This window comes from Oncorhynchus tshawytscha, linkage group LG25 (genome assembly GCF_018296145.1).
Source record: "Oncorhynchus tshawytscha isolate Ot180627B linkage group LG25, Otsh_v2.0, whole genome shotgun sequence".
Taxonomy (NCBI): Eukaryota; Metazoa; Chordata; class Actinopteri; order Salmoniformes; family Salmonidae; genus Oncorhynchus; species Oncorhynchus tshawytscha.
Genome location: NC_056453.1, coordinates 21,227,992 through 21,300,080, shown reverse-complemented (window position 1 = coordinate 21,300,080; position 72,089 = coordinate 21,227,992). Strand labels below are relative to the sequence as shown.

Sequence of the window (72,089 nt, the reverse complement as noted above, 5' to 3'; positions counted from 1 at the left end):
CGCGGAGTATGTGCGGGTGCGTTTGGTGGGCAGAGGGCTTGGCAGCTCGCCTGGCATCAGGGGGGGTTTCCTTTCCCTCTCCCACACCCGACTTCCCTCCCTGAGGAAGGGGAATGAAAGGGAGAGAGGGGTGCGGGGGGAGCTCAGTGGCCGTGGGGGATCGGAGGGGGACGAGGGGTCTGAATCAGCCATCTCTGTGGGGGTCCCCCTGGGGGTGTGGAGCTCTGTAGGAGAAGCTGCCTCAGCCTCGGGTGGGTCACAGCCAGGGAAACAGACCTAGACTGTCTGCATGATAAGGGTGATGGGTGGTGTGTTTGTGGTGGTGGTTTAGTATGTGTCTGGAAGACAGGATATTGGAGGAGCTTGGTGGTTTCCTGGAGATAGAAAAAAAAAAGAGTAAGAAATAGAGAAATATATGAATGAATCCAAAAGACTGCAAAACAATAACAAGGAGGGACACTCGGTGAAATAACAGATCTCCAGAGTTCCTCTGTGGAGATGGGCTAAGGAGATGGGCTATGGTAGAGTGGCCAGACGGAAGCCACCCCTCAGGAAAAGGCACACACCTGTCTATATAAAGGTCCCTCAGTGCATGTAAGAGCAAAAAACCAAGCCATGAGGTCTAAGGAATTGTCCGTAGAGCTCAGAGAAAGGACTGTGTCGAGCCACAGATCTGGGGAAAGGTAACATTTCTGCAGCATTGAAGGTCTCCAAGAACACAGTGGCCTACATCATTCTTAAATGGAAGAAGTTTGGAACCAGCAAGATTCTTCCTAGAGCTGGCCGCCCGGCCAAACTGAGCAATCAGAGGAGAAGGGCCTTGGTCAGGGAGGTGACCAGAAACCCGATGGTCACTCTGACAGGGCTCCAGAGTTCCTCTGTGAAGATGGGAGAACCTTCCAGAAGGACATCCATCTCTGCAGCACTCCACCAATCAGGCCTTTATGGTAGAGTGGCCAGACGGAAGCCACTCCCCAGTAAAAGGCACATGACAGCCCGCTTGGAGTTTGTCAAAAGGCAACTAAAGGAATCTCAGACCATGACAAACAAGATTGAACTCTTTGGCCTGAATGCCAAGTGTCACATCTGGAGGACACCAGGCACCGCTCATTACCTGGCCAATACCATCCCATTTTTTCCAGCAGCAGGGACTGGGAGACTAGTCAGGGTCGAGGTAAAGATGAACGGAGCAAAGTACAGAGAAAACCTGCTCCAGAGTGCTCAGGACCTCAGACTGGGCGAAAGTACACCTTTCAACAGGACCAACGACCCTAAGCACACAGCCAAGACATCACAGGAGTGGCTTCAGGACAAGTGTCAATGTCTTTGAGCGGCCCAGCCAGAACCCAGACTTGAACCCGATCTAACATCTCTGGAGAGACCTGAAAATAGCTGTGCTGCAATGCTCTCCATCCAACCTGACAGAGCTTAAATGGATCTGCAGAGAAGAATGGGAGAATACAAATACAGGTGTGCCAAGCCTGTAGCGTCATACCCAAGAAAACTCGAGGCTGTCATCTCTGCCAAAGGTGCTTCAACAAAGTGCCTGTATACTTAGGTAAATGTGATATATATATATATATATATATATCACACACACACACCAAAAAAAATGAAAGCTGTTTTTGCTTTGTCATTATGGGCTATTGTGTATAGATTGAGGAAACAATTTAATCAATTTTAGAATAAGGCTGTACTGTAAAAAAAAATTTAAAAAGTGGAAAAAGTGAAGTGGTCTGAATACTTTCTGAATGCACTGTATGCATGAATTGAACCATATTGCTATTCTAACTGAGCATACAAAATGTAACGAGCACTTTTGGGTGTCAGAGAAAATGTATCTGAGTAAAAAGTACATATAGACAGTGGAGTAAAAATAAAAGTTGTCAAAAAATATAAGTAGTGAAGTACAGATACCCAAAAAAACTACATGCAGTGCCTTCAGAAAGTAATCCACATTGTCTTGTTACAAACTGAATTTAAAATGTATTCATTTGAGATTTGTCACTGGCCTACACACAATACCCCAAAATGTCAAAGTGGAATTATGTTTATAGATTATTTATTTTATTCATAAAAAATTTAAATCAGAAATGTCAATAAGTAATTAACCCCTTTGTTACGGCAAGCCTAAATAAGTTCAGGAGTAAAAATTTACTTAAGCAATAATAGCATTTAACATTATTTTTTAAATAACTACCTCATCTCTGTACTCCACATATACAGATAATTGTAAGGTCCCTCAGTCGAGAAATGAATTTCAAACACAGATTCAACCAAAGACCAGGGAGGTTTTCCAATGCTTAGCAAAGAAGGGAACCTATTGGTAGATGGGTCAAAATAAAATAGCAGACATTAAATATCCCATGGAGCATGGTGAAGTTACTAATTACTCTTTGGATGGTGGATCAATACACTCAGTCACTACAAAGATACAGGTGTTCTATTCTAACTCAGTTGCTGGAGAAGAAGGAAACTGCTCAGGGATTTCACCATGAGGCTAAACAGAGAGTTTAATGGCCGTGATAGGAGAAAACTAAGGATGGATCAACAACATTGTATTTACTCCACAATATTAACCTAATTGACATGGTGAAATGAAAGAAGACTGTACAGAATAAAAATATTCCAAAACATGCACACTGTTTGCAACAAGGCACTTAAGTAATACTGCAATAAAATGTGACAAAGCAATACATTTTTTGTCCTGAATACAAAGTGTTGTGTTTTATTGGATTTGCCCCAAACATATTACTGAGTACCACTCTCCATATTTTCAAACATAGTGGTGGCTGCATCATGTTATCATTAAGGACTGGGGAGTTTTCAAGATAAAAATAAAATAAACTGAATTAAGCCTGGAGCTAAGCTCAGGACAAACCCTAGCGGAAAACCTGGTTCAGTCTGCTTTCCAACAGACACTTGGGGACAAATTCACCTTTCAGCAGGACAATAACCTAAAACACAATGCCAAATTCACACGAGTTGCTTACCAAGAAGACAGTGAATGTTCCTGAGTGGCTGAGTTACAGTTCAGGCAAGACCTGAAAATGGTTGTCTAGCAATGATCAACAACCAATTTGACAGAGCTTGAAGAATTTAAAAAATAATAAACGGGAAAATGTTGCAAAATCCAGGTGAGGAAAGCTCTCAGATAGACTCACAGCTGTAATCGCTGCAAAGGATGCTTCTACAAAGTATTGACTCAGGGGTGTGAATATTATGTAAATTCAATATTTCTGTATTTAATTTTCAATAAATGTGCTACAATTTCTAAAAACAAGTTTTCACTTTGTCATTATGGGGTAGATGGGTGAGAGAAATAAACGTATTTCATCCATTTTGAATTCAGGGTGTAACAACAAAATGTAGAATAAGTCAAGTGTCATGAATATTTTCTTTAGGCACCGTAAGTAGTACTTTCAAGTATTTTTACACCACTGACTGGAACTAGGCAAACTCTTTTTTGCAAAAATGTAAGAAAATATATCTGAAATGGGCAAGAATATCCTCTTTTTCTGCCTCAGACCTACCTAATTTTCACTTGGTTTATAGTGAGATTTATAGTTAGACTAAATTACACATTCTGTCAACATCTGAATCCAGAATTATATGTTCTTGCAATTTGTAGTCTTTGACATTTCAAATTTAGGATATGATAAAGCTGTTTTTTCAAAGTTACTTTAGTTAAGTAAACAATATTTTTCTTAAGTGTAGCTTAACTCCTTCCAGTGTGAAGTAATTGGTAGCTTGGTAAACTATATTTTCAGAGTAGCTTCCCCACCACTGAAGAAAGTGATTTGGTTTAAAGCACCAGCACTGATGTCACTGGCTTTGAAATCATCCCAAGACTGTCTATATAATCCAGCCTCGCCGAGCCTTAGGTTCGATATTTAATACATCATATTAACCCCCCGTGTATTGTGTATTCAGACATCAAACGCTTTGAACAGGCAGTGCAACCAGCAGATTACTTTGACAGAAAAAGCCCTAGACAATATCCAATTATTTTGCCATTGAGAGAATTGTGTCTTTGAGACCTATCACAATAGCCCTCCCCTCTTAGAGACTGCAGACTAATGGCTTTCTATGCAGTGTTGGGGAGTAGTGAACTACATGTAGTTCAACTAGTTATTAAACTACATTTTGCAGTAGTTTAGTGGTAGTTGAACTGAATTCAAACCTTGGTGGTGTTTTCAGTAGTTAATTACTTTGTTTGCCATGTAGCAGTGTAGCTTAATACTGGAACACACTACTTTTTTGTTGTTGTTGCTAAAATAGAATATGGGTGAAGTAGGCAAGAATTTCCTTTCTTTTTTGGAATTTGACCTTAATTCTCATTTGAAACATATTTTTTGTGTTTAATATGCTTAATTGCACATTCTGTGAAGATCTGACTCCAGAGGGGTCTGTTCTTGCTAGTGCTGAGCGATTAACCAAAATGTTTATTTTTTCAGACATCGGTTCAATTACTTGATTTACATTTAGTTTTTTTGTGTGTGTGCCCAAAGCACGGCTTCTCTAGAAAAATAAATCACGAGAGAAATCAAGTCAAGAACTATGCGGGACGCTGGGCTGAAGGGAGTTGTAGTTTTCACTATGCAAATATTCAACCTAGTTCAGCACAGAAACATGGTCATTATCTACAATGCCCATAATCCATTGCGCCGGTTCATTCTGGCTCCGACAGAGATGGATACACTTTTATGCCTGCTATGTTAGGTCACATACAGACTGACCGCATGAGAGAGGAATGTACACAACACAAGGAGGTGATGGATAGACAGTTTGAAAGTAGGCCTATGCCTTATCTACTTTGAAGAACTAGTAAAATTATTTAGTCAGACAGGCTAGTCTGCCTAAGTATGCTCTAGAGCTTTCTAAACAGGAGGTCTACCCAATGTGGACTTGACAGAGACAGTGGAATATTTTCAACATTTTGGCCATTGAATGTTCACTATTTTAGGCTTTGGAATTTTCATTTTAAAAAGCATTTTTGTACCTTTTCAAAGTAGCTTTGGTTAAGTAAACTATATTTTTTATTAAGGGTAGCTTTTAGTGTAGATTAACTTCTTCCAGTGTGAAGTAATTCATAGTTTGGTAAACTGTGATATCAGAGTAGCTTCCCCAACACTGTTTCTCTGTAAAAGATAGATGAGGGAAATGTGTGGCAGACTGCATCCCTAGGGCTGCTCTCTCTCTATGTGACAAGTGGCACCATCTAAATATAGCTGCCTGCATGGTGGAGTAAAGTGGAGTTTGCCCTTTATTGACTGGAGGGTCAGGGTGGAGACAGGGTTGCAACCAGAGTTTAGGGAGGAGGGTTTAGGGCGGTAGGGAACCATAATGATCCAATAAAAAGGAAAAGGCACTCTTATTCTTTATTGGTAAGAAGCAGCGTAATCTCTTATCCCAAAACTAATTTAAGAGAAAGGGATTAATAAAATGTCCCCCATCTATGTGTCAAAGAAAGGTGGCAGGTTTTATCCTGACGACATCATCACACGCTGGTGGAACTTTTACTTGATTGTGTGTACACCACAGGAGGTTGGTGGCACCTTAATTGGGGAGAACAGGCTCGTGGTAATGACTGGAGCGGAATCAGTGGGATGGTTTTTGATACCATTCCATTTGCTGTACCAGCCATTATTATGAGCCGTCCTCCCTCCAGCAGCCTCCTCCACTCTTATACACACACCTCTGTTGTCACAATTTTGCACAGAAAAAAAAAAACACTTTGAAAACTAGTATTGAATTATTGGCTATTACATACACTGACAAGTACTTTAATCCAACAACACAGTTTATCCATCTAATCTGTCTCATTTTATATATACTGCTTGTAAAAGTAGTTAGTGACTGTAAACCGATTTAAAAAATAATGGGATTATTATAGGATGTACATTTATATTTGGCTGGTTTTGGAGCAGTGCAAACACCAGTGCCGACTGGGCTCCATCAACTAGACAAAGGCGGTCTCAACACCACCATGCACTTCCCAAAATCTGCAGGGTACTGTGGCTGCTTGTCCTCAGCATTATCAGCATGGGAGACACGTAAATATTCAGTAGGCTACACACAGACAGTCACTCACGACGCTGCCCTTTTTTGGCGGCCTTTGTCTAAATCCCTTTTAACTTTAAAATACCCTAAGAGTTGTCTAATAGCGGTTTAACATGTGGTGTCTTGACTCTCTCTCACTCCCCAAATCAAGGCCACCGGCATCTTGATTCCAGAACATTCTTATGTGAACCAGCTGAGACAACAGGAGAATACATTGATCGTTCAAAATAAGGTAGAAGCTGCACGAGACTACAGTTTAAAGGCTAGGCTACTCACACAATACATATTTATCCAGATAAGTTTATAGAATATAACATTTTCACCTGAATGGTGGTAGCTAACTTGTACAAAAATAGCTCCTTAAATAAAATATTTATAGACTAAAGCGCACTATCAAAATGTAGGCTATTGATTAATCGTGCTCTTACCGTAAAATGTTACTCTGTTTTCGATCAAACGTGTTGATGTCTTGACTCTTAACTGTTATATGACGATAATTATATAATGAAATAACAATACAATGCACAGATGTGGAGAGAATACCTTCCTCTTGTATGTGGTTTCGCTGCACAAACGGGTCTGTCTGGATGATGAGGGCGCAAAATGAAAAGAAAAGAGAGAAGGGCGGGGGTACGAGTGATGGGCAGTTCGGGAACGATTCGTTCTTTTTGAACGACTCGAGAATCATGATTCGTTTTTAATCGTTCGTTTGGCCTGCTGGCCGCAATCTATTCCACAGCCAGAAGAATTCGCGCTCCTCCGGCTCAGCTAATTGCAGACCGCAATTTGGGGGCGTTTCTTGATATGGCCATTCCTTGATTATCCAGTAACACCCATTTGTGCCTGCCTTTCGTCAGTCCATTGATATCAGGAAACGCCTGTCAGTGCATGACATTGGTCGGTCCATTGATACGTGCCATTGGTCAGTTCCACGCTATTTGTATCAAGGAGACTTCAAATCAAATAAAATTGTATTTGTCACATGCGCCGAATACAACAGGTGTAGTAGACTTTACAGTAAAATGTTTACTTACAAGCTCTTAACCAACAATGCAGTTTTGAGAAAAATGTGTTAAGTGAAAAATAAAAGTAAAAAATAATTAAAGAGCAGCAGTAAAATAACAATAGCAAGGCTATATACTAATCAAATGGTGGTACAGAGTCAATGTGCGGGGGCACCGGTTAGTCGAGGTAATTGGAGGTAATATGTACATGTAGGTAGAGTTAAAGTGATTATGCATAGATAATAAACAGAGCGTAGCAGGATCGTAAGGGGGGCGGGGACATTGCAAATAATCTGGGTAGCCATTTGATTAGCTGTTCAGTTTTTGGTTTGGGGGTAGAAGCTGTTAAAACGCCTTTTGGACCTAGATTTGACGCTCAGGTACATGCCGTGCGGTAGCAGAGAGAACAGTCTATGACTAGGGGGCCCGGATTTCCAAATATCTTACTTGTCATGTGCTGAAAACAACTGGTGCAGACTACTGTGAAATTCTTGCTTATGAGCCCTTCCCAATGATGCAGAGTTTAAAAATAATACAAATAAAATAGTACATGAGGAATAAAATAAAAAACACAAGAATGGAGCTACAGTATATACTGGGAGTACCAGATCAATTAGGAGCTATATACAATGAGTACCAGATCACAGTGCAGAGGTATGAGGTATTTGAGGTAGATATGTTACATGAAGGCAGGGTAAAGTGACTAGGCATCAGGATAAATAATAATAAAATAAAGAACTGAGTATCAGCAGCAAATAATGAGTTTAAAAGTGTGTGAGTGTGCATGTTTGTGTTGTGTCGGTATGAGTGCGTGTGTGTATGCTGTGTATGTATGTGGCTATGTCAATGTAGTATGAGTGTGTATAGACTATACAGTGGGGAGAACAAGTATTTGATAACCTGCAAAATCGGCAGTGTTTCCTACTTACAAAGCATGTAGAGGTCTTTAATTTTTATCATAGGTACACTTCAACTGTGAGAGACGGAATCTAAAACAAAAATCCAGAAAATCACATTGTATGATTTTTAAGTAATTAATTAGCATTTTATTGCATGACATAAGTATTTGATACATCAGAAAAGCAGAACTTAATATTTGGCACAGAAACCTTTGTTTGCAATTACAGAGATCATACATTTCCTGTAGTTCTTCACCAGGTTTGCACACACTGCAGCAGGGATTTTAACCCACTCCTCCATACAGACCTTCTCCAGATCCTTCAGGTTTCTGTGCTGTCGCTGGGCAATACGGACTTTCAGCTCCCTCCAAAGATGTTCTATTGGGTTCAGGTCTGGAGACTGGCTAGGCCACTCCAGGACCTTGAGATGCTTCTTACGGAGCCACTCCTTAGTCACCCTGGCTATGTTTTTCGGGTCATTGTCATGCTGGAAGACCTAGCCACGAACCATCTTCAATGCTCTTACTGATGGAAGGTTGTTGACCAAGATCTCGCGATACATGGCCCCATCCATCCTCCCCTAAATACGGTGCAGTCGTCCTGTCCCCTTTGCAGAAAAGCATCCCTAAAGAATGATGTTTCCACCTCCTTGCTTCACGGTTGGGATGGTGTTCTTGGGGTTGTACTCATCCTTCTTGTTCCTCCAAACATGGTGAGTGGAGTTTAGACCAAAAATCTCTATTTTTGTCTCATCAGACCACATGACCTTCTCCCATTCCTCCTCTGGATCATCCAGATGGTCATTGGCAAACTTCAGATGGGCCTGGACATGCGCTGGCTTGAGCAGGGGGACCTTGCATGCGCTGCAGGATTTTAATCCATGACGGCGTAGTGTGTTACTCATGGTTTTCTTTGAGACTGTGGTCCCAGCTCTCTTCAGGTCATCGACCAGGTCCTGCCGTGTAGTTCTGGGCTGATCCCTCACCTTCCTCATGATCATTGATGCCCCACGAGGTGAGATCTTGCATGAAGCCCCAGACCGAGGGTGGTTGACTGTCATCTTGAACTTCTTCCATTTTCTAATAATTGCGCCAACAGTTGTTGCCTTCTCACCAAGCTGCTTGCCTATTGTCCTGTAGCCCATCCCAGCCTTGTGCAGGTCTACAATTTTATCCCTGATGTCCTTACACAGCTCTCTTGTCTTGGCCATTGTGGAGAGGTTGGAGTCTGTTTGATTGAGTGTGTGGACAGGTGTCTTTTATATAGGTAACGAGTTCAAACAGGTGCAGTTAATACAGGTAATGAGTGGAGAACAGGAGAGCTTCTTAAAGAAAAACTAACAGGTCTGTGAGAGCCGGAATTCTTACTGGTTGGTAGGTGATCAAATACTTATGTCATGCAATAAAATGCAAATTAATTACTTAAAAATCATACAATGTGATTTTCTGGATTTTTGTTTTAGATTCCGTCTCTCACAGTTGAAGTGTACCTATGATAAAAATTACAGACCTCTACATGCTTTGTAAGTAGGAAAACCTGCAAAATAGGTAGTGTATCAAATACTTGTTCTCCCCACTGTATATATACAGTGGGGCAAAAAAGTATTTAGTCAGCCACCAATTGTGCAAGTTCTCCCACTTGAAAAGATGAGAGGCCTGTAATTTTCATCATAGGTACACTTCAACTATGACAGACAAAATGAGAAAAAAAATCCAGAAAATAACATTGTAGGATTTTTAAATGAATTTATTTGCAAATTATGGTGGAAAATAAGTATTTGGTGACCTACAAACAAGCAAGATTTCTCGCTCTCACAGACCTGTAACAACTTCTTTAAGAGGCTCCTCTGTCCTCCACTCGTTACCTGTATTAATGGCACCTGTTTGAACTTGTTATCAGTTTAAAAGACACCTGTCCACAACCTCAAACAGTCACACTCCAAACTCCACTATGGCCAAGACCAAAGAGCTGTCAAAGGACACCAGAAACAAAATTGTAGACCTGCACCAGGCTGGGAAGACTGAATCTGCAATAGGTAAGCAGCTTGGTTGAAGAAATCAACTGTGGGAGCAATTATTAGGAATTGGAAGACATACAAGACCACTGATAATCTCCCTCGATCTGGGGCTCCACGCAAGATCTCACCCCGTGGGGTCAAAATTATCACAAGAACGGTGAGCAAAAATCCCAGAACCACACTGGGGGACCTAGTGAATGACCTGCAGAGAGCTGGGACCAAAGTAACAAAGCCTACCAACAGTAACACACTACGCCACCAGGGACTCAAATCCTGCAGTGCCAAACGTGTCCCCCTGCTTAAGCCAGTACATGTCCAGGCCCGTCTGAAGTTTGCTAGAGAGCATTTGGATGATCCAGAAGAAGATTGGGAGAATGTCATATGGTCAGATGAAACCAAAATATAACTTTTTGGTAAAAACTCAACTCGTTGTGTTTGGAGGACAAAGAATGCTGAGTTGCATCCAAAGAACACCATATCTAATGTGAAGCATGGGGGTGGAAACATGCTTTGAGGCTGTTTTTCTGCAAAGAGACCAGGATGACTGATCCGTGTAAAGGAAATAATGAATGTGGCCATGTATCGTGAGATTTTGAGTGAAAACCTCCTTCCATCAGCAAGGGCATTGAAGATGAAACATGGCTGGGTCTTTCAGCATGACAATGATCCCAAACACACCGCCCGGGCAACAAAAGGAGTGGCTTCATAAGAAGCATTTCAAGGTCCTGGAGTGGCCTAGCCAGTCTCCAGATCTCAACCCCATAGAAAATCTTTGGAGGGTGTTGAAAGTCCGTGTTGCCCAGCAACAGCCCCAAAACACTGCTCTAGAGGAGGTCTGCATGGAGGAATGGGCCAAAATATCAGCAACAGTGTGTGAAAACCTTGTGAAGACTTCCAGAAAACGTTTGACCTCTGTTATATACCCTTTGTTGGCAATGACAAAGTATTGAGAAACTTTTGTTATTGACCAAATACTTATTTTCCGCCATAATTTGCAAATAAATTCATTAAAAATCCTACAATGTGATTTTCTGGATTTTTTTTCTCATTGTCTGTCATAGTTGAAGTGTACCTATGATGAAAATGACAGGCCTCTCATCTTTTCAAGTGGGAGAACTTGCACAATTGGTGGCTGACTAAATACTTTTGCCCCACTGTATACTATACCATCTACTGCATATTGTCTATGCCGCACACCATCGCTCATCCATATATTTATATGTACATATTCTATTCATTCCTTTATATTTGTGTGTATAAGGTAGTTGTTGTGAAATTGTTAGATGAATTGTTAGATATTACTGCATAGTCGGAACATGAAGCACAAGCATTTTGCTACTCTCATATTAACATCTGCTAACCATGTGTATGTGACCAATAAAATGTGATTTGAAATTAACATTAAATTATCTAGCACCAGCTCTGGTGGACATTCCTGCAGTCAGCATGCCAATTGCATGCTCCCTCAAAACTTGGAGACATCTGTGGCATTGTGTTGGTGACAAAACTGCACATTTTGGAGTGGCCTTTTATTGTTTCCAGCACAAGGTGAACCTGTGTAATGATCATGCCGTTTCATCAGTTTCTGGTATATGGAAGAATGTACAGACCGTGTCAAAATCTAATGACTGCAGCTTTCTTCGTCAGCTGTCCAAATGGTTAGCATCAATGGGTATAACTTGATATTAAGAAACACCCATACCAGAAAACACCCTAAATTGCGGTCTGCAATTACACCCTTCTCGGCTCAGCGGCTTTGGAGAAGTGTGACCAACTGTCTATCATGCTGCATAGAGATGGAAAATACAATAGATAATAACATGGTGCAAAAAAAATAAAAATAAACCTGTCCTAGAGGATTGTCTCTCTCTCCCTCCCTCACACAGAGACAAAAAAAAGTTACCCCAGACAGCACAACTTAACCCACAGAGGCAGTGGTCTATAGTCATTGAAATGTCACGTTTATTTTACAACGCATTGCAACTGGATAGCACTCATTTCTGCAATAGAGAAAAAAAACACAGAAAAAGACATTTAAATACACATGGATCCAGACACTTTCCATACTGTAGACAGGAGGAGGTTGGTGATGAGTGTGTTTCCTGTCTAGGGGGTCAAGGCTAGAAGGGATCCAGCTTTGGTCAAATTAAAATCAAAAGTATATTTTTCCCCCTTCATTTGAACTAACCCTAACCCTTTTCCTAACCTGCTGCGTATGTTCTAAACTGCTACGAAAAGTCAAATCTGATGTTAATTTGACAAAAGCAGGATCCTTTCTAGCAATGACCTGTCTGGGGGGTTATATAGGCAGAGTTAGCTAGTATGTTTGAGAGAGTTCCCATACACTGCTAAGCAATGGGAGTGTTTTAGGTGTCTTTATCACTGAAGTAAACCTGGTGTCAAAGACAAGGATTTTTTCCCTGGCCAAGTTACCCGACTCAGACAAACTCTGGGCACTAACATGTAAGATTAGATAAAAGAGCGCAAAACAATAACACAGGACAGGGCAAAAGAATCTGGTAGTCCAATCAACACTGTTCTGAGGAGACCGCATTAAACATGTCAATGCACATCCAAGCTTTGAGAAAAAAAAAAAATACAATCACTAAAATATTTGAAGCTTTGAACTGTGTTGTATTATTATTATTCAGTGGTGGTGGGATGTTGTTACAAAGAGGTAACATGCACATATAGATAAATCAATTTGCCTCGTATTAACCAGCATGTGTATTCTATTCTTTGTATTTTGGAGAATCTACCACAAAATTAACAAAACACATCGTACGGCGTGTGGATAGAGCAGAAAGGACAAAGCAGACACCCGATCACTAACGCAGATAGACCGTGCCGCCTGCAACAGATAAAGTGCTACACTGGTGCAACTCAGAGGCAAGGCGAGTGACTACAGGACTGACTGAAACAGACTTCAAACCTCACCAATCGGTTGGAACTGATAACAGGAGGAGCTGCGATTGGCAGTGTATTAGGTTACCGTTCCGCTCAAAAGTACAGCGTGTACATATGACACTTAACGGTAAGTGTCCCTTTGTATACAGTATCTGCGAGACAACATTCATGCCTGACAGACAGTTAATTCTGTCTACCACAGCAACTCACAGTACCTTAAAACAACTCTACAGTAGTACCCATCTGTGTGTATGCACTCCTATCTGTACTGCAAAGTTTGATGCGTTTCTTACATCTGAAAAGTTCTGTGGTTTGTGTTTGACTTGTCTATACAGTGCAGGGCAGTGGAGGTCACATGCAGGGGTTGATGATTGTACTGGACCGGAATTGTGATATTGGAGGGGTGTGGCTTTTATTCTTTACCAAGTCTCAAAACTCTTAAGTCGCCTCCTCTCCCTCATCACTGATTGGTTAAACAGAGCTCATTAACAAGTACTTTTACCTTACAGATCAGTGATAAACATAAGGAGAGGGAGGAAGCCATTCAAGAATATTGAGACATCCCATATCTTTAAAACACAGCATGTCCCCCTGTCCTCTCAACCCCTCCCCCTATCTCTGTAGCTCTTCTTCCCTCTCTCAAGTTACTGGAGCTCTTTCATTCTGTTGAGGGCCGAGCCGGCCTGAAACCATTCGATCTGTGTCTCGTTGAAGGTATGGTTCAGCTGGAACTCATCTTTGGTGCCATCACTGTGCTTCACTACTGTAGACAGGGGCTGGAGGGGCAGGGATACACCATTAGAGATACAGACATGTGAACCTTCTGGAAACAAAGTCCCAGACCCTAATCTGGAGGTGGGCAATTCTGATCCTGGACAGTCTCAAAGCCTACAGACTGGTGTAAGTGCCACTCACCTTTCCTGGGGCGAAGGTTGCAAGTCCTTTGATGGAGATCTTGTCGTCTGGGCGGATCTTGTCGTAGTCAGCGGGGTTCTGGAAGGTCAGGGGCAGCATTCCCTGTTTCTTCAGATTTGTCTCTACAGAGAGAAGGAAAGAAAAAAGGTTAGTTGTATGGATGTTGAAAATGAAGTTGGCGAGAGAAGCAATGTAGATGCAATGCAATGTTCTGCTTACACAAACTGTCCCCTTTAGCCTGGACGCAAGTTACCGTGGATCCTGTTGTAAGTTAACGTGGATATAGGGCTGGGCGATATGGCCAAAATAACATGGTATTCTAAATGTTTGACGGTATTTGATTAATAAAAGTTCTACATTTGCTTTATGAGTAGTGCGTAACACCTATTCTAAATTATACTGTTCAATTCAACAAAAATAATTTCCTGCATTTACATGAATTTCTGCACTCATGAGAATTTCCACAATTAGGGGGGGAAAAAAACAAACACTAAGGCCTCTTTTTTTTTTACCCCTTTTTTCTCCCCAATTTCATGGTATCCAATTGGTCCAGTTAGTCTGTCTCATCGCTACAACTCCCGCACAGCCTCGGGAGAGGCGAAGGTCGAGAGCCTCCGAAACACAACACAATCTAGCCACACTGCTTCTTAACAACGCACATCCAACTCGGAAGCCAGCCACACCAATGTGTTGGAGGAAACAATACACCTGGCGACCTGGTCAGCGTGCACTGCACCCGGCCCGCCACAGGAGTTGCTAGTGCGCGATGAGACAAGGATATCCCTGCCTGGTCAAACCCTCCCTAACCCGGCTGACGCTGGGCCAATTGTGAGTCGCCACATGGACCTCCCGGTCACGGCCGGCTGCAACAGAGCCTGGGCTCAAACCCAGAATCTCTGGTGTCACAGCTAGCACTGCGCCACCCGGGAGGCCCCTAGGCCTCATTTTTAACCAAATGTTGCAACTGCAATTTAGATCAAAACACAGGTGAACTTTGGAATCATGGAAATAGAATGTTTATTTTATAGTTAGAATATAAATAATAGTGGTCACTTTGAACACAGTGTTTGACATGACAACGAATGAAAATGCCTTCGACTAGTTATTGTGACAGGGTTGTAACCAAAGTGATGTTCAGTGTTTCCTATGGGACCCCATAATCTTTGGCTACATTAAATCTTTATTAATGTAGCCAACATATTCATGCCTCGCCTATTCCTCGGATTTAGAAGATACTGTTGCACAAACATGCGGATTTAAGCCTCCACCAGCACTGGTATTAGCTAGCTACGTTTGCTCGGATTCAGTACTTTTATTAGCTAGTTAGCATTAATGGCTAACACAATTTAGCTTAAATTGCTAAGAAAATACAAACTAGCTGTTTGCAGATGTAAGAAACAAACAAACGTGGATTTATACTAAGATCAAAGTGGAAACATTGTCATCATCAACATTGTTGCATGTGCTGCACTGACCATTTAACATACATTCAAATACTGTTACAGAAGGTATAGTAAAAACCCAAACCGATACGTCCATCAATACCGGTATATAGTAAAATACAGTATACAGCCCAGCCCTAAGTGGATCTTGTAGTAAGTTACCGTGGATCCTGGCAAAGCTCTTGACAATGATGCATCTTCCTCCCAGGTGCCTGGGCTCCAGGGCTGCATGCTCTCTGCTGGATCCCTCACCGTAGTTGTCATCTCCCACAACCACCCATGACAGACCGTTGGCCTGGGAGAAGAGGAAGGTGAGGAGAGTTAAAAAAACAAAAAACAAAACAAAAGGGGAAACCATTAAAATCCCTAATCAATTGCCGTTTCTTACATTGATGGCCAAATGTTTAAGGGAATGCCTAATCGATATCAATCCCTCTTGGACAAAATGATAAAAGGGTCTGAATCTTAACGAGACAGACTTTCAAAGGGAAATTCAAGCAAAAAGTACACTTGTTGATCTCAAGTAAGGATGTTGTTTGAGCTAGGGGTCAAGGGTCATTGTTCATCATCCGGGGCGCTTACCTTGTAATGACGGGCGACGTCAGGCACACCGCCGTAATCTCCTGTCAGCTGGTTCTTGATCTTGTTGACGCCGTCGTTCTCGATGTTGACTGCTCCAATTAGCATGTTGTTGGAGATGTTGTCAAGGTGACCACGGAACTTGAGCCATGGACCAGCGGCACTGATGTGGTCTGTGGTGCATTTCCCCTTCACCTGGAGAGAGGGCATGAATGGTGGAATGGGAAAAGGAGAACAAGAGTAAGGGTGACTGGAAAGGATCACAAAAAAATAATAATAAAAGTCTTCACTTACAAAATATATTTCTATCTGAACATTCTATAATGTCGCACCCTCCTGAACAGACCCCAGATTATCCTTTGACCCCTGACCTTGATGAGGATTTGCAGGTCCTCAAGGTCACCTCCGGCCCATTTGTCAAAGGGCTCCAGCAGCTGCAGCCGGGTGCTGGTGGGGCTGACGTCCACCCTCAGCTTTGAGCCACCCTCGGCAGGGGGGTGCTGGTAGGTGTCCTGACCGGGGTCAAAGTCCAACTTGGGCAGCTCGTCTGCACTGGGGGGCTTTAGCTTGAACTTTTCTCCATTGGCGGCCGTAAGGTAATCAACCTCGGGGTTGAAATCCAGGGTTCCTGCGATGGCCAGGGCTGTGACGATCTGGAGGAGCAGAGGACAAGGGAGAGCGAGGCAAGGTGTGTGTGCGCGCAAGTGTATAATATTTCTATGCGAGTGAGAAAAGAGAAAGTCAGAAAATAAGGTGCATTTAGCATCCTAAAAGTACCTCAGGGGAGGCGACAAAGGCATGTGTGGCTGGGTTGGCGTCATTCCTGGCGGTGAAGTTCCTGTTGTAAGATGTGACGATGGTGTTCTTCTCTCCCTTCTTCACATCACGCCTGAACAGAAACATCAACTTAACATTGTATCCCAAATGGCACCCTATTCCCTATATAGTTTACTACTTTTGACCAAGTGCACTACACAGGGAATAGGATACTATTTGAAACACAGCCAATCTTAAGACACATTTGAGTCTAAATGAATAACAGAATGAACATAAATAGGGCTGTGGCAGTCATGAAATTGTCAGTTGGTTATTGTCATGCAAAAGAAAGTCTGCAGGTCTCACAGTAATTTATGTTAATTAACAAACACATTTAGCATCTCCAGGCCTCCACACAAAAGCTGATGATGCGGGTCTTGGCGCCTTTGGAACAAAATCAATTGAATATACACCATCACAATATTTATTTTTTAATTTATCTGTTATTTTACCAGGTAAGTTGACTGAGAACACATTCTCATTTACAGCAACGACCTGGGGAATAGTTACAGGGGAGAGGAGGGGGATGAATGAGCCAATTGTAAACTGGGGATTATTAGGTGACCGTGATGGTTTGAGGGTCAGATTGGGAATTTAGCCAGGTCACCGGGGTTAACACCGGGATCTTTAATGACCTCAGAGAGTCAGGACACCCGTTTAACGTCCCATCCGAGAGACGGCACCCTACACAGGGCAGTGTCCCCAATCACTGCCCTGGGGCATTGGGATATTTTTTAGACCAGTGGAAAGAGTGCCTCCTACTGGCCCTCCAACACCACTTCCAGCAGCATCTGGTCTCCCATCCAAGGACTGACCAGGAACAACCCTGCTTAGCTTCAGAAGCAAGCCAGCAGTGGTATGCAGGGTGGTATGCTGCTAGCCTATGCGAGTGAGCTGTGCGCCAAACAGGTGCTGTTGGATTACAATATACATTTGTCTGATGGTTTGGAACAATGTAAACACTAAATAAGCGTACCAGACTTTTTTTTGTTTTTTGTTGGGGGGGTAAACCTTTATTACAGCAAAGACTAAAAACAGTCGCTTGATACAGTAGCCTATATAAGTATTGAAGTTACACGTCGCGTGCGTCGCAAACTACATTTAGAAATCCATGTTATTCAATTATTGCTCGCGCCAAGAGCGTCTGCGATGCCAAGGGCTAACATATAACTCCTTTCTATTTGTGAAGCAGATCGAGCTGCTATGAAAGTGTAGATGCCAATCACCATATGAGTTCAAAAGATGAAAAAGCCTGGAAGGAGGAGAGATGACTATAAGCGATTCGGCTGGCTGTTTTATGTGTGGATTAATTGGCGGAGTAGAAGAGCTTGTGCATTTCAGGTAAAATAACTGTTTATATCCCAGGACAAATTAGCCAGCAAGTGCAAGCTAACTAGCTAAATAGCCATACATGTTTACTGCTTTTCGACCTGTCCCCAAATTAATGTCATTGGTTCAGAGTTTGTTTTGATATTTTAACCTGCGTGTCGTGATCGCGTTTGGTGTAGGGGGACAAAATAAATTTATGCACGATAGCGCACGGTTTGGGTTCCGTGTTAGGCCCTACAGCTCGATGGTGGTTAAGGCTGCTATACTAAGCCTACTAATGTTAATGACCGTCATTATTATGATCGTTATAATAACAATAAGACCAAGAAATGGGTCATTATTATAAATATTATTTGAGACAACTTCGAACAGTGTAAACACAATAAACAAGTAATACCCTAACAACAAAGTGTAAAGCCTTTATTACAGAAGAGCAAAGATAAAAAAACAGCCGAATTTGTGATATTGTTTCAGAGGTTGTGGTTGCTTGAGGCTCACGGAATCAGTAGGCTATTAAACACTCAAACAGGCAACACAAGCAGGATCTGGCGCGCGCAAGATATATTAATGGACCTAATTAAGTTAGGGTTTCCTCACTATTCTTAAGGCAATGGCTGTTTTCTCAACTCCAGAGTTCGTAAAGTCAGCGGCAAGTCAAATTTATGGACTTTCAAGTGCTTGTTCAAGCACTAATATTTATTTAAGGAACATCAATCTGTAAGTTCCTATTATGCATTTTTTTCTAGTCGCCAACAGATGGCAGTATATCGCCACAACCTCATGGAAAAAAAGACTGACAAGTTCTACTCAATAATACCCGTTTCATGACTACATACGTTAGTGCTAAGTCAGGACTGAAGATGTTGACTGATTTCCTTATATGAACTGTAACTCAGTAAATTTGTTTAAATTGTTGCATTAATATTTCTCAGTGTACATATTAAATTGTCTTAATATGTCATGAAAGTAAATTCTGATAGTGTAAAGTGTTGCATTCTAAACCTATTTGAAAAGAAACAAGTTATGAATGCGTTTGATAAAAGATTAAAGACTCTCTCGGGCACCTATTTAGAATTTTAGGGACCCCAAGTTTGGGAACCCCTGAACTACTAACCCATCTCCCTGCTTGCTTCAACACTTCCTCACTCTGCATCTCCTTCATTGCAACCCGACTCACCACAGTCGGGCTCACTACTCTATAAAGAAAAGGTATTTGGTTATGTCAACTTATAGTAGCCCATCTTTTAATTATAGCTAGCTTAAATTTCAGTCAACTGCTCCTGCTGAGGTCAGGCTCCGCGTAACGTTAGCGTCATCCTTCTAGCCAGCTAGTTATAGCTAGCTACCTGGCTTATAGCCGGAGCCCTTGAGCTACCTAGACATGACTGAAATATCAGCGACTATTTACTAGTTGTACACTCATTCTCCGAAAGTCAGGCAGGGGGTTTGTTTGGGGTGCGTTTTGACACTGTAGGGGTTGATGGATGTTTAAAAAAAAAAAAAAAATTCACTGTCAGAGGAGTCTCTCTGCCACTGTAGGTCTGGGCTGAGGTAGTTTGTGTCCTCTCTGCCTGTGTCGTGGGAGGAGTTTTCCTCCACTACATCCCTGGTTGGGTCTGGCAAAAACATCAATATCCCGCCAGGCATGATTGAATCTCCATTTGCCCGGCATTTTAGCTATCGATGTGATGAGGTTCGGCAGCACCTAAGTCAGTTATGTACCTGCCTTGCTCAGTGGCAGTGTGGGTGAAACACCTGAGGAAAGCAAACTCTGTAGTCTGCCTGATAGTGGGTTCGCTAGACCAATACATTCCTAATATTTTTCATTTTAAAGTACTTTTCAAGTACCAACTTCAGAAAATGTCTGATTTTTAAGGCCTTCCAGTACTTGAATTTCAGAGCGCCAAACTCAAGTACTTTTAATCACCTTGTGCAAACCATGCCATCTTCTAACTCCACTGCTGCCTCCGCATTGGTTCTCACCACCAATATTCTGGGTAACATTGCTATTATGGACATCGCAACATGGTCTAGGAAAAGGTGCCAATTCAAAAGCGCACTGATGTTTCAGAACCGCGGACAGCGAACCCTATCGAACGCGGGAGAAAGTGCATCGTTATAGTGTTGCACCATTGTTCTTATATAATAACCATATACAACTTCAGTACCTGACACCCTTGACCCACTCCAATTTGCTTACCGCCCAAATAGGTCCACAGACGATGCAATCTCAACCACACTGCACACTGCCCTAACCCATCTGGACAAGAGGAATACCTATGTGAGAATGCTGTTCATCGACTACAGCTCGGCATTCAACACCATAGTACCCTCCAAGCTCGTCATCAAGCTCGAGACCCTGGGTCTCGACCCCGCCCTGTGCAACTGGGTACTGGACTTCCTGACGGGCCGCCCCCAGGTGGTGAGGGTAGGCAACAACATCTCCTCCCCGCTGATCCTCAACACTGGGGCCCCACAAGGGTGCGTTCTGAGCCCTCTCCTGTACTCCCTGTTCACCCACGACTGCGTGGCCATGCACGCCTCCAACTCAATCATCAAGTTTGCGGACGACACAACAGTGGTAGGCTTGATTACCAACAACGACGAGACGGCCTACAGGGAGGAGGTGAGGGCCCTCGGAGTGTGGTGTCAGGAAAATAACCTCACACTCAACGTCAACAAAACTAAGGAGATGATTGTGGACTTCAGGAAACAGCAGAGGGAACACCCCCATCCACATCGATGGAACAGTAGTGGAGAGGGTAGCAAGTTTTAAGTTCCTCGGCATACACATCACAGACAAACTGAATTGGTCCACTCACACAGACAGCATCGTGAGGAAGGCGCAGCAGCGCCTCTTCAACCTCAGGAGGCTGAAGAAATTCGGCTTGTCACCAAAAGCACTCACAAACTTCTACAGATGCACAATCGAGAGCATCCTGGCGGGCTGTATCACCGCCTGGTATGGCAACTGCACCGCCCTCAACCGTAAGGCTCTCCAGAGGGTAGTGAGGTCTGCACAACGCATCACCGGGGCAAACTACCTGCCCTCCAGGACACCTACACCACCCGATGCTACAGGAAGGCCATAAAGATCATCAAGGACATCAACCACCCGAGCCACTGCCTGTTCACCCCGCTGCCATCCAGAAGGCGAGGTCAGTACAGGTGCATCAAAGCTGGGACCGAGAGACTGAAAAACAGCTTCTATCTCAAGGCCATCAGACTGTTAAACAGCCACCACTAACATTGAGTGGCTACTGCCAACACACTGTCAATGACACTGACTCTACTCCAGCCACTTTAATCATGGGAATCGATGGGAAATGATGTAAATATATCACTAGCCACTTTAAAACAATGCTACCTTATATAATGTTACTTACCCTACATTGTTCATCTCATATGCATACGTTGATACTGTACTCTATATCATCGACTGCATCCTTATGTAATACATGTATCACTAGCCACTTTAACTATGCCACTTGGTTTACATACTTATCTCATATGTATATACTGTACTCGATATCATATCGATATACTCGATATCATCTACTGTATCTTGCCTATGCTGCTCTGTACCATCACTCATTCATATATCCTTATGTACATATTCTTTATCCCCTTACACTGTGTATGACAGTAGTTTTTTTTTTTTGGAATTGTTAGTTAGATTACTTGCTCGTTATTACTGCATTGTCGGAACTAGAAGCACAAGCATTTCGCTACACTCGCATTAACATCTGCTAACCATGTGTATGTGACAAATAAAATTTGATTTGATTTGATTTGAGTAACACGTCTTAGTGATGGATCGCGCCACCCCCACGGCCTCCACAATGGATTAGTCCATACACAATTTTTTTGTGCTATATGCGTGACAAAAGAAATCTCGGTCGACCAAAAGCCTATCGACTAAATGGGGTCAGCCCTATATCCATTAATTTATTTTAGGCAGGTCTGAAGATACATTTTCTTATCATAAAGTATTTCAGAAGAACAGAATACGTGTTGGCCTACTGCATGTTATCTGGCTATGCACCATGTCATAGGATTGTTCATTTAACAGACAAGATATGCTTATAAAATTGTGCCATTATTTTATAGTAAGAATATAATTGAACGTAGCTGAATAAAATAAAAATTATATTTTTCCCCATTCAGGAGCATGCGCATAAGTGGCTATATTGAGTGTAAAAATTATAATTGGAAAATGGTTCTGTACGCTAGATTTAGAGTTAATTGCTACTTTAGTTGTGAATTATACAAACCTTAGAAATCAAACAATGCAGTGTATTCGATAAGTTCAGACCCCTTGACTTCATCCACTGTTACTTTACAGCCTTATTCTAAAATGGATGAAGTTGTCACCCCCCCCAATTTCCACACAATACCCAATGACAAAGCAAAAACAGGTTTCTAGAAATGTTTGCAAATCTATTAACAATACAAAACTGAAATATAACATTTACATAAGTATTCAGACCCTTTAAGTACTTTGTTGAAGCACTTTTGGCAACGATTACAGCCTCGACTCTTCTTGGGTATGACGCTACAAGCTTGGCACACCTGTATTTGGGGAGTTTCTCCCATTCTTCTCTGCAGATCCTCTCAAGCTCTGTCAGGTTGGATCGGGAGAGTTACTGCACAGCTATGTTCAAGTCTGGGCTCCGACTGGGCCACTCAAGGACATTGAGACTTGTCCCAAAGCCACTCCTGCGATGTCTTAGCTGTGTGCTTAGGGTTGTTGTCCTGTTGGAAGGTGATCCTTCACCCCAGTCTGAGGTCCTGAGCAGGTTGTCATCAGGCATCCCTGTGCTTCGCTCCATTCTTCTTTCCCCTCGATCCTGACTTGTCACCCAGTCGCTGAAAAACATCCCCACAGCATGATGCTGCCACCACCATGTTTCACCGGAGGGATGGTATTGGCCAGGTTATGAGCGGTGCCAGCTTTCCTGGAGATGTGACGCTTGGCATTCAGGCCAAAGAATTCAATCTTGGTTTCATTAGACTGGAGAATCTTGTTTCTCATGGTCTGGGAGTCCTTTACGTGCCTTTTGGCAAACTCCAAGCGGGCTTTCATGTGCCTTTTACTGAGGTGGCTTCCATCTGGCCACTCTACCATAACGGCCTGATTAGTAGAGTGCTGCTAAGATGGGAGAACCTTCCAGAAGGACAACCATCTCCACAGAGGAACTCTGAAGCTCTGTCAGAGTGACCAAGGCCCTTCTCCCCCCCATTGCTCAGATTGGCTGGGTGGACAGCTCTAGGGGGGAGTCTTGGTGGTTCCAAACTTTGTCCATTAAAGAAGAATGGAGGTCACTGTGTTCTTGAGGACCTTAAATGCTGCAGACATTTTTTTGGTACCCTTCCCCAGATCTGCACCTCGAGACAATCCTGTCTCGGAGCTCTACAGACAATTCCCTCAACCGCATGGCTTGGTTTTTGCTCTGACATGCACTGTCAACTGTGGGGCCTTAGACAGTTGTGTGCCTTTCCAAATCACATCCAATCAATTGAAATTTACCACAGGTGGATTCCAATCAAGTTGTATTGTAGAAACAGCTCAAGGATGATCAATGGAAACAGGATGCACCGGAGCGCAATGTCAAGTCTCATAGCAAAGGGTCTGAATACTTATGTAAATAAGGCATCTTTTTTTATAAACTATTAAACATTAAAAAAATTAAAAAAACAGATGTTGCCTGGTCATTATGGCGTATTGTGTGTAGATTGATGAGGAATTGGTTTTATTTGATCCATTTTATAATAAGGCTGTAATGTAACAAAATGTGGGGGGGAAAAGGGTTCTGAATACTTTCCGAATGCACTGTACGGGCTGCATGATGCGACTATCGGCTATTGATGATTTGAAAAAAGAAAGCTGCCACTACCTTGCCTCAGGCTGCACACGCCGTTTCCTCATATTCTCACCCATCAGAATATTCTCCATTTAATCTTTACTAATATGTCAAATTAGTTTAGATTTAGAATGGCCCATTATTAAATTGGCAAGATAAAAAGACATGTCATCTGTATACACTGGAATAGCGAAGATGCTACTTTCCTGCAGGTATGTTTTTCACTCTGTTGGATAGGCTACTTGAGTAATTTCGCTGCACGACAGAAAAATGACACCCAAACCTGTTCCTGCAGATACCCAGTGCTTAATTAGGGAAAGTGAACAGTAAAAAATTTTCACAACGAAAACATTTGATTAGACTGTTGACAGCCCCTCTCTGCACACTGGAGAAAGGAATGAAGGAGAGAGTAGAAACTCACCGTGGTGAGATTCTGTAGCTTAAAAGGGTATTGTGTCAGCCTATTTCTTTTATTTATACACATTTTCCTGTCATGTATATTATGCGGTAAGCCATGTATTGTACAAAGACAATCATTATTTTAATTCAGTTCTCTTGGGGGGGGCTTGGGCTCAAATATAGGCCTATGCTTATTAATTCAAAAAACAGCATATGGCTGTTTCGAATTAATCGTCACCTTAGAAAAACGCTGTCGATTTCATTGTGTTAGGCTTTGAAACATCCACAACTGTTTTCCACTCAGTTGCAACCTGTTTAACTTCTTTCTTCAAATTGATCAATCACAGTGAGGTGAGTTTTAAAAGCATATTCCGTTTTCATGCGATTTGTGATTATATTTGCATTGATGTCAGAGTGGTTCGAAAGGACAGTAGAGCCCCTGAGTACCAGGCCATTAGCAACCTGATGAACGTACTACTAATGCATGTCCAGAGTGCATATCTGGAGATTACCGTGACCCAACGGTCACATCGAATTTTACTGAGGTCATGACTCATGACTGCCAGTAATACGATCACCTCAACAGCTCTTAACATAAATGAGTAAGTCAACTAATTATTACCTGTCCCACTGTCCAATGCAGGGTCCACAGGCGTTGGCCAGGACCATTCCACCAACATCACCAAGGATCTTGGACTACAGAACATACAGCTTCAATTAGGAGCAGCTAAAAGAAGTAGTTCCTGCTGAATATATCAACATCCAAGGCTCCAATTACAAATTGGCTACATATGATTCCCTTAAAACTAGAGAGCAGAGTTGTGCCAAAGTTGACATCCTCCTAAGAATCAAGGATGTTAACAATATTTTACAACAGTTATCCTGTCGCCCTGATTTGCTAGGTGAGTGACCAGCACCCAAGACATCCCTGATCATATCCCCTTCCCCTATACTAGACATCTGCCCGTGCCCAGGGACTCACATATCCATCTCGCTCGATTGTGGCGCGAATCTGTTCAGACCCGGGGGTGATGGTGAACGCAGCCTTGCACTTCAGACCTTTGTCCAGGGCCTGTTTGGCCACGGAGGCAGAGCGGCCCATGTCCTCATAACTGGAGTTGGTGCAGCTGCCAATCAGACCTGAGGGGAGGGGACAGAGCTTAAGGAGCCACCTGCTGCATGTCTACTTTCTCAGTAGAAAATCTATAGATCAGTATACAAGGCTAAAGTCAGATGTATAGTTAATAATATAGTAATAGCACAGCAATAGCACAAAAATAGCTCTAAACAGAGACATGGTTGTGAGAGCCAGTGGTCAACTGTGAGGTCAAAAGGATCTGAAGGCTGCACTGACCCACTTTGACTTCCAGGGGCCAGCCATTTTTCACTGCCGTGGCCCCAATGTCTGCCATGGGGTGGGCCAGGTCAGGGGTGAAGGGCCCGTTGATGTGGGGCTTCAGCTTGGAGGGACAGAGAAAAGTAGCATGGTTAGGTTGGGGGTGTGGGGGTGTATGAGAGAGAGAGAAAGAGCAGGGGAGGGCACTCACCTCATCTAGGTTGATCTCGACCATTGAGTCATACTCACAGCCCACGTCAGGAACCAGCAGGTCAGCGTAATCGTCAGCCAGGGCAGCAATGTCTGAGATAGGGAGGGCAACCGGCCAGATAAATGGATCAAACATCTCTTTAAAATGAAATGACAACCCTTTCAGGGGAGTGTCCAAAGTAGCACCCTATTCCCCTTATAGTGTATTATATAGGGAATAGGGTGCCATTTGGGACACATTCCCAGGACTTCCACAAACATATTCAGCATATAACCGGAGATCATTGCACATCACACACAGGTGTGTTTGACGACATGAACTGACTGACCTCCACGGCCAGTCTTCTCCAGGTAGGTTTTCATGCGGTGGTTATAGGGGAACACAGAGGTAGTGGCTCCAATCTCAGCCCCCATGTTGCAGATAGTGGCCATTCCTAAAACCCACAATGGTCTGTAGGTTACTATAGGCATTTCTACAACACAAAATCACAATGTGGCTTGATAGTAAACACTTTGATTATGTATGGTGTGAGGAGCACAAAAAAACCCAGAAGTACAGTATATTAGATCAGAGATCAGCTGGTCACCATCCTAGATAGATTATAAACTGTCTCATTGACTGCATAACCACTATGAAGTGTGCAGTAGTGTGTAGAGGTAACAAAGTCCTCCCTCTCTCAGACCTGTGCAGGAGATGGAGTCCACCCCAGGTCCGTGGTACTCCACAATGGCTCCAGTACCTCCCTTCACGGTCAGAATCCCAGCAACCTTAAGGATCACATCCTTGGGGGATGTCCATCCTGACAGCTTGCCTGTCAGCTTCACCCCAATAACCTGTCGTTGGAAAACATGGTTAAGGGAGGTTTATGTAGTATAAGTTGTAGAAATGCATTATACCACTGTACTATATTACTGGGGACTTCAGGAAAAAGGTTTCTGTTAAATAAACTAGGAATCACACTTACATTGGGACACTTGAGCTCCCAGGGGATGCCAGCCATGACATCAACAGCATCAGCCCCTCCCACTCCAATGCAGATGGAGCCCAGTCCGCCACCATTGGGTGTGTGAGAGTCTGTGCCAATCAGCAACACCCCTGGGTAGGCATAGTTCTCCAGGATGATCTGAAATGGTGTAATATGGTAGTCAAATATGGTACTTAACACTGCAAACATAGCTCTTCATTATAAACGTGCAATATCTTGTTAACATAACATCACATTAACATAATGAAATTCTGGACCTACATTCATAAACAATTTATTGGAATGTAATTATATAATCAAGTGAATGCATTATCATAAAGCAACACTAGGAAAAATAGTGCCTTCAAAAGTGTAATTTCAGATTAGCCTCATTACTGTACCTGATGGATTATGCCAGAGCCTGGTTTCCAGAAGCCCACTCCATATTTAGCTCCAGCACTGGCCAGGAAGTTATACACCTCCGCATTAATATCCTAAGGACCAAGAGAAAAGGACAAATATTATTACTGGTACTTTATTCCCTAGTCCTGCCTCCATCCCCCAGGACTGAGGACTTCACATTTTAGTCATTGAGCAGACGCTCTTATCCAGTGCAACTTACATGAACAATTAGGGTTAAGTGCGTCGCTCATGTCGCCAGCCTGGTATTTGAACCAGTGAACTTCCCGTTACTAGCCTAAAGCCATTAACAGCTAGGCTACCTGCCTCCATCCCCCTGACCAGGACTGAAATATCATGATTTTAGGGGCAGGGTCATTTGGCCTTGCAGAGGTGCCCAACCTGCTAGGTCGCCAAGAACATTAACCAAAAGAGCCAATAAATGCATTTGAAAAAAGAAAAGCTAGTGTTTTTTGGTTAAGAAAAAAGTACTAAAAGAATTAGCTATGTCAAAGTGTAGGTGATAGGCTATGCATATTGGCTACAGCCTCATGTCCACACCAACATGAGGAGGCACCAAACTTGAATGAAAAATATCATGTAGGATAATTAATATTATCACCTTAAAGGCTTGATTCTGTCAACATACTCAAGATAGGCCAGTGCCTGTTGCACACCACAACGTCACTCACCTTGCAATCTGAGCGGAGTCAGTCAGCATTTTGAAGCCATTAAACTATAAAATGTTTCAAACCTGGACTTTTTATTTTATGAGGCATGTCTTACCTTACTTCAAAATAGCCTAGTCAAATTCTGGCCATAGGAATGTTGAGGGAATTATTTTTATAAACCCTTCCTCATATCATTGAAACCAGTAGGCTATTTCTCTCATGTTCAACTTTCATTGTCCAGCAGCCAGACACAATCCTAGCTGCAGCTCAATATCTTCCCTCTTTCTAAATGATATTTTCATTTGCCACATTTCCCCGTGAATTGCATTTTGGAAGAGTTGCACATATAGCTTACTGCCTTGTGCACGTATACTGTGAAGAGACAACAGTTTATCAACATATTAAGCAAAAAAATCTGATCTTTTGCACCAGCCCAACTGCTTTTAAAACAGTTTTTTTTTCATGAATTTGGGATCTATCATCCCACAACGGTTCCAGATTCTGTTTGGAATATTTATTTCTCATACAGAACAAGCTGACCAATAGAAAAGGTATATTTTTGTACTATGGGGGGATAGTAGATTGACATAGGCTATTGCTTTTGCTAAATGTTATGCAACTTGTTGACTGAGGAAAAGTAAATGTGGACAGTCCCAATTTATTCAATGTGTGCCTCGACATTAAATAAGAATGACACGCACATTGTATCCCCAGATTATTATATTCAGCCACCTTGGCCGCAAGGCATGGATTTTGTTAGGGGGCATTATGGCCACAAAGGGGGGAGACGGCCGTGACTGTTGCCAGGAAATTCGAGGCCTGCCCCTGACCTCTCACCTTTGCCCTTGCCAGGTCCTTGGCTCCTCCAATCTGGGCCTCGATCAGATGATCACAGTGGATGGTGGAGGGCACGGCCACCTGGGGCAGGCCACTGCTGATGAACTGCAGCATGGCCATCTGGGCCGTGGCGTCCTGCATGGCCACGCGGTCCGGCCGCAGACGCAGGTATGTACGGCCCCTGGCAATGTCCTGCCCCACAGGGTCATCCAGATGGCCGTAGACAATCTTTTCTGAGAGGGTGAGGGGACGGTTGAGTCTGAAAGGGAGGGCAGAGAGTGTGCAGAGTTACTGTAAAGGGCTACAAGTAGCTCTAATTGTACAACTGACAATTAACATAAAAAGCCTGCATTACAGTTCCATCATTGCCTAGGCAAGACATTGAAGTTGGCTTAGTCAGAAACAGAATGGCACCACACTAGAACAGGCCTGCCACCCATCTCACTGTAAACATAGTGAAACAGGTTCATGTTCTAGTGTAAACAGAGAGGCATACTGACCTCTTGCGCACAATGTTGACATTCTCATTGAGCTTCTCATAGTTGACGAAGTTGCTGGGCTCAAAGCGGCTCATTGACACTTTGGCCTTGGCATTGAAGGCTGCAGACACGTGCAGGCGCCGCACACCCTGGCCCAGGGCAAGCTGGGGACAGAGATAATAATAATTTAAAAAAGTAAACATCAAAATAATTTGGGCCTAGAGTTAGATAAGTCTTTGGTTGCTGTACTGTAGCCCATGAGTAAACAACTTGGATGAAAAAGTGTGCCTGCACCCACAATGAAATAAACCATAAAAAGGGAAGGGTGGGTTTATTACAAAGTTAGGCACAAGTGTGTGTATAGAGAGCAGTATGTGGATGGGAGTTGCCAATAAAAACTTTTACATTTTCTTGTTGAGCACATAAAGACTCATTCTAGCTCAAGGTGAAACTGCTCTTCCTGTGCCTCTAGATGGGAGCAGTGGAATTGTATGGCTTTAAGGCCTTTCATTGCATGGAACCAGATGAGATCATATCATTGGCACAATGTGGGGTTAACAAGCATTCGAGAATATATGCATGCGTTTGCCAGCAAATACAAAGACAGAAAGTTATCTGGAAAATTCTAATGTTTAGTCACTAATCAGCACTAAATGAGTCCTTCAATTGAAATCCCTGAACCCAAGCATACAACTGACAGCTACAACAGCTGAGACATACAGCAATAAACAGGTATTGTTGTCTTTCTGTGTCACCAAAGACGTGCTGTCACTCAAAAGTATGGGGAGGAAACCAGATCTATGAACATCAAACAGCTCTAGAGATTAGATAAAAATAAAAACACCTTAGCATAACGCCAATAAATCCATTTAGACTTGAAATAAAAAAATAAAAAGACCAGAAAGTCAAGATTCGTATGACAAACTGCTTTCTAATGACACCCCTCACTCCGGACACTAGTCTAACCGTGTTTTCACTGGACATGCTGCGTCGTGCTTGCCAGCGCCTTGTGCGGTTGCTATGCGCACTAACCTTGCGTTAACCTTGCGACCAACAAACGTGTCCTCGGTTGAAATGACATATAGAGCGCAATGACATCGTACATTAGGGCACCTTCATCCAATTTTCAACGTTACAAATCGCTTTAAAAAGCCATATTTGTGTGGAAATGGCAAACTTGAGTTCATGACGAAGCTTTGACTCAGGACAAGATGACCTGGGTAGTCGGCAAGACTGATCGTACTCTCTCAGACAAATATCATATATAGACATCAGGTCCACATCCAAAGTACATTCACTTATATTTGAAGGTGAACTCTCACACATCGATGGTACATAAATGTGATAACATGTCACCTACCTGCAGCCTGGCAACGGTGAGACAGTATGTGGCCATTTTGTTCACTGACAAAGATGTGTCGAGCAGAGGTGACGTCAGGTTTTGTAGCCGTCTACGTCGCGTGTCTTTGCAGGAAAATAGAACGCACGAGTAAAGTTGTATTAGAAATATAGCTTTTCTGTGTCCTACTCTAATTTTGAATTCAGAAATGTATATATCATATATTTTCTTAACTAATATGCGACATTAATGCCAAACATTAAATCCTTTATTATGTAGAAAATATTTTGTATACCTAGCTGCAAGGACCCCGGGATGAATTATGTGCAGTTCTTATTTATTATTCTCCCTTTGAATTTAGCCATAGTAATTCACTAACATATCCATAACCATAATGTTTTACCTAACGTGAAATAATCTAAAATAATATGATCCGAAAAAGAAACTAAACCGAAAGAAAGGAAGAAAGGGTCAAAGTTCAACATAGCCATTGCATGCCCTGCGTTCGACGACAATGGCTAAACATCATCCAGATTTGATCTTTTGTAGAAAACAAGCCGGTGTCGGTAAGCTATTCGTTTTATTTTTACTGCATATGATTGTATTACTACTAACTTCTTGTCAGCAATGATCCGTGCTGTGAATGGGTTATTGCTGTGCTCAAGCCTTTTGTTGATAGTGGCTAGCTAGCTAGGCTAGTACAGTAACGAACATGCTGGTAGGAGCAGTTAGCAAATGTTGTTCATTCATTTAGCTAGTTAACGTTACCATAACTTGCTTCTTCGTCAACCCTTTAGCATGCCTTCTAACGTTATAGTTAGCTATATTGAAGCTAAATTGACTCAACTTTGTTATTGATTGCATAACGTTACTGGCGTAGCCAGCTTCATGAAACAATTATTTGTTGGCTAAGTTACTGTACAATAATTTTCAGTAACTGATTTCTGTTTACTTTTCAGCTATTGGAAGATTGTGCGAGAAATGTAAGTTTCAATAGAACGTTTACAACTTTACATTCATGTCGGTCTCAAATAGGTTCATGTCTCGGGGGTTGTTAAGGGCCGCGACACTCGGTTTGAACATGAACACATCACTTGCGGTACGGTTTTGAAAGCATAAGGGTTTTATCTTTCATATTGGCAATAAATAAAATGTTTAATTGATACCCCCTAGGGTTAGGGTTCCCAACCGGACATATTTCCATGTTACAGCGCTTGTTTAAGGAAAGCAGATTGAAGACAGCTAACGTTAATTAGCACAGGTAGTGCACTATCTGCGTCTCTGAACACCTGTGTAAATGGAAGCCAGGCGCCACAAACGTTTTGTCACCGAAAAAGACTGCATGCTGCAGCCGTCTTAAAACAGTGTGTATTTTGCATTTGTGAAATTATTTTGATTTGATATGATATGAAAGTAGATGGATTTTTGTTTCTAGAGCCGTATCGCAATTGAGAATCGATTCACGTTTAGATTGAGTATTTGGCTGGTTTGGCTTCCAGAGCCAATTCGCCCTTTATACAGAACATATAAAGGTCCTTTCACTAAGGAGTAACGTCAGGCTCATTTAGTCAAATATTGGACTAAATAAAACCTTTTCATACATGGTTGGCTGAAGTGGTCAGAAGGTGACTTTTTGGACCTGAAGATACAGGTGCTCAAAGTTGACCCCATTTTTACATACCCTACCTAGCTACAGTTTGTTACGCAAGATATGTGACAACTATGTTTCCATACTCGAGTATATAGCTTAGTTTATACAAAACGTTGCTATAAATTTTTAAACTAACCTTCTCCTGGCGATACCTTCTTCGTTCTCAACTCGGGAAAGGTTAAATGTCCAGTTGCAGGTGGTTCTACAAAAACCAGAGAACTCAGGAAAATATTAAATCATGTTTTGTACTGTGCAAGGAGGTTCCTCGCCATCTTAATAAGCTCCTAATTTATAGCCTATGTCACTTGTGCAATACGCAAGCACCTGTGCTCCGCTGGCCTCTCCTTAAGACCGCTCATTAGCCCTTCGGAGTCCCATGCAGGAATAGCTAGACTAGAATAGCTTGCTGGACATTTATTTTTTTGCATTTCTTATACCAATACACTATTCGAAGAGGGGCGCAAGCTCTTTGTTGCTGAATGTTAAGTACAGCAGCCCAATAGAACTCCCTGGTAGATTGAAAGAAGCGTGAACGCGGTTGGGTATAGCAGTTTATTTATTCAGACCCATAACCATTTGATATTTGTCAAGAGAAGTGAAAGCCTTCTGCATCTAAATCTAGTCCTTTATTATTATTATTAAAGGATGACATTAGAATGGTGAAGATAAATGAAATAAGTTGTCCTTAACTGTTGAAAGCGAGGAAGGAATAATAGCGAGAGAAAAAGGTGGGAGGCTAATAACATTTGGGGAAATATTATGGAAGGTACAGTATATATATATGTGTATATATATATATATACCTCCAAAAAATAAAGGGAACACTTAAACAACACAATGTAACTCCAAGTCAATCACACTTCTGTGAAATCAAACTGTCTACTTAGGAAGCAACACTGAAATTATAGGCAATTAGCAAGACACCCCCAATAAAGGAGTGGTTCTACAGGTGATAACCACAGACCACTTCTCAGTTCCTATGCTTCCTGGCTGGTGTTTTGGTCACTTTTGAATGCTGGCGGTGCTTTCACTCTAGTGGTAGCATGAGACGGAGTCTACAACCCACACAAGTGTCTCAGGTAGTGCAGCTCATCCAGGATGGGACATCAATGCGAGCTGTGGCAAGAAGGTTTGCTGTGTCTGTCAGTGTAGTGTCCAGAGCATGGAGGCGCTACCAGGAGACAGGCCAGTACATCAGGAGACGTGGAGGAGGCCGTAGGAGGGCAACAACCCAGCAGCAGGACCGCTACCTCCGCCTTTGTGCAAGGAGGAGCAGGAGGAGCACTGCCAGAGCCCTGCAAAATGACCTCCAGCAGGCCACAAATATGCATATGTCTGCTCAAACGGTCAGAAACAGACTCCATGAGGGTGGTATGAGGGCCCGACATCCACAGGTGGGGGTTGTGCTTACAGCCCAACACCGTTCAGGACGTTTGGCATTTGCCAGAGAACACCAAGATTGGCAAATTCGCCACTGGCGCCCTGTGCTCTTCACAGATGAAAGCAGGTTCACACTGAGCACATGTGACAGTCTGGAGACGGCGTGGAGAACGTTCTGCTGCCTGCAACATCCTCCAGCATGACCGGTTTGGCGGTGGGTCAGTCATGGTGTGGGGTGGCATTTCTTTGGGGGGCCGCACAGCACTCCATGTGCTCGCCAGAGGTAGCCTGACTGCCATTAGGTACCGAGATGAGATCCTCAGACCCCTTGTGAGACCATATGCTGGTGCGGTTGGCCCTGGGTTCCTCCTAATGCAAGACAATGCTAGACCTCATGTGGCTGGAGTGTGTCAGCAGTTCCTGCAAGAGGAAGGCATTGATGCTATGGACTGGCCCGCCCGTTCCCCAGACCTGAATCCAATTGAGCACATCTGGGACATCATGTCTCGCTCCATCCACCAACGCCACATTGCACCACAGACTGTCCAGGAGTTGGCGGATGCTTTAGTCCAGGTCTGGGAGGAGATCCCTCAGGAGACCATCCGCCACCTCATCAGGAGCATGCCCAGGCGTTGTAGGGAGGTCATACAGGCACGTGGAGGCCACACACACTACTGAGCCTCATTTTGACTTGTTTTAAGGACATTACATCAAAGTTGGATCAGCCTGTAGTGTGGTTTTCCACTTTAATTTTGAGTGTGACTCCAAATCCAGACCTCCATGGGTTGATAAATTTGATTTCCATTGATAATTTTTGTGTGATTTTGTCAGCACATTCAACTATGTAAAGAAAAAAGTATTTAATAAGAATATTTCATTCAGATCTAGGATGTGTTATTTTAGTGTTAGTATTTTAGTATTTTTTTGAGTAGTGTGTATATAAATAAGAGTCAGCCTACTAGTTATACAAAGAGGCCCTATTATTTCAAATTCGCTAGCCTATACTTATAACTTTGTATGCCGCATGTGCTGCACCATAATCACATGTTCTCTTCTGCTTTATCGTGGTTTAAACTGTGTGTCATTCCAGACCATATAAATCAGTAATGTACAATTCAGTAATATAATGACCCTGGGTTTATAAGCACGGAAATCGACTCTGCCGCACGAGTATGCTTTTGCGACACAGTCGATAGCGCGCCGGACCTCGGGGTCGAGGGTTCGAGACCTGCTCCCTGCTGTTTCATTACAGTAATAGGTTTCACTCTCAAAGATTTGCCTGCTGGAGCTAGTTTAATTTATTTACCCAAGAGCACCTATAGCTAGCAATATCTATGGGCGTTAATGGTTTTTCTGTTGTGTGTAATATGCCGATATCATATATGTATTGGATAATGGCACAATCATTTGGGCTTGGGCTAATTACATGTTGCTAATGTAGGGTTCATAAAATGTATTTTATATATGGCGGCTCAGGTAGCATCGGGTTTGAAATTTCATGCAGCTTAACGCTCTAATCAAATCCAGACATTTTATATGCTTTTGAATGACACTTCGGGTTTTGGCGGGAAATACTGGGTTACCCAATCAGTGAAAGCGTTACAATGCCATATTGCAACACAATTATCACAACACATTGATTTGCTCTATAACCTGTTAGTTCATATGTCTTGACACCGGGCTATATAGGCCTGAGGCTGAGACAATAACAATAAGAAGACGACAGTGGAAGAATAAATTAAACCACACATTTGCATCATTACAAAACCGGTGAGCAACATCTGTCCGGTGAAGTCCACAAAACATATTGCATGTAACAATTACATGACCGACAGCATGGTCAAACAAGGTAATGTTTACAACATTTTTAGAGACAAAACAACCTCCGCTATTCCAGCACCATTTCAACTTAATCTAATATCACCTATGCATAGTCTAATACAGTGATAACAAAAACTATTTAGTCCAATCAACGTAAGCTAAATATGAAGTGCTGTCCATGGTACTGATTTCTGTGTGTGTGCAAGTACTTGTAGAGAAACGCCAATACCATCCGCTTTCATTTTGCCTCTGGTCTATGACTCTGTCATATAGTACATGCTTTTAGTTCTTGTTGTCCTAGGCTACCCTGCTAAAATACTTGATTTGCTAGCCTAACATCCTTTTAATGGGCAATGATGCGCCAGGCAAGCTAGTTAACATTAGCCTACTACATCTAGCTACATGTTGAACTTCCATCCTCTCAGGCCAGGGGCACAATGCATGAATGTATGGTTGGATCAGAATAGCCTTTGTAATCATTGGCCAGTATGGAGAATTAAGTAAAGCAACAAGTCCAAATCCCGTTCTCCATCCATGGCTAATTTAGCTAGCTAGCCACTGGAGAACAACAATACAATGAGATGCAACAATTAAAAAAAAAATGGGTCAATAATTATGTTTGGCTTGTGATGTTGATTGGTCTGAAGCCAAATTCAAACTGGCTTCCCTTTGTTAGTTTTTTTGGTGCACCAGGACTATTCACAGCTGAGCTCACTCAGTTTAGCTCAATACTGACTGGCTATTATTTAAGATTTTTTGGGGGGGGGGCAACTGCTCGCTGGCTTCCCTTGCGTTCAATGCTACGGGCAGTAACAATGTCATACTCTTTCTGACCATACAGTATCAAATCAAATTTATATAGCCCTTCGTACATCAGCTGATATCTCAAAGTGCTGTACGGAAACCCAGCCTAAAACCCTAAACAGCAAGCAATGCAGGTGTAGAAGCACGGTGGCTAGGATAAACTCCCTAGAAAGGCCAAAACCTAGGAAGAAACCTAGAGAGGAACCAGGCTATGTGGGGTGGCCAGTCCTCTTCTGGCTTTGCCGGGTGGAGATTATAACAGAACATGGCCAAGATGTTCAAATGTTCATAAATGACCAGCATGGTCAAATAATAATATTCACAGTAGTTGTCGAGGGTGCAGCAAGTCAGCACCTCAGGAGTAAATGTCAGTTGGCTTTTCATAGCCGATCATTGAGAGTATCTCTACCGCTCCTACTGTCTCTAGAGAGTTGAAAACAGCAGGTCTGGGACAGGTAGCACGTCCGGTGAACAGGTCAGGGTTCCATTACCGCAGGCAGAACAGTTGAAACTGGAGCAGCAGCACAGCCAGGTGGACTGGGGACAGCAAGAAGTCATCATGCCAGGTAGTCCTGAGGCATGGTCCTAGGGCTCAGGTCCTCCGAGAGAGAGAAAGAAAGAGAGAATTAGAGAGAGCATACTTAAATTCACACAGGACACTGGATAAGACCGGAGAAGTACTCCAGATATAACAAACTGACCCTAGCCCCCCGACACAAACTACTGCAGCATAAATACTGGAGGCTGAGACAGGAGGGGTAAGGAGACACTGTGGCCCCATCCGAAGATACGCCTGGACAGGGTCAAACAGGAAGGATATAAACCCACCCACTTTGCCAAAGCACAGCCCCTACACCACTAGAGGGATATCTTCAACCACCAACTTACCATCCTGAGACAAGGCTGAGTATAGCCCACAGAGATCTCTGCCACGGCACAACCCAAGGGGGGGCGCCAACCCAGACAGGAAGATCACGTCAGTGACTCAACCCACTCAAGTGAAGCACCCCTCCTAGGGACGTCATGAAAGAGCACCAGTAAGCCGGTGACTCAGCCCCTGTAATAGGGTTAGAGGCAGAGAATCCCAATGGAGAGAGGGGAACCAGCCCGGGCGGTTCGTTGCTCCAGAGCCTTTCCGTTCACCTTCACACTCCTGGGCCAGACTACACTCAATCATATGACCCACTGAAGAGATGAGTCTTCAGTAAAGACTTAAAGGTTGAGACAGAGTCTGTCTCTCACATGGGTAGGCAGACCATTCCATAAAAATGGAGCTCTATAGGAGAAAGCCCTGCCTCCAGCTGTTTGCTTAGAAATTCTGGGGACAATTAGGAGGCCTGCGTTTTGTGACCGTAGCGTATGTGTAGGTATGTACGGCAGGACCAAATCAGAAAGATAGGTAGGAGCACGCCCATGTAATGCTTTGCAGGTTAGCAGTAAAACCTTGAAATCAGCCCTTGCCTGAACAGGAAGCCAGTGTAGGGAGGCTAGCACTGGAGTATTATGATCAAGTGTTTTGGTTCTAGTCAGCATTCTAGAAGAAAAAGAAACGCACACCTATTTAGGCGAGGTGCTGGCTAGTGGAGTAGAAAACTTGAAAATAAAAGAGAGCCGCACAATCTAGGAGCTCAGATGCAAAAATGTAATTACCAACGTTTCGACAGCCAAGCTGTCTTCATCAGGGTATAATCACAAACACTGCGGGATGACTCGTTTATATAGTGTCAAAAGACACAGGCGTCTGTAATCATGGCCAAGAGTGGCCTAATATCATTGGTTAACTATCAAATATTAAAATGGCATACAAACAACTAATGAATAGCATACAATCATAAATTCATTTCCGACGACACAAGCTTACAAACAATTACAATGGCAAAGTCACAATAATCACAAGAATGGCTTCAGATCAAAGTCTACGTTGAAACCGAAGGGAGCAAGGGTCTTTAAGTTAAAGATCCAGGCAGCCTCTCGTTTTAACAATAAATTATCACGGTCACCCCCTCTCTCCTAGGGAGGGTGACATGTTCGATGCCAATATAACGCAGAGACGAAATCGAGTGGCCTGCCTCCAAGAAGTGGGCCGCAACTGGATAAGTAAAGTTTTTACACCTAATGGTGCTACGATGCTCTGAGATACGTACTTTTAATTTGCGCTTTGTTTTACCCACATCATTTTTACCACAAGGACAAGTTATAAGATAAATATACTGCCTTAGTAGAGCACGTAATAACACCTTTGATTGGGATAGATTTCCCTGTTTGTGGGTGTTTGAAGGATCTACATTTATAAGTGCCATTACATTGAGCACAGCCATTACATTGGTAATTTCCATCCAGTAGACGTTCAGGAATATCTTGGGGTGGTAAATCAGAGTGTACCAATTGGTCTCTGAGATTTCTGCCCCGTAAGAATACGACCAAGGGAAGGTCCGAAAACACATTACCAAGACTATAATCGGATTTTAGAATGTGCCAATGTTTGAACAATTCCCTTAATTTGTTCAGAACGCTTTGAATAGCGGATAGTTAGAACACAAGAATGCGTCTTTTTGCGAGACTAACCTTGAAAAAGGTCATGTCTCATTTTGTTTTGAATTTTTTCAATGGTAATATTAATCTGATCATTTTTGTAGACCCTCTCCTTGAACTTTCTTTGCTTCTCAACCATTTTTCTGTCTAAATCTGATTAGTTTTTTGCAAATTCTTTTGATTCGACAGAATTGGCTGTAGGGCAAACTATTTTTCAAGGGAAGTGGGTGACCGGACAGGATAGTCAGGATTCTAGCAGCCGTATTTAGCACTAACTGAAGTTTATTTAGTGCTTTATCCGGTTAGCCGGAAAGTAGAGTATTGCAGTAGTCTAACCTAGAAGTAACAAAAGCATGGATTAATTTTTCTGCATCATTTTTGGACGGAAGGTTTCTGATTTTTGCAATGTTACATGGATGAAAAAAAGCTGTCCTTGAAACAGTCTTGATATGTTCGTCAAAAGAGAGATTAGGGTCCAGAGTAACGCCGAGGTCCTTCAGTTTTATTTGAGTCGACTGCACAACCATCAAGATTAATTGTCAGATTCAACAGAAGATCTCTTTGTTTCTTGGGACCTAGAACAAGCATCTCTGTTTTGTCCGAGTTTAAAAGTAGAACGTTTGCAGCCATCCAATTCCTTATGTCTGAAACACAGACTTCTAAGCGAGGGCAATTTTGGGGCTTCACCATGTTTCATTGAAATGTACAGCTGTGTGTCATCCGCATAGCATTGAAAGTTAACATTGTTTTCGAATGACATCCCCAAGAGGTAAAATATATAGTGAATACAATAGTGGTCCTAAAACGGAACCTTGAGGAACACTGAAATTTACAGTTGATTTGTCAGATTTGTCAGCGCATCAGATAGATACGCTACCCATACTGAGACTGAGGGGCGCTGTTTTGTTTGCTCTGATGCTTTTATTGGTGAGATACTGAAGGAAATGTTTGAAACCGAGAGATGAAAGATAAATCATTTTTTGTCAAATTTGGGGTGAAGCCTGCCTTCTCTTGATAACCAACCTACCAATAGGATGTTTTCATGGATATCTTTGAATGCAGCAGGTAATCATTCTTAATGTCATTACTTAGTCAAATTAACCCCAGGATTGGTATAAACTAATGGTTTATGTTAAGATTTCTGAATTATATTCATGACATTTCACATATATATATATATATATATAAATTATGTAGATAAACAGACATTAATTTGCATGAGACAAAGTCCACTTGATCAATAGTTAGTGCGCTAGTGTCCTATGATGCCACTGACCACCAACTGGTCTGGGGCAGCCATCTAAGGTTGCAGTGACTTTATATTCACACAGCTTCTAAAGACATATGAGGTTTACATGCCACATTTCATTGCCCGATGTCCATTGGTTCAGTTCTTATAGCCCTAGTGTGATATGGTGCCATCTAGTGGTGGAGTGTGGCTGACTTTGAATGCAGAACATTTAAAAAAGTAATTATAGATGCCTGTTAGCACATATGATAGGTACAGTGTGGCCATAATTGAGTGCAGTAACAATTCTTTCTCAAAAACATTAGACTGATGTAATGAGTCTAAATACAAAATCTAGATTGAATCTGAAGTATGGTTCATGAGAAGAGGATTTTGAGCATTAGCATTACAAATGAAAAGAATGAGTTGCTAATAGTGTTTTTTAAAAGTTTTTTTTATATCAATACCAAATTCAGTGTGGTTCATCTTAGGGATGTCAAGTTTCAAGTTGATAGCCAACTGTGGAGTGGATTTATAAATTAATGATAAGTACCCACTCATCTTTTATAACTGAATAAATACCTCATGAGCTTTGTTCAACTGTCGTAACCCATCAGAACCCAAAATCTAATCTTGTTTTACTCCAATGTTTGTAAACTAACACTAAATAGCCTCAACGTGGTTGGACTATAATTTTAATATCATGGATGGTCAATCATTGCTTCCATAGCTCGGTCTATACATTTGAGTGGTTATATTTCTGCAGCCCCATCCCTCAGCTTTTTACTTAAACTGCTGGGGAGAACGCTTTGTTTCAACTGCTGATTGCCACTTTAAGATATCGATGCCAAACTTAACATGGTTCATCATGGTAATGACCCTAAAAAAGTTTCAAGTTGATAGGCCATTGTGGAGTGGATTATTGGATTTCCTGATTTATCCATAACTCGGCCATCTCTTAACCAATCCCTTCTCTCAAATGAAGAGATGTACCATGGCCTATTTTGTGTTTCCAAGATGGAGGAAAATCTATCCTGGTGGACCTTGTGGGTCCTTAAGGCAAATCTGTTCAGCATGAGGAAAGTCACGTACATATTACGTTTCAAGTCTCTAGGTCAAACAGGGTGATGGGTATGAGACTGCTTATAACAGCGCCAACTATAGGCGAACTGGTGCCATTATTTTTGACAAAGTTACTCATGGCCTCTAACTTTTTTACAGAAACTAATCTAAGCTTGAGTTATTTGACCATGTCAAGGGGGAAAATAATACAGAGAATAACAATCTGTTTCAACCCCTAATTACTACCAGTAAGATGGTCCACCCACCGTCAGAATAGACATTCCCATTCAAGTTGACATCTATCTATTCCCACTCAAATCAGCATTTTTTGATGAGTGGTCCTCAACCATCTTTGTGGTACCATTTGAAAGTTGAAATTTCAACTTAATTCACATTCAAGTACATTAATCAGCCAAAGCATGACACCCACCCTCTATTCAAGAGTGTGCTGTGTCTCAAACGATGGCAGGCACAACACACATACCACAGATGAAAAATAGGGTCTAAGCTACAAGTATGAACAATGAAAAACATAGAGTTTACGCATTTTAAAATAATCAACGTTAAAGGGGGGCATACAAGTTTGACAAACAACCCTGTTAGTAAGTTTTCATATCAAAATCAACCGTTTTATATTTTTCAGTGACAGAGACTTTGTGATGGTAGGATGGTATGCAAAACTGGTCAACTTTGAGCATCTTGATCTCCTGGATGTTTTGACATTCAGGTCTAAAAAGTCATTTTTAGACTACTTCAGGCTAACATGTATGGAAGGTTTCATGCAGTCAGAGAGGTATTGAACTCCTATGGAATGACCCAATAGACAGAAGTCAATGTCCCCCTCTCCCAAACTGTGTAGTTAATACTTTTTTTTCTCCTCTTCCTCAGATTAACCCCATACACCCTGCAGTTAATAAATATATATATATATATATACTACCGTTCAAAGGTTTGGGATCACTTAGAAATGTTCTTGTTTTTGAAAGAAAAGCAGCTTTTTGTCCATTCAAGTTGACATCTAGGCGTCTGTTTCTCAAACTAAACTCTGTAATGCACTTGTCCTCTTGCTCAGTTGTGCACCGGGGCCTCCCACTCTTTCTATTCTGGTTAAAGACAGTTTGCACTGTTCTGTGAAGGTGGAAGTATTACACAGCGTTGTACGAGATCTTCAGTTTCTTGTCAATTTCTCGCATGGAATAGCCTTCATTTCTTAGAACAAGAATCGACTGACAAGTTTCAGGAGACAGTTCTTTGTTTCTGTTCATTTGGAGCCTGTAATCGAACCCACAAATGCTGATGCTCCAGATACTCAACTAGTCTATAGAAGGCCAGTTTTATTGCTTCTTTAATCAGAACAACAGTTTTCAGCTGTGCTAACATAATTGCAAATGGGTTTTCTAATGATCAATTAGCCTTTTAAAATGATAAACTTGGATTAGCTAACACAACGTGCCATTGGAACACAGGAGTGATGGTTGCTGATAATGGGGCTCTGCACGTATGTAGATATTCCATGAAAAATCTGTTTCCAGCTACAATATCCATTTACAACATTAACAATGTCTACACTGTATTTCTGATCAATTTGATGTTTTATTTTATGGAAAAGGTAGATTTTCTTTAAAAAACAAAGCCCTTTCTATGTGACCCCAAACTTTTGAACGGTTATATATTTCAACACTTTGATGGCTTTGTTTATGTGCATGGTTCAGTTCAAAATTGCATTAACACACTCATCCCTTTCTCCCCACTCTCCCAGGCGATGGAAAGTGTGTGATCTGTGATTCGTATGTGAGGCCGTGCACTCTGGTGCGCATCTGTGACGAATGCAACTACGGGTCGTACCAGGGGCGCTGTGTCATCTGTGGAGGTCCCGGGGTGTCTGATGCTTACTACTGCAAGGAGTGCACCATCCAGGAGAAAGATGTAGGTGTCCTACCCTCTCACCCCTTTCTCACACTCTGCTTGTAAAAGGAGTAAGAAGATCTGCACACTGAATGCTCCTGTATAGTTAATATAATCTACATTGTAATAAACTATATGGGATAATTCAACAGTGTGCAGCAGGTACTTCTTTTACAAGCTCAACCTAATATTTATCTATTTCTTAGTTCCAGTCTTTTACTTTTAGATTTGTGTGAATTGTTAGATACTACTGCATTGTTGGAGCTAGGAACACAAGCATTTCGCTACACCCGCAATAACATCTGCTAAATATGTGTATGTGACCAATGAAATTTAATTTGATTTCTACTCCTTTCACAACATGTAATGTTGTAAACAATTTATAGATGTCTAAGCAGGAAATTGAAATGAAAGTGGTTCTATAATTTAGAGTAATTTTCAGCAATCCAATTTATACCCATTGTCTCACATCAGATAGCGCAACGATTCTGTCGGTTGAGGGATGAGCATCGCATATGAGTAATACCACCTGTTAGAAGACAATGGTGTACCATTGAAAGAAGAAAGCATTTCCCATGGAAAGAGATAAAGATTCCTGTCTGTCAAAGTGGTCTTGCTTTCTAATAGTGTTGCACAGGTATACAGGCACCAAAACGTCATGATGCCAACATTTTAGAATACCCTAGTACCGTTTCATATGATACTAGCGACTTTTTCTGTCAGACCGATCTAAAGTACCTGCTGGCTCCTGTTATACAATGTTTAGAAAGTCAGTTGAATTTAAGCAACAGCCACTAGTCTATTGTATGCAGGTTCAATAATATCCACTTCACTTTCATTCACATATCAGTTGTAGCCGCATCCCTACCAGCCCTCACTCATCTGCTTGTCCACGTCCTCTCTTCACACACAGCTATTCCTGTCTGGTTTTTTTTCTTCATTTTTCCCCCACAAATATTATTTATTTGCGATGGCTAGTGGAGATGCAGACCCTGATGAGTCTTCTGTTATTAGATTTGTACATTTTGTTCGATTGGAGCAGCGAGCAATGTTGATACATTGTATAATTTCATTTCCCATGTGGGCGCAGTGGTCTAAGACACTGCATCTCAGTGCTAGAGGTGTACCAACAGCCAACTTGGTTTGAATCCAGACTGTATCACAACCGGCCGTGATTGGGAGTCCCATAGGGCGGCGCACAATTGGCCCAGCGTCGTCCGAGTTTGGCCGGTGTAGGCCGTCATTGTAAATAATAACTGACTTGCCTAGTTAAATAAAATGAAACTTTTTTTCTTTTCACCCCTCTACCAATAACTGCCCTTTGAGGGAAAATGTCCCTCCATGGTCTTTGTGGTTGAATGTATTTTTGAAATTCACTCTTGGACTGAGGGACATTACGGATCATTGTGGGGAGGGGGGGTACAGAGATGAGGTAGTCATTAAAAAGTAATGTAACTATTATTGCACAGTGTGTGAGTCCATTAAACTTTTGTTAAGTACATTTTTACTCCTGAACTTATTTAGGCTTGCCACGAAAAAGAGGTTGAATACTTATTGACTCAAGACATTTCAGCTTTATTTTGTATTAATTTGTAAACATAAAAAATAACATAATTCCACTTTGACAGTATGGTGTGTTGGCCAGTGATGACAATCTCAATATCACTAAATGTTTAATTCAGGTTGTAATGCAACAAAATGTGGAAAAAGTCTAGGGGTGTGAATACTTTCTGGACACAGAACATGTTCGTCTTGTCATGAAACCTTCCCAATATGTACTACCCGTTAAACTCGTTTTTTTCACACTGAGGTGTCTTGGTTTCTATACTGCCACTCTGGTTTATACCTGCACTAACCATTTGCTACTCTCTCTACACTTCCTGGTTTGACCCTACAGCGAGACGGATGCCCCAAGATTGTGAACCTGGGCAGCTCAAAAACGGACCTGTTTTATGAACGGAAGAAGTATGGCTTCAAGAAGAGGTGAAGACAGGACAGTCCAACATGCTTTGCTTCAGTTTTGTTTTTACTTTTCTTTTTGTAAACATGTTTTGACAATACAATAAAGCTTTCTTTTATATTACTGCAATGTATGTATTTCCCTTTAGTTATAGGGGTAATGATCTAGTGTTCACACTTCTGAATTGAGCGTTAGACATTAAAATTCTAATTTGATATCATGAACTAGAACTGGGGAATGTCCAGCAGGAAGGGTTGACTAACAACTCTCATCACCTGACTCAACAGTAGATTTAAGCGCGCTCTCCTGATTTGAGGAGTGATTCAGTGTTCCATCCCCACTTGCCAACACCTCTACATTGAAATTAGATAAGTGTTGTGGATGCACAAATGTTTGCGGTATTCACAATTGGGTACAGCCCCTAACACACATCCATTGTTGGTCTTAGCCACGTCCTCTTTTCATTTCTTCCTCCATACCTCCCCCACCAGATGGCATCTTTTCAGTTTCTCAGAGTGGCTTATGCAACACCAGGGGTGTATTCACAACGAACCAAACGAAACTGAGGGACCTACGTGAATTTGTCCAATACTCATTTTTGGTGCGAAAGGTTTTCTGTTTGAGTAAACCATTGCTATTGTAAGAGGTTGTGGACTGATGATTACACCCCTGGCATGGCCCCAAAAAAAGCCAGTTTATCCCATGGCTAAGTTGAGAGCTTTGTCCTAAAGCTACTGGTGTGTTCCTTTCTCTGCATGGTTTCAACTGTCCTGTCTAATATTTACACAGGCAGGTACTTCAGCCCCAAAACACCTTCACTGTTTTCAACCACGCTTTATTTATATATACAGGACATACAGTAGCCACATGCAACAATATGTAGAAACTAAGTCGAGACAATTCTCAAACAGTTAAGAATTTCCCCTGCACCAGTTGAATAACAGATGTTAACATTTTCTTGGTTGTAGCGTAAGAAAGTAATTGTGCTAGTGTTTAGGGGGCACCCAATCCAGTCCGTTTCCCTTCCTGACATCGTTCACTGGTCGGTTTAATCAAGATGTACATAGCTTATCTGAATCAAATTCTTGATTTGTCTGTTCTCAATCATCTACTTCCCAACATGTTTGATCTATTGAGTTATAGTCAAAGGACTGAAATAATTACGATCACTGCCACACAAAGGTCTTGTCTCCAGATTTGGCAAACAACCAATAAATGAAGCTGTCAATTTGAACAAGGTTCTCACAACGCACAAAACCAATTTTAAAACGTCCATTTAAAAAAAAACGTAAAACACATCCAGACTACCTTCAAGGTAATTCTTCAGATAAATTCCAAAACGAGCTGAAAGCACTGCAATCACTTATTTTCCTCCAGTTACATCAGCAGGAATTAGGAAAGTGACAATCAGGCTTGATAACAAGGAAACATGATGGACCAAAGGGGGAAAAACTAAGGAGACAGAAACCCTGAAAGGAGGCTTGAATTTCAGTTTATGATATGGTATATGGTAAGCCACATTGAGTTTAAAAAAAAATCCTGATTTTGACAAAAGGAATTTAAAAACAGCAACATTTATCAAAAGGAATTAAAAAACTGCAACATACAAACTTCCCCATAAGTTCTGATGTAGTCTGTTTTCCAGTTTCATGAGGTAACTACAATGTATTGTACTCATTGTAGACAGCACAGAATCGGTCACCTTTTTACATTTTGTGGCAACTGTCCATATGATCAAGGTCCCAGAGAAGTTGGATAAACTACTTTCCATAGTAGTAAACAGGAGAAAGGTTGGAGTTTTACATTTGGTTGAGAACACAATTGCAGAAAATGTGTAAATTGCACAGTAATGTCATAAGTCAACAAGTTTTTGTATGGAGTTATTTGAATATAAGGAAAAAGTGTCCAGAAAATAAAGCTAACTTTAAGCACAGAAGCTGAAGAAAGAAGTTTCCTGAAAATAACAATGATCTAAGACCATGGGACAATATACAAGACAGAGAGACTGAAATATTACCAAGCATTATGTACAGTTTGAAGCAAGTGTTAACATGTACAGGAAAAGACTTGCATTGAAGGTCTTACTAACATGGTCTTAAAACCACTACCAAGCCGTATTAGTCCCCGGATTAATTTGAGTTATTGTATTATATTTTTGTATTTTAATTAACCTTTGACATTAACGGGAGACCTGGAAGCAAAGTTATGAAAACCAGAACTGCTTATGGACAATCCATGCTAGTTTAGACTAAAATCCCCCCAAAATAAAAGCCCTTTTCAGGTGACTAAAATGTCATCCACCCTTATCCCCCCCCAATCCCAATCTCTTTACCAGCAAATGTTGTACAAAACATGATCAGAATACACATTCTCATTGTAGTGTATTGAAAGAAGCATTCCCACAAGTTAAAACCAAGTTAAATAAATGGCTGAAGAATAGCAACATTTACCTGGATCTAACTCTGCAAATAGCACTGCTGGGTGATTTGAAAAGTCAATCAATCCATCAATAATATAATAATTTTAGCAAAAGAAATGTATCTTTAATTTACAGTCTGTAGAAACTATGAGAATAGAAAGGTTCAGAAACATCACAGCACAGAAAAATATATGGCAAATAGAAATCAAAACTGGATGGTGTTCAGAGATAGATGGAAGGAGTTGAGTAGAGCTGAAGGGTGGGACTAAAAACAAGATAACTAAATATACTGTGTCCGTAAAATGTACATAGGTTCAGAACGTTTGTGAAACAGCACAGTTAAAAATATGGTAAAATTAAATTAAAACTGGATGGTCTTCAGAGATGGGTTGAGGGGAGCTGAAGGATGGGACTAAAAACAACTATTGTAAAATACACTGTGTCCGTAAAAAGCCAAAGTGTTGTTGTCCATTAGTTTACTCAAATTAGGGGTGGTGGTGGTAGGGTTAGGGGAAAATAAAAAGGAAAATATATATTTACAAAACAAATATATGGGGGGGGATTAGAAATTATGCATACAATTACATTGATGGAAGCTACAATCTATTTGCAATATTAAAGCTGATCTACCCCCTAAATTTAAAAAAATTAAAAGTCAAATAAAAACAATAAGCAGCAGTCACTAATACAATTCACTCAATCTTCTGATCCATCTATCCATTGTATTTGATTCAATTACTTCACCCACACCACAAATAAATCAATAATAGTCTACTGGTCTTCCAGCAATGCACTTGAAAGAGAAGAGAAAAAGTAGATTATTTACCAGGAAAGGAAGACGGGGAGTTAACATGAGGTGATGAGGGGAGGTTAACGTTTCATTACCACATTATTCATAAATTCTACCCATCAAACGTGTGTTATACAGGGAGTACTGTGTTATAAAGGAGCAAAACACATAAGGTCACGTCTCACTGGTTATTTTGTAGTGTATTCATTGCAATAATATGCCTGCCTTCCTCTACCTCAACGGGATGTCATCGTTTCCTTTTCCTCATCTGTCTCACTGAGGAGCTCATATTTACTGCATATCACTGTCTCTCATTGTTTCGTACGCAGCTAATGTGAGCAGTGCAACAGGGGATATTCACAATTGATTTATGACCACAAACAAAGGATGTTGCTACTTAGTGCCCTGACCAAAATGAAGTGAATAGCTGATGCAATCTGTGTGCAACGGCCGGCATTTGTTTGTGTTTGGTCCCTTACAGCTCTCCGAATTTGGCCACGTAGCGGGCCACAACATTCTTGCTGCGGGCAAAGTCATTCCGTAGCTCGCCCACTTCCTGTCGTAGCGCCGTGTTCTCACGCTCCAGGAACGCCGCCCGCACCGTGATCTGGTTCTCCTTGAGTCGGCGCGCGTCCCGGGAACGCTTTGCCGCCACGTTGTTCTTCTTCCTCCTCTGCCAGTACTTCTCATCCTTGTGAGGAGGAGAGGGGGAAAGAGAAAGAGCAGAGAGAGAACAAGGTTGTTATTGAAAGCGACCTTAATGATGAGAGCATTAAGGTCGCTTTCAATTCAATGTCACTGCTGTGTTATTGAAAGCGACCTTAATGATGAGAGCATTAAGGTCGCTTTCAATTCAATGTCGCTGCTAAGTTATTGAAAGCTTTGTTAAAAAGCAAAAGCTAGTTTTCCCCTCACTGGCGCTAGGTCATTTAAAAAGACCTTCAGAATGACTGAATGCTCTATGACAGTGGTCACCAACATTTGAGTCAAGATCACTTTCACAGTCAAATCAAATTTTATTGGTCACATACACATATTTAGTAGATGTTATTGCGGGTGTAGCAAAATGCTTGTTTCTAGCTCCAACAGTGCAGTAGTATCTAACAATTCACAACAATACACACATCTAAAAGTAAAACAATGGAATAAAGAAATATATAAATATTATGACGAGCAATGTTGGAGTGGCATTGACTAAAATACAGTAGAATAGAATACAGTATTTACAGATGAAATGAGTAAAGAAGTACCGTAATTGCTGGACTATTAAGCGCACCTGAATATAAACCGCACCCACTGAATTATTAAAAAAATATGTATTTTGTACATAAATACGCCGCACATGTCTATAAGCCGCAGGTGCCTACCGGTACATTGAAACAAATTAACTTTACACAGCCTTTAAACGAAACACGGCTTGTAACAAAAATTAAAACAGTAGCCTACCAAGCCTCCTCCTGTGCACTGAAACCACTGAAGTCATCTCCTTCGGTGTCGGAGTTGAATAGCCTCAGAATTGCTTCATCCGATGTTGGATCGTTTTCATTGTCGCTCTCGTCACTTTCATCCGGAGGCAAATACCCCGCTGAGCTCATGCTGCCCCTTCAACACGCAGCAGTCCAGCCTTTCGAAACCCATTGATGATAGTGGATTTTTTGGCAATGCTCCACGCTGTCAGGACCCACTGGCAGAACCCACTGGCAGACTTGACCATAAGTTGCTCTTCGCATGCGGCCCGTTTTAGTGAAGGATTTCTCCCCACTTGTCATCCAAGACTCCCACTGAACATGGAGCGCCACCTTAAATGCACGATTTACACTGATGTCGAGTGGCTGCAACTACTTTGGGCCATCTGCTTTTCTTCCCTCTGAAAGGTTTGTTGTCTTTTTGCACTGAGTCAGTTCCTCACGCTGCTGTTTACAAAGTCTTATAATCGACTCATTAAGGCCAAGCTCCCTTGCAGCAGCTCTATTTCCTTTTCCAACAGCCAGATCGATCGCCTTCAACTTGAAAGCTGCATCATATGCATTTCTCCGTGTCTTTGCCATGAGGGTGACAATTACTACCGTAATCAAAATGATGGGAAGTTTGAGCGCGCTCGATTTACGTCACATTATGTGACGGTGCTCAGTTTTTTGGCGGCGGCATGAATCTTGCGAAAGCGGGAAAAATCCATAAATTAGCCGCGTCATTGTATAAACCGCGAGGTTCAAAGTGTGGGAATAAAGTAGCGGCTTATAGTCCAGCAATTACGGTATATAAACATGAAAGTGACTATTGTTCCATTATCAACGTGGCCAGTCATTCCATGTATATAGGGCAGCAGCCTCTAAGGTGCAGAGTTGAGTAGTCGGGTGGTAGCCAGCTAGTGACGGTTATTTAACAGTCTGATTTTAGTTTAGTTTATTAATTCGACCATTTAAAAAAACAAGCACACATAAAACTTAAAAGCCATACATGCGCACATTAATAAAATCATTGAGGATAACACACAAAGTCTAGGACTTATTTCCATTGTGGTCCTCTTGAGACAAGATGGATAGACAAGATCCAACACAGTATGGCAGTGAAATAATAAAACAAAAGCAGAGAAGAAGAACATCTATCTCATCATTCCAGTTACATCATAGGGGTTATTCATATGGGCGCAGAGGACATCAAACATATTTTTACTTTATATTTAAAGCTGCCCAGAGAGGACGTTGTTTTTATAGGCAGAGGCAACTCATTCCATTCTGAGGCTCCAGTATACAAGAAAGTACCTTTCCCAGCATTACTCCTGAACCTGTAGAAGCACACATCAGCAACACCTGATCTGGTGCTGTGATTGTGTGCATCCCTAACACGAGGAAAGTAAATCACTTAGATATCTGGGCGCAGGACCATAAATACTCCTGTAAACCAAACCGAGTCTAATCTGGGACACCCTAGCCTCAACAGGCAGCCAGTTTAGTTTCTGAAAGCAGCTCCTGCCTATGTGAGTATGTGGACTCACCTTCATTACTACCCTGATCAGCTTACTCTGGGCTATCTGGAGCTTCCCCTTCATAAGTTTGGATAAGCCCCCAAACCAGGAAGTACTAGCATAGTCAAAATGGCATTGAATGAGGGCAGTAGCTAGCACTTTCATGGAGTCCTTATATCAAGCAGTTTGGACTTTCTAGCCAAAAACTTAGTCCTGGCATTAACCTTCCCTAGCACCTTATTGGCCATGCTCACACCTCCCAAGCTTCCATCAAGGATACATTCCAAGTAGCTAACAAAGGTTTTAGTAGTCAGCACCTCACCACCTAACTCCACTCTCAAGGTTTTGCTCGCCTGAGGTAGTGCATCTCGTGATAAGCTGTAGACCACACTATTTACCAAGAGAGTGTATCTCTATTTTTCATAGCTGTCTATTTACCACCACAAACCCGAAGCTGGCACTAAGACGGCACTCAACAAGCTGTATAAGGCCATAAGCAAACAGGAAAATGCTCATCCAGAGGCGGCGCTCCTAGTGGCCAGGGACTTTAACGCAGGGAAACTTAAATCTGTTTTACCTCATTTCTACCAGCATGTTAAATGTGCAACCAGAGGGAAAAAGAACTCTGGACCACCTTTACTCCACCCACAGAGACACGTACAAAGCTCTCCCACTCCCTCCATTTGGCAAATCTGACCATAACTCTATTCTCCTCACTCCTGCTTACATGCAAAAACCAAAGCAGGAAGTACCAGTGACTCGCTCAATAAGGTAGTGGTCAGATGACACAGATGCTAAGCTAGCACAGACTGGACTATGTTCCGGGATTGTTCCGATGGCATTGAGGAAAACATCAGTCACTGGCTTTATCAATAAGTGCATCGATGGCATCATCCCCACAGTGACCGTACGTGCCCCAACCAAAAGCCATGGATTACAGGCAACATCCGCCCTGTGCTAATGGGTAGAGCTGCCGCTTCAAGGTGCGGGGCACTAATCCGGACGCTTATAATAAATCCCGCTTTGAAAGGCTTGTCATGGCTCACAACACCATTGTCCAAGAAACCTGAACAAAAATAACAGATACGTGAGAATGCTATTCACTGACTACAGCTCAGCGTTCAACACCATAGTGCCCTCAAAGCTCATCACTAAGCTAAGGACCCTGGGACTAAACACCTCCCTCTGCAACTGGATCCTGACAGGCTACCCCCAGGTGGTAAGGTAGGTAACAATACATCCTCCACGCTAATCCTCAACACGGGGGCACCTCAGGGGTGCGTGCTCAGTCCCCTACTGTACTCTGTGTTCACTCATGTCGTGCTTGGCCATGCAGTCTCCAACACCATCATTAAATTTGCCGACAACACAACAGTGGTAGACCGATCACCGGCAACGATGAGACAGCCTATGGGGAGGTCAGAGACCTGGCAGTGTGGTGCCAGGATAACAACCTCTCCCTCAACGTGATCAAGACAAAGGAGATGATTGTAGACAACAGAATAAGGAGGACCGAGCACATCCCCCATTCTCATCGACGGGGCTGTAGTGGAGCAGATTGAGAGCTTCAAGTTCTTGGTGTCCACATCACCAACAAACTATCATGTTCCAAACACACCAAGACAGTTGTGAAGAGGGCATGACAATACCTATTCCCCCTCAGGAGACTGAAAAGACTTGGCATGAGTCTTCAGATCCTCAAAACGTTCTACAGCTGCACCATCGAGAGCATCCTGACTGGTTGCATCACCGCCTGGTATGGCAACTGCTCGGCAAGGCACGACAGAGGGTAGTGTGTACGGCCCAGTACATCACCGGGTCCAGGCTTCCTGCCATCCAGGACCTCTATATTAGGTGGTGTCAGAAGAAGGTCCAAAATATTGGCAAAGACTTCAGCCGCTCTAGTCATAGTCTGTTCTACTTGATACCGTACGGCAAGTGGTACCGGAGCGCCAAGTCTAGGTCCAAAAGGCTTCTTAACAGCTTCTACCCCCAAGCCATAAGACTCCTGAACAGCTAATCAAATGGCTACCCGGACTATTTGCATTGTCCACCCCCCACCCCCCTGCCATTTTTATGCTGCTGCTACTCTGTTTAATATCCTTGCATAGTCACTTTACCTCTACCTACATGTACATATTACCTCAATTACCTCAACTAACCAGTGCCCCCACATATTGACTCTGTACCGGTACCCCCTATATATAGCCTCGCTAATGTTATTTTATTCTTGTTCCTTCATTTTTTAAATTGATTTTTTACTTCAGTTTATTTTAGTAAATACAACTGCATTGTTGATTAAGGGCTTGTAAGTAAGCATTTCACTGTAAGGTCTACACCTGTTGTATTCGGCGCATGTGACAAATAAAATTTGATTTATAGTCCACGATCAGCTCCTTCATTCTTGTTGACATTGAGGTAGAGGTTATTTTCCTGGCACCATTCCGCCACGGCCGTCACCTCCCTGTAGGCTGTCTCGTCATTGTTGGTAATCAGGCCTACTACTGTTGTGTCGTCTGCAAACTTGATGATTGAGGTGGAGGCATGCATGGCCACGCAGTCATTGGTGAACAGGGAGTACAGGAGGGTGCTGAGCAAGCACCCTTGTGGGGCCTGTGTTGAGGATCAGCCAAGTGGAGGTGCTGTTACCTACCCTTTCCACCGGGTGGCAGCCCATCAGGAAGTCCAGGACCCAGTTGCACAGGGCGGGGTTCAGACCCAGGGCCGCAAGCTTAATGGTGAGCTTGGAGGGTACTATGGTGTTGAAGGCTGAGCTATAGTCAAAAAGCAAGCAGAGATCAACTGCTCAGATTATAATTTTTGTTGTTGTTGCATGACTTATTTTTCTACATTAACCTAATAAAAACAGTTCTGTAGGAATGAGGTTTGTGCAGTAGGTAGGCCGAATACATTCTCACAGCACATTAGCTATATGCCTGGCAATATTGTTCTTCTCAGACCATATTATATACACTGAACAAAAATATAAAATGCAACATGTAGTGTGTTGGTCCAATGTTTAATGAGCTGAAATAAAAGATAACAAAAATGTTCAAAAAGCGTATTTCCCTAAAATGTTGTGCACAAATTTGTTTACATCCTCGTTAGGAGCATTTCTCCTTTGCCAAATTAATCCATCCACATGACAGGTGTGGCATATCAAGTAGCTGATTAAACAACATGATTACACAGGTGCACCTTGTGCTGTGGACAATAAAAGGCCACTCTAAAATGTCTAGTTTTGTCACACAACACCACAGATGTCAATTTGAGGGTGCGTGCAATTGGCATGCTGACAGCAGGAATGTCCACCAGAGCTGTAGCCCGATAATTTAATGTTCATTTCTCTACCATAAGCCACCCCCAATGTCATTTTAGAGAATTTGGCAGTACGTTCAACCGGCCTCACAACCGCAGACCACATATAACCACGCCAGCCCAGGACCTCCACATCCGGCTTCTTCGTCTGAGACCAACCACCCGGGTAGCTCATAAAAGTATTTTGGTCTGTAATAATGCCCTTTTGTTGGAAAAAAAACAAATTCTGATTGGGTGGGCCTGGCTCCCAAGTGGGTGGGCCTATGCCATCCCAGACCCATCCATGGCTGTGTCCCTGTCCAATCCATAGATTAGGGCCTAATTTATTTATTTCAATTGACTGATTTATATTTTTGTTCAGTATATTTTAACACTTGAGCTTTGATAACAAAATAGATCAGTTTGTGTAGCACTTGCAAGGCACAGCTGAGCATAAATTGAAATAATTTGTACCTGCATCTGATGATCATGGTGCTTTCAAGACAACTGGGAACTCTGGAGAAAAAAAACTAAATTAAATCATGAAGTCAGTGATCTTCAGGTCGGAGTGCTAGAAAGAGGCCCGAGTTTCCGACTTGGAATTCGGAGTTGGATGACCGTTCAAAAAGATTTTTCCCCAGCCGGATCTAGTTTTTTTCTGAGTTCCCATTTGTCTTGAACAGACTGAAGTCGGAGATGTCCAAGTTCTGAGTTTCCTTTTGTTTTGAACAAGGCATTAGTCTCAGCGGAGGGAGGGAGAGAGCAGCAGAGGGTCCGCCTCTCTTGGTCCCTCTCTCCCTTCCTTTGCTCCGGTGAGACTGACCAGAGAGTGGACAGGGTCTTCCACCTGATGGCGAAACTCGAGTCGCACCGCATCAGCATCTGCCTCATGCATGTTCCTATGACCAGAGAAAGTGAAATATTTCTCGATATTAAAATAGACACGGCAAGCTGCTAACAATAAAAACGCAGGGCTATCAATACACTTGGCTACTAATTCAAAGCAGCTGCAGCGCGAGTGGTAGTACGAAGAAGCGCATTTTATGTTGTGTAATAGTGTTGAATAAAAACAGTGTTGACAGTGCTGTATAAAAACTTAAACATAAACTCACTTCTAAAAACAGCAACTCTTTACATTCTCTCTCAGGTCATGGTTTTTTAAAAGTTATGAAATCTCATGTAGGCTAATATCAAACTTTGCTGGAAGCCATAGGCACGGTGACACTCGATTTAGCCACAGATCTCCCAACAGTGGCAAGAAAAAAAAGGAGCAAGCCTTCATCATTGGCTTTTCTACAGAAATGTTTGGTGATCGACTAGGAATGCCTTGAAGATCAACCAGTCGCAGTTGGTGACCACTGTTCTATGAACTAACTGGTGGTACTGTAAACCACAATTAAATAACTATTTTTAAAAAACATCCTATTTCTCTTCTTGGAATTTGAAAAGAAAATGTATACACCTACCTACCACACCCTTATCATCGTTTCCGACCTCCATGTCTCTGACTTACCTTAGAATCCTCAGGTACATACACCTTCTTGGCCTTCTTGATCATGGGCTGTGGTTTGAGTTCCTCCTCTGAGAACTTGTGTTTGCGTGGGTTGAACAGCTCTCCTCCAGGAACGCTGGACAGGACCAGGTCCGTAGGGTCCGGATCAAAGTTCACGTTCACCTCAATCTCCTCCGGGTCGATGGTTTCAGGGGTCAGCCTGTCCTTGTCTGTCACCACCTCTGTGGGGGAGATACAGGTGACCAAGCATTAGGTTAAGGTTTCAAGTATACCGTTTTGGTTTGTTGGGTTCTAACTTGAAATATACTTATTCCTGACACTATATAAGAACATATGGATTTCATTACATGTATGATAACTGTTTATATTCTGTGTCAATGAAGGGTGAATAAGGAATGTGTATCGAAAGTTACTGAGGGAGGCAAAGGGCAACAGTTAATATCTGATAAGGCAAGCCAGCTGCGGAACTAAAGAGGAGCGAGGAATTTGGCTTGAGGTCAAGTCAGCAGAAGAAGTGAGAAGAAACCTCTGGAAGGGGGTCCAGAGGGGCCCACCACAACAACCCTCTTTACAGTTCTCTCACACACATACACTTCCACGCCCACAAAGGTTCTAGCATCAGGCAGGGCCATGACTACACCAGTAAGAGGAACCAATGAAGTTCCTGCCTAGCAACAGACATGTATTGGCTGTCTAGATGTGTAAAGAGTTGACCCCGCCTAGTAGGAGGTTATAAATATATGTACTTGTATCTTCATAGCTTGTTTTTTTAGCTGTTTGACCCAATGGGATGAATAAACTTGGCTTGAGGTTTTTCTAGTCGTCCGTTTGAGTCATTACTATTTGTTCAGAACCTAACAGGTTGATGGGTAAATGCTACAATCAGTTTTAAGGGTAAATAAATGCTCCCAATGTAAATGGAACATTCTGTTCGGTAGAAACATACATTTGGCTCTAACCTGTTTATATCCTGAACTGGAGAATTTTAAAAATAAATCCAGGCTTCTACATTCGATAAAGATGGCCTCATGTAGCCCAGCCCACATCTGTTGGTCAGCTCGTAATAAACACCACGGTTGTCTTGACCACTCAGCATAGCTAGGATCTATTTTTACCACCATCTACAGTAGCACACACAACAGTACATACAGCCTTGAATGACATTCAAACAAACCAGTATGTGTTTCTCCGTACATGTGCCATGTGTGCCCTTGGTGCTCAGACATGTCTGACTGTCTATGGCAGAACCAAGAACAACTTACTTGGTTTACTTTGAGCTTAAATACATTTGAGTCACGCTTTGTATTACACCATGTAACTACTAGGGTAATTCTCTATGTAATAACACTAACAGACCATTAGTGCATAAGGCTCTAATGATTTCACAGGTGTAGCCTACCGGTGTTGGCTGCGCTATCAGCACTGTTGAGGGTGATGGTGACCACCTCCTCCTCACACTGGTCTAGTTCCAGGACCGGCAGCAGGGAGATTGGGGCAGCGGGGGCTGTCGTGGTGCTGGTTGGCTTCTCTGTCTTCTTCCCTGCAATTTCCATGTTGAGAGCATTGTCCAGGGACAAGGTGGGGATGCCGTTCTCGATGAGGAACTCCTCCAGGTCCATGTACTCCAGGTGGAAGGTCTCCCCGTTGTACGGGATGGTCTTATCCCAGATGGCGGGGGTCAGGGCGGCCGACGGACCCAGCCCGCTCCCTCCTCCAAGGTCCACATCGTCCCCCGTAAAAAGCTTATCCTTGTCATTGTCTGTGGCAGCAAAAACAGAAGAGCCTTGTATAATATTATGGGTTATGGCAAGCATGATAAAACAAGTTGCGAGAAGACAGGCATTGTAAATGGGTTTATTTGACATGGTCATTCAGTAAATGGTTTAATCCATTTACACTCAGGACATATTCCATATAAGTGGTCCATGTGAGAACCAAACCCACAAATCCGATCATGCAAGCACCATATTTCAACCAATGGAAGAGATATGATGAAATATTAGACCTACATCACTATTTGGTGGAAAGGGGCCCGTGACACTAGCCAGACGAATATGTGACCTAGCCTACTAATATATGCAGTTTTCAAAACAACTGGGAACTGAACAATCTCCTGCTTCAATGCCTTCAAGACCACTGGTAACTCGAAGAAACGAACATCGTTTTGAACGGTCATCCAACTCAGACTTTGTGACCTGAAAATCACTGTCCATGTTTCCATTAACTTGTCCATAGATTTTTTGTGACATTTATAAAATTCGCATACAATATGCAGGCTAGGGTGCGTTTCCATGTAACTCGTGTGGATGAAAAGGCTTAAGCCTGTATGACAACAGCGCCCCGCATACCTTCATAATGATTCGGCAATCATCGTTTATTCGAAAAACACTGTCTCAATCATCATTTGTCGCAAAAAAGAAAGTTCGTCAGTAGAATAATCCACCCCTATCGAACGGAAGGGGGGGGGGGGTATATCTTTAGAAAATGTCTACTATATCTGCCATTTCCATTTACACGTGTCGCATTTTCTTTTTTGCGACCTTGTTTTTGTCAATAGAGATGCGTAAATGGAAACCTGCCTAGTGAGTGGTGAGGAGGAGGAGAGTTGAAGGGAGTGGGGAGAGAAGAATTTACGGTCAACTGTGTATGCGGTCTGAGAACCACAGAACTCAAGTGCAGCTACCCAATTTTAGTTAAAATTCGGATAAAAGGATACCTGAATGCTTGGTTGATCATAACACTATAGAAACAAACAGACAGGATGTGATTTTGTGTAAGCCTATCCATTTTAGGCTACTACTTTGCATAAATTGTATTCGCATTCGGCCTCTTCTCAGTTTGCTGCCTATAACAAACGGTGCGTGTAACCCCCACATAGAAGCATCTAGACTTACCATCGTCGCTCTCGAGTAAATTCGGTTGGGGCATTAACATGATTTTCTTCAATACCACGGGAAACGCACCCGGTGACCCCTTGAATGTTTCATACTTGGTTGTGATCCTCTCCAGACATGTTTGCCGGTAATTACGCAACAACTAAATTTAAAGATAGGCTACTTCAACAATGAAGCTTGGACTACCCTACCAATCTCCTGTCCGTGAAAAAAGTAGCCTATCAATTCAGAGATAGTGACACCGAGATTAGGCTAAAGGTTATGTTGCAGCAAACGACTCGACATTAGTTAACCCCTCCGATTCTGATCGATTCTCCAAATAATCCAACAAAAAAAAACGTTTTTTGGTCAAGAGAAATCGCACCTCGTAGAGTAGAAAATATAAAACAGCCCTGCCCCGATAGGTGCTCTTCTCTGCCATTATGAATATTAACATTCTTTGCGCGACGTAGGCAAGGCGTGACACCATTGGTTGACAAAATATTATATGTCCGTTGTAATCCTGCATAAATGAGAGGAAAACTTGTTGGGAGGGGGAAGCAACCCCAATGACATCTCCATTCTGTTAGACTTCTGCTGGCTTCACGTGCTCGTGGAAAATGGTAATGCCACGTTCAAAACACATGACAATAGTAGTGTAAAGTACTTAAGTAAAAATACTACTTTATTTTCTTTTGGAATGTAGTAAAGTCAAATGTATTTTTTACTCCATACGTTTTTCCTGACAACCAAAAGTACTCGTTACATTTTGAACGCTTAGCAGGACAAGAACAATGTCTAATTCACACACTCATCAAGAGAACATCCACAGTCATCCCTACTGCCTCGGATCTAGCGGACTCACTAAACACATGCTTTGTTTGTAAATTATATCTGAGTTTTGGGTGAGATCTCACACCATAATTTGCAAATAAATTCATAAAAAATCCTACAATGTGATTTTCTGGATTTGTTTTCCTCATTTTGTCTATCATAGTTGAAGTGTACCTATGATGAAAATTACAGGCCTCTCATCTTTTTAAGTGGGAGAACTTGCACAATTGGTGGCTGACTAAATACTTTTTTGCCCCACTGTATATTTTGAATGTGAGATTCTTCAGTAGCCACCCTTTGCCTTGAGAGCTTTGCACACTCTTGGCATTCTCTCAACCAGCTTCACGAGGTAGTCACCTGGAGTGCATTTCAAGTGCAATTGCAAAAACCATCAAGCGCTACGATGAAACTTGCTCTCATGAGGACCGACACAGGAAAGGAAGACCCATAGTTACCTCGCTGCAGAGGATAAGTTCATTAGAGTTACCAGCCTCAGAAAATAGGCAATTAACTGCACCTCAGATTGCAGCCCAAATAAATGCTTCACAGAGTTCAAGTAACAAACACAACATCTGTTGTCAACAACATCTCTCCTCCTGTTCAGAGAAGACTGCTTGAATCAGGCCTACATTGTCGAATTGTTGCAAAGAAACCACTACTAAAGGACACCAATAAGAAGAAACTTGCTTGGGCCAAGAAACACGAGCTTTGGAAATCTGTCCTTTGGTCTAACGAGTCCAAATGAGAGATTTTTGGTTTCAACCGCTGTGTCTTTGTGAGACGCAGAGTAGGTGAACAGATTGCTGCCCCCCTTTTACGCTCCTGCTACTCTCTGTTTATTATCTATGCATAATCACTTTCACTCCACTTACATGTACATATTACCTAAATTACCTCGACTAACCAGTGCCCCCCACACATTGGCTCTGTACCGGTACCCCCTGTATATAGTCTCACTATTGTTGTTTTACTGCTGCTCTTTAATTATTTGTTACTTTTATTTCTTATTCATATTTTTTAAACTGCATTTGTTGGTTAGGGGCTTGTAAGTAAGCATTTCACTGTAAGGTCTACACCTGTTGTATTCAGCGCATGTGACTAATACAATTTGATTTAAGATGATCTCCGCATGTGTGGTTCTCACCGTGAAGCAGGGAGGTGGTGGTGTGATGGTGCTTTGCTGTGATATATTTAGAATTCAAGGCACACTCACCCAGCATGGCTACCACAGCATTCTGCAGCGATACGCCATCCCATCTGGTTTGCGCTTAGTGGGACTATCATTTGTTTTTCAACAGGACAATGACCCAACACACCTTCAGGCTGTGTAAGGGCTATTTGACCAAGAAGGAGAGTGATTGAGTGCTGCATCAGTTGACCTGGCCTCCACAATCACCCGACCTCAACCCAATTGAGATGGTTTGGGATGAGTTGGACCGGAGAGTGAAGGAAAAGCAGCCAACAAGTGCTCAGCATATGTGGAAACTCCTTCAGGACTGTTAGAAAAGCATTCCAGGTGACTACCTCATGAAGCTGGTTGAGATAATCCAGGCAAAGGGAGGCTACTTTAAAGAATGTCAAATATAAAATATATTTTGATTTGTTTAACACTTTTTTGGTTACTACATGATTCCATGTGTTATTCTACAATGTAGAAAGAAAGAAAAACCCTTGAATGAGTAGGTGTGTCCAAACTTTTGACTGCTACTGTATATTTAGACATGGGCCTTCATACGCATATATAGCATAACAGCCAAATGCACAACATACTAAGCCCTTACTCAAAACATTTAGATATAGGGATAGACATGATACACAAGTTGTCAAACATTTGTTTTCTACAGATCAAGCAGAGGCAAAGACAGCATTCTTGTATTGTAATCTGAGGAGTAAAATAGATTTTTTTAGGGGGCATTACTGCAAGAGTACAGTGTGCTGTTCTGTCTGTATACAGAGCTAGTCTAGCATCCTCACCACAGTAAGAGGGAAAAATATAGATGTCATCCACTACTGTCTTTAAGACACCTTCATAAATCCTTTACAAGGCCTACATAGATGCTTCACAAATTTAAAAGCTATTGATTGGCCTACTATACAGTATAAAAGCTATTGATTGGCCTACTATACAGTATAAAAGCTATTGTATCAGGTCCTCCTTACATCTGGCATTTTGCCAAATGTGTCATCACCCTTTTTCACTCTCTGGATGTTTGCTTCTGAATAATTTGTTTAGCATCTATGAAGGCCTTATAAAAAAAAGTCCATCCAAAGGGGTGATATGGTATTCAGGAGACAAGAGTGTATCTGTCACCATCAAGACGAGGGGATGGACCTCCAGGGAATTACTGGCACTGCCAGCATGACCTTACACTTTGTCCCCCTCCCCTCGTGTGAGAGATACGATCTGATATATTTTATTGTCCATTTACATGGAAATTAATTTTGTGACGTCAGTATACAAATACACAAACGACACAATATAAATACACATGCAGTACAGAAAACTGGAAAGTTAGTACACAAGTCACACATTTACATTTTCACCTATTCAAAGCCTCTGCGACCTACTTTCCGACCTTGTATTGGGCATTCATCTGTCCCACTGTTCAGCAGTCTGATGGCTGATGGAATGAAACTCTCCTGGCTTATATTATTGCTTAACAGTGGGGCCCTTTATCTCCTTCCTCAGGGCAGCAGCTCAAACATTGGGCAAGATTGTGCGTGGGTTCCTCTATGACGCACTTGGCTTTGATCGCGCTACACAGCCAAGGGCACCAATGTGTGTACTTAACAGTCTCTCCCAAGGCCTTACAAACATTTGTGTGAATGTGTATAATTATCAGCAATTGGTTTGGGAAGAGGATATCACAAGATTAGTGAGCTCTGTGTTTACAGGTCATATTATTAGACTACCAGCATTTCCTTACCAAGTGCATACCAGACAGCTCTTATGTGGACAGGTTGTATCATTAGGTTTTAGGTGCCAAGTCCTGTCCAGTGGTATTTGGCTATTGGGAGTTGATGTCAGTGGTTCGAGTGTTGTGAATGCCCTGAGTAATTTGTATCTTGAGTGTGATCAGTATGTTTAGGAGTACCTGACACCACTTGCATTTTGCAACTGTCCATGTTTAAATTGTCTCATGAATTTAAGTGAAAAATCATATCTACTCTAATCTTGTTTTACAATCTGGTTAAGTGTTGACAACATCTGCTTGGACTGTTTATATAAATCACATCCAATCCAATCTCACAAATGAGAGAACACAACCAAATCCAGAACAGAACAAGTGAATAGAGAGAGCCCTCTAAGGATGACAAACCGTAATCCTACTTCTCCCTTCAACCCCCACACCACATGATGCTGGCATGTTGATTAAATCGGAGGTCAATCTTGTGATCAAATTGCCTAGGCTAAACCGAGACGCTGTCAAAATGGCACCAGGGTTTTATTGAGGTTACGCAATATATAGGACATGCAGTGAGAAATTAGTCCAACATTTTGTATTTATAGTCGAAGAGTGTTCACAGACAGGACATTGTTTATGCTTGCAACAAATGTATCAAATAGGTTTTATGGTTGGAACACTGGTACGCGCGTGGTTTACTATAGTGCTGGGGAAACATTATTCGTTAACATTCAGACACAGCGCAATTTATTGACAATGTTCACAAAGAAATAACGATTATTTTGCTTCTTCTTACCGTTGTAATCAAATGTAGGAACAGTGAAGGGGTCCTCTAGCAGAGCTTTGAAAATCTCCGGAATCTCTGAAGACATCTTTTCTAAAAGTTTTTAAAGATCTCCTGGTCTGACTATCAATTAAAAACTGGAGCAGATATATGAAATTGACAAGATTTATCAACGCTTCCAAGTTCAACAGCAGAAAAAATATCCACATGTAAAACGAGATTGATGGACATGTGGAAAATGTAAACCTCGTTTTTATGACCACAGGTTTGTATCCCGCCCCTCAGCGATTTTCCCCCATGATCTAGCCAATCACTGCTAGAAACTTACGGAAAGAGTCGTGATAGGTTTCTCCTGTTGTCCGACAAAATAGGGAAAGCCAATCGGATGCGTTTACTGTATTACCTAAGAAACAAAAATACGTTGTTACGAAATAAATCTACGTGCTCGGCAAAAAAAAACACGAATTAGTTGCCTCACCGTTTGTCTTTCCTAAATAGGTCACTGATCTAAAGATATGTAAACGGTAAATTAAATTGGCTAGCGGTTTGCTCTCTGCACAGAAAATAGGATTTTGCAGAGGATTATGGGGTATAGCATTTGTGTGTGTGTGTGTGTGTGTGTGAGGGGGGAGCTTGCCTGTTTTGCATTAATACATGTCACATATCAGTTTGCAAACAATGTAAAAAAAAAAATATATATATATATATATATCATTGAGTTAATAAAGCTACATACAAACGTCTATTTTTTGTTTTCTTGAGTAAGGTAGCTCCAAAATGCAGGTGTTTCAGCCAAGTTTACTGCTTTCTGTGGTGGGGCGAACCAGCAGAAAATACAGAGCGTTGCGCTGTGATTGGCTCAGTGTTCGGTCACTCATGGGGACACTACGTCACCCCCAAGGGGAGATATAAAAAATTCTCGGGTGCAGCCATAGTTACATTACAAGTGCCCATCCAAGAAGGCTCAAGGTCATTGGCCACAGATAAAATTATGTTAAATCGCATAAAATGTACAGTAGCAGTGATTGGACTGATCATGTCAACATCCTACTTTCAAAATCTTAGCTAGCAGTCATCATCACGAATCAAGTCGACAATCTACTCACAAATCCTTTTTAATCCTTGTCATATGAAGATAAATAATGAATAGAAATTATAGATAAAACAGATTGGTGCTCATTGGCCATTGGACATAAACATTACACAACAAGTTGGAAATAGCAAATTCAACAATGAGTGGTTTGGAAAGATTCAGTGACAGTGGCTGTGTGGTCTCAAATCTGGGATTAAGGAGCTATTTTCCTAATTTAAAATGATAAACATTCAACATTGGCCATGTTGTCAATGAAGCATGATTTGTGCCGCACTCAAAACAACACAAAACTGAGAAAACTTGACTTCAGTGAGTTCAAGACAACTGGGAAGTCGGGAATAAACAAGCTCCGACTGGGAAAATATGTTATCCATAGGTCATCCAAGTCAAAATTGTAAATCCGGCCTCCAGTTGTTTTGAAAGCACAATAAATCCAGAGAATGCCAGACTTTGAGGACAAAATTTGCCCACGAAGGACCGCTGTGCCACCTTCATGCTCAAATGAATCCAAAAATGTATTGTATGCTGCTGCATAAATTATGTAATATGCCAGGGAGATAAGTATACTAGAGCTAAGAAAGTAATACGAAGTGTATGTTTTGTCGTAAGATGTTAGTAGTCCATGTGCCTCACCCTAATCATTTGGTATACTTACCCCTCTTAATTTGTCCTACTGTTCTTAGTTGGTGGTGCACATGTAGCCTATAACCTGTTTTCGAGAAATGTAATCATAGAATATTGTAAGAGCTTTCATTGTCTACTTATGTGACCCCTTTATTTATACTACAGTTCTGACTTGGTGTACAGGGAGAACACCAAGAACTGCCCATGTTCTGAATTCTGTCCTGTACATTGCAAAAGTCCTAGCTCCTCATTGTCTTAATCGAAATGGATTGCCACTGATCCACTTGTCGTCCCCTTATGCCATAGTTTTTACATCGCAATTGTCAGTAGAAACCACATTTGTTTAAGCGAGTCAGCCATATCAGCTATGTTTTTTTAAGGCCTTCAATGAGGCCGAATTAACTGTTTCGCTGCCAGACATGGCGCTGCTGATAGCCAAGTGTAGCAGTAGTAAGATGCTGGGACTGCTGTTGGGACAGCTTTATGTAGGCCCTAACACTTTGTGGCCACCGTTTGTCACCATTTATAGTTCAATAAATGTATTTTTTTTGTGTTGTGGCTTTGCTGGCATGCATCACACTTGTATTCTTTATTGCCCCACAAAGATTTACATGCTAAAATCGCCACTGGTCCACACCCATCAGAGTATGTGAGCGGAGTTGAGCGGTTGGAAATCACGCTCACCGTTCTGGTGCTCTATGTCCTTTCCTTTTGCTCCGCTAAAAACCGCTCCATTCTCACAGGAAATCTATTTTGTGACTACCTAAATCTACTAATTGTTTTTTAAAGTATTGAAACCAAACCACGTGGATTTGAATGAAAAGTTTTGAATAAACCTGAAAAGGTGAATGTACTGTAAGAAGCGAGCATCATTTCAAATAGGCTACATGTCATATTAAACAGAACATAAATACTAAATAGGTCAAGACAGGGAGCCTAAGAAGGAACGGAAATTATTTAGGCTATATTAATTTAAATTATTTCAAGGCTATAGCCTACAAATAAATACATTGCGAAGCATTTGCGAGTGCGACACAATAGGCTTGTAAGGACATAAAGCGCGCAGCATTTAAACACATTCCTTGTATTAATGTATTAAATCATTATAGTATATAAAATTGCGCAAATAGGCTGTGACTTAGAATTAAATATAAATTAAACGAAAAATGACTTATTATTGCGATGATGCCTGGAGAGCCGGTCAGCAGCGGAGAATATCCTCTCCACACCTGCAGTGCCACTGGGGATGCTAAACACAGTTTTGGCCACTCTTGCCAGGCTGGGCAGAGATGCAGTGGTTGTTTTTTATTTTTCTATTGGTAAGGCAAAAAAAAACGAAAACTCCTTGAACGTGGGAATATGCCAGGTCTATTGGGCCTAAATCAATTATGGCCTATTGTATAGATACTTGAACGAAAATTAACTAAACGTCTAAGATATCTGATATTTGGTTTATAAATACTTTGCTACAATGACAGTTATCTACCCACCTCATTCATTTATTTTAGCATGTCCACATAGTAGCCAAGTAAACCATCATAATTTTGGTATAAGAGTCTTTTCAGATTCCACAATGGTTCTTTAGTTGTGGATATCACTGCACTCCCTCCCTTGCTCTTGGTCCTCATCTCTGTAAGTCAACTTGATTCATAACATGTGTATTTATCAGTTTATTTAAAATAGATATAATATTTAGCTAACTCCACGGCAGCAGCTAAAGGAAGAGTCTATTAGCAGCACACAAGTAGACAACAAATGCATGCAGGGGCGGGCATGCCCCGAGACCGTGGAGTGCTAATGGAGCGAAATATGAGCGGGCGAGAAGCCTGATGCTCCATCCAGCCTTTGGGAATCTCGCTCCACGCTCCAGTCAAAATTGGGCACGCTAGATCCCATGAATCTCTTTCGGCTGGCACCCTGTCCTATCTTGGGCACATGTAAAACACTTTTCACTTCAGTCAACATCAGCCACGTTATAGGAGTAGTCATAACCATGGAGACCTCTTGCAAGGTCATACTTCTAGGCTGGGATCTGAGTCTGGGTTAGAATCCTAGGATCATTGTAGAGCCAGTACATCAGGGTTTTTTGGTTTCAGCGTTGACGTTGCCTACCAGTAATAGCAGAGGTGCATAAAGATAGCGGCCTCCATGCACTTACCACAAATTCCTCGTTTTGCTGAGGTACATTGCTAAGGTATTGTAGCCTACATTGCGCTACTTTATTTTTTAAGCACAGTATAAATGATCCCAATTTTAGCTTGACGCTGGCAATTTTAAAAACCAAAAGGGTAGATTGTGCTGATTTATTTGCACATTGTAAACTATGGCGCGAGACATGGTTCATACTCAGTGGATAATGCTAAAAAAAAAAATCTAGTAATATCTGAATTCTGCCATCTTTATGCACGTTCGCCATTAGAATCTCATAGAACCACTGGAAGCCTATTGAGTCCAATAAAACAAATACAGCAAGAGAAGTAAAGATACATTTCGAATGATCATTTAGGTCAATATTCTTGCTGTGTCCAAACTTAAATATTCCAATTCATACTTTCAATATACTGTTAAAGCTTCAATATATAACTTTGTGGGCGTCCCAACCAAATTCACATAGAAATGTGAGTTATAGATCTGTCATTATCATTGAAAGCAGGTCTAAAATAAGCATCAGCTCTGTTCTGTGTGCACTATTTCTATGCTTCCCGTTCTTTACTTTCGGTTTTGTAAACCAGCTTAAAACATCTGAAAATATATGATTTTTTGATATTGAAAAGATATTTCAGTGGTTTAGATGGTCACAAAATGAAATTAGGCTATTAGAATTTTAGCAAACAATAAATGGCGGAGAGAATTCTGCATTTTACACCTTTAAATTAATGTATGGGGTGGGGTGAATAAGAAAATCAAAGTCACACCATTTCTCTAAAACAGTCTCTGTTTATTGTTAAACACTTGAGAGATTGTGGTCATAATTCACTTCAAACCACGGTGAGAAAAGGTAAAAACTAAGACAAACAACAAATGTAAAAATACAGTACAAAAAGAGGCCTTGTTTTTTTCACTTCTTATAATTCTGGTTCCTATTCCATGTTGTTGAAAATAATCCATAACTCTGATCGAAAATTTAAATTGATATCAGCAAATTGTGCGTGTGGATATGGGTGTGCATGTCAATTCACACATATTTTTCTTCTTTTAATACAGGGAAAATGGTGTGAACTGAGGTTTACAAGCATGTATTCGGACTTCTACTTGAAAAGATTAACAGGAAAAAATAAATCACATCTGACTATGCTTTTTGGGGTCAAAGCCACTTCTTAAACCAAAACAAATGAGTCAGTCATGATCAAATGCAGTTCTCTCTGTGGGTATTGATACCATCATGTCAGACCACTGTTCTTTCCTCCAATCCTCTCTAAGCACAAGGCGAGATACATTATTATTAACCATTGAACACTTCTAAAGATAGCGGTCAGAGGTGACAAGCCTTTGTTTGTTTACAGCACACTTGTCCTCTGCAGTAGAGGGAACTATGGGTCTTCCGTTCCTGTGACGGTCCTCTTGAGAGCCAGTTCCATCATAGCACTTGGTTTTTGCGACTGCACTTGAAGAAACTTTCAAAGTTCTTGAAATGTTCTGTATTGACTGACCTTCATATCTTAAAGCAATAATGGACTGTCATTTCTCTTTGCTTATTTGAGCTGTTCTTGCCATAATATGGACTTGGTCTTTTACCAAATAGGGCCATCTTCTGTAAACCACCGCTACCTTGTCACAACACAACGGATTGGCTCAAACGCAGGAAAGAAATTCCACAAATTGACTTTTCACAATGCACACCTGTTAATTGAAATGCACTCCAGATGAGAGAATGCCAAGAGTGTGCAAAGCTGTCATCAAGGCAAATATATTGTTTTGTTTAACACTTTTTTGGTTACTACATGACCATTCATCGAGCAAGTGACCTTGGATGTGTCCTGTTTTTAATTTAACCTTATGATTTTAATTGAAAGCCAACATTTATAGTAACACAAACCCACATTCCTGGATATCACAACATTTCATAGTTGTGAAGTCTTCACTAATATTCTACAATGTAGAAAATAGTAAGAATAAAAGAAAAACCCTGAAATGAGTAGGTGTGTCCAAACGTTTGACTGGTACTGTATGTATGCATGTACCACTTTGAGCCTGTAATCAAACCCACAAATGCTGATGCTGCAGATACTCAACTAGTCTAAAGAAGGCCAGTTTAATTGCTTCTTTAATCAGAACAACAGTTTTCAGCTCTGCTAATATAATTGCAAAAGAGTTTTCTAATGTACAATGAACCTTTTAAAATGCCAAACTTGGATTAGCTAACAACGTGACATTAGAACACAGGAGTGATGGTTGCTGATAATGGGCCTCTGTACGCCTATGTAGATATTCCATTTGAAAAAAAAAAGTCAATTTCCAACTACAATAGTCATTTACAATATTAACAATATCTACATAGGATATTTCTGATCAATTTTATGTTATTTTAAAAATGGACAAAAAAAAAAAGTGAGTCCGTCGTGGTCTGGGGCGGTGTGTCACAACATCATTGGACTGAGCTTGTTGTCATTGCAGGTAATCTCAACGCTGTGCATTACAGGGAAGACATCCTCCTCCCCCATGTGGTACCCTTCCTGCAGGCTCATCCTGACATGACCCTCCAGCATGACAATGCCACCAGCCATACTGCTCGTTCTGTACGTGATTTCCTGCAAGAAAGGAATGTCAGTGTTCTGCCACGGCCAGCGAAGAGCCCGGATCTCAATCCCATTGAGCATGTCTGGGGCCTGTTGGATCAGAGGGTGAGGGCTAGGGCCATTCCCCCCAGAAATGTCCGGGAACCTGTAGGTGCCTTGGTGGAAGAGTGGGGTAACATCTCACAGCAAGAACTGGCAAATCTGGTACAGTCCATGAGGAGGAGATGCACTGCAGTACTTAATGCAGCTGGTGGCCACACCAGATACAGACTAACTTTTGATTTTGACCCCGTCTCCTTTTTTCAGGGACACATTATTACATTTCTGTGAGTCACATGTTTGTGGAACTTGCTCAGTTTACATCTCTGTTGTTGAATCTTATGTTCATACAAATATTTCCACGTTAAGTTAAGTTTTCTGAAAATAAACGCAGTTGACAGTGAGAGGACGTTTCTTTTTGTTGTTGCTTAGTTTACATGGGACATTCTTGGGCTCGGGTAATATTGCAGCCCCTCTGACTTTGTTATATTTCAAGTATTGGATCACCAAAATAAAAATGTTCAAAGATTTTGTATATAAATTGAAATGTCCAGTATAATGAATTGAAATAAATATAGCATCCATTTTAACTTAATTATTTAAAAAATCATATTTTTTAACTGACTAAGAATTGTGCCATGTTTCACTTAATTATTTTTACTTGGGAAATTAATATTAAAATGTGCACATAATTAATCACTTTTGCCATTAATGCAAACATATGTGTTCTTTTGTTGAGTAAGTATTTATCAAATAAATGCATGATTATTGATTGAAATCACACAATTTAAGTCTGTCCGTCAGTCTACACTCAACGGCCTACCAAACTCTGCCTATAAAAAAATAGTCAGTCCACCCTTATGTGCCATCATTAACAGGAACTGACATCATTCAACAATTTTCAACTGCATGGTACAGAAAGAGGAAAGTAATCACATTCTTTTATATCTGTATTTTGTTGTTATTTTAAAGTCAGGTGGGGATCGTCGACCTGAACAACTCAACCCCGTTACATTAAATAAACATGGAAAACTAGTACCTATCAAAATTATATTTCAACACATAAAAATATACAATCTATTAATTTCATGCACACCATGTGGTCTCCTGTCCTTCACATGAGAAGCAGAGGCCATTTTGAGCCAAAAACCATCACATTTCATTGTAACAGGGTTGTAACCTGTGACAGGGTTGAGTTACTTACTGCATCTAAACAAATGAATGAATCAATATATTATACATGGTTTATATTCACTTATGAAACATGCTGTAATGTGTTCAATGTGAGCAAAACATATATTTTAAAGGCAGGTAGCCTAGTGGTAGGAGAGTTGGGCAAGGCTCTTAACTTCCGTTGTTCCTTTAAGTCGCTCTAGAGCCTAAATTACTCAAGGATTATAGTGTAGACATGTATATATTCTAAGAATCTTTGATTTAACGTTATCCATTGAACCATCTAGGGAATGATGGCACCCACATCAGCAGCAGAAAGACAAAGGCAGTGTCAAAAAAAGGGAACAATACCTTGAGAAAAAGCGAAGGAAAAGAAATGTTGAATCAGGGAAAAATAAAAATATCAGTGATTTAAGTGAGAGACCAGCGTCAGAAGCGTAAACAACGGAGAAGAGCATACAAAAGAAGCAAGGAGAGGAAAGGAACACTGAAGAACTTGACCACTCCTCCACAAAGTCCAGATGTTGAACATGCGATGGAGATGATGCCAAGCTCGATAAAAGCGGTGCCCTCCACCATGAGACTACACCAGGTCATCACCCTTAATTCTGGTGAGCTGATGTCTCGTGATGTCAGCAGCCTTTGTTCAACAAAGAAGGACCTAAACTGTGCATGCTTTAACCAACAGCACTTCAGTTTCAGGCAGAAGGTCCTGGCTGCTCCAGAACAGCCAGCCAATGAGGAAAATCCACAACCTGTGGATGAAATCCAGTGTGGGAAATGCAGGTGTTCTTGGGCAGTGGTGTGTAGTGGAATTTGATTACCTTTATCCAGGCATCATCCTCAGCACGGATGGCATGTGTACAAGTGAAATGTATGCATCGTGTAGGACCAAACAGATTTTACTGGCCTTATCGAGACGACATCCATTGGTATCAGTTTGATGAAGTCCTTGAGATGATTCCACCCCCACAGCGTGTGACGTCCCGTCACCAAGACGTTGAGAGAGTTGTGTTGGCCAGACTCTCAGAAAGAAAACAATGAATGAATGAATGAATATGGTGCTCCTGAGAAGAAGGATCGTCATGCTGACACTAGGCTGTAGTTACAGCTGTTCTAGCATTCTAAATGCCCTTGGAAAATGTTCCTACTGTTTGATGACATGCTGAACTTTTCTGATGAAACCTGTTGAATGTTATTAATTACCCCAATGCCTGATGTTTTATATGT

General features: G+C 41.8%; 4 protein-coding genes across 7 annotated transcripts in view; 1 reads left to right on the top strand and 3 right to left on the bottom strand.

Annotated features, from left to right (window-relative positions):
* csdc2a (cold shock domain containing C2, RNA binding a) overlaps positions 1-6,831 on the bottom strand; it is an 8,482-nt gene extending 1,651 nt beyond the window's left edge. The window contains exons 1-2 of one of the 3 annotated variants that reach the window (XM_024387927.1): positions 6,492-6,805; positions 2-374 (exon numbers count right to left, since the gene is read on the bottom strand). In XM_024387927.1, coding sequence (XP_024243695.1) covers positions 2-192 — 191 coding nt within the window. In that variant the 5' untranslated portion in view covers positions 193-374; positions 6,492-6,805. Of the gene's footprint in view, position 1; positions 375-6,491 lie in introns of all 3 variants that reach the window. The other 2 variants (XM_024387928.1, XM_042306116.1) reach the window with 2 other exon arrangements.
* A 5,092-nt stretch (positions 6,832-11,923) lies between these two features.
* LOC112224397 (aconitate hydratase, mitochondrial) lies at positions 11,924-30,594 on the bottom strand. The gene is made up of 17 exons (XM_024387925.2): positions 30,492-30,594; positions 29,153-29,295; positions 28,653-28,911; positions 27,147-27,239; positions 26,746-26,904; positions 26,464-26,614; positions 26,110-26,214; positions 25,782-25,873; positions 25,589-25,694; positions 25,217-25,374; positions 24,857-24,930; positions 16,604-16,715; positions 16,198-16,479; positions 15,830-16,021; positions 15,410-15,542; positions 13,806-13,927; positions 11,924-13,666 (listed from the first exon to the last, which is right to left on the bottom strand). The coding sequence occupies exons 1-17, from the start codon at positions 30,525-30,527 to the stop codon at positions 13,535-13,537; spliced, it is 2,349 nt and encodes a 782-aa protein (XP_024243693.1). The 5' UTR covers positions 30,528-30,594; the 3' UTR covers positions 11,924-13,534.
* Positions 30,595-30,849: 255 nt separating this feature from the next.
* phf5a (PHD finger protein 5A) lies at positions 30,850-44,936 on the top strand. Its single transcript, XM_024387926.2, has 4 exons — positions 30,850-31,036; positions 31,430-31,453; positions 42,708-42,874; positions 44,751-44,936. The coding sequence occupies exons 1-4, from the start codon at positions 30,985-30,987 to the stop codon at positions 44,838-44,840; spliced, it is 333 nt and encodes a 110-aa protein (XP_024243694.1). The 5' UTR covers positions 30,850-30,984; the 3' UTR covers positions 44,841-44,936.
* Positions 44,937-47,833: 2,897 nt separating this feature from the next.
* On the bottom strand, positions 47,834-63,466 carry tefa (TEF transcription factor, PAR bZIP family member a). 2 transcript variants are annotated; one of them, XM_024387923.1, is made up of 5 exons: positions 63,207-63,466; positions 57,197-57,556; positions 55,798-56,018; positions 48,502-48,713; positions 47,834-48,025 (listed from the first exon to the last, which is right to left on the bottom strand). In XM_024387923.1, exons 1-5 carry the CDS (start codon positions 63,280-63,282, stop codon positions 48,004-48,006), a joined length of 891 nt encoding a protein of 296 aa, XP_024243691.1. In that variant the 5' UTR covers positions 63,283-63,466; the 3' UTR covers positions 47,834-48,003. The 2 variants fall into 2 exon arrangements, with proteins under 2 accessions (XP_024243691.1, XP_024243692.1); XM_024387924.2 differs by lacking the exon at positions 63,207-63,466 and adding an exon at positions 58,692-59,173.
* Positions 63,467-72,089: the final 8,623 nt, after the last annotated feature.

Bases quoted from the DNA above. Each gene is read 5' to 3' on its own strand.
- phf5a (XM_024387926.2), top strand. From the start codon at position 30,985: ATGGCTAAACATCATCCAGATTTGATCTTTTGTAGAAAACAAGCCGGT. The intron at 31,037-31,429 runs GTAAGCTATTCG...TTTACTTTTCAG, and splicing joins TAGAAAACAAGCCGGTGTCG to CTATTGGAAGATTGTGCGAG. The intron at 42,875-44,750 runs GTAGGTGTCCTA...TTGACCCTACAG, and splicing joins GCACCATCCAGGAGAAAGAT to CGAGACGGATGCCCCAAGAT.
- tefa (XM_024387923.1), bottom strand. From the start codon at position 63,282: ATGTCTTCAGAGATTCCGGAGATTTTCAAAGCTCTGCTAGAGGACCCC. The intron at 57,557-63,206 runs GTAAGAAGAAGC...TTGCTGCCACAG, and splicing joins TCCTACATTTGATTACAACG to ACAATGACAAGGATAAGCTT. The intron at 56,019-57,196 runs GTAGGCTACACC...TCTCCCCCACAG, and splicing joins TGATAGCGCAGCCAACACCG to AGGTGGTGACAGACAAGGAC.
- LOC112224397 (XM_024387925.2), bottom strand. From the start codon at position 30,527: ATGGCCACATACTGTCTCACCGTTGCCAGGCTGCAG. The intron at 25,375-25,588 runs GTCAGTGCAGCC...CCCTCCCCTCAG, and splicing joins GCCCCTGGAAGTCAAAGTGG to GTCTGATTGGCAGCTGCACC. The intron at 13,667-13,805 runs GTGAGTGGCACT...CTGCCCCTCCAG, and splicing joins CAACCTTCGCCCCAGGAAAG to CCCCTGTCTACAGTAGTGAA.